The 60,465-nt window shown below is 41.8% G+C and overlaps 16 non-coding genes across 16 annotated transcripts; 8 read left to right on the plus strand and 8 right to left on the minus strand.

The window, feature by feature from the left end:
* Nucleotides 1-15,377: 15,377 nt before the first annotated feature.
* Nucleotides 15,378-15,450, plus strand: trnac-aca (transfer RNA cysteine (anticodon ACA)). Its single transcript has one exon. It is a non-coding gene; the product is annotated as a tRNA-Cys (tRNA).
* Nucleotides 15,451-17,439: 1,989 nt separating this feature from the next.
* On the plus strand, nt 17,440-17,522 carry trnal-aag (transfer RNA leucine (anticodon AAG)). Its single transcript has one exon. It is a non-coding gene; the product is annotated as a tRNA-Leu (tRNA).
* Nucleotides 17,523-18,298: 776 nt separating this feature from the next.
* On the plus strand, nt 18,299-18,371 carry trnaf-gaa (transfer RNA phenylalanine (anticodon GAA)). Its single transcript has one exon. It is a non-coding gene; the product is annotated as a tRNA-Phe (tRNA).
* A 1,262-nt stretch (nt 18,372-19,633) lies between these two features.
* Nucleotides 19,634-19,705, minus strand: trnae-uuc (transfer RNA glutamic acid (anticodon UUC)). The gene has a single exon. It is a non-coding gene; the product is annotated as a tRNA-Glu (tRNA).
* A 2,643-nt stretch (nt 19,706-22,348) lies between these two features.
* Nucleotides 22,349-22,421, minus strand: trnav-aac (transfer RNA valine (anticodon AAC)). Its single transcript has one exon. It is a non-coding gene; the product is annotated as a tRNA-Val (tRNA).
* A 419-nt stretch (nt 22,422-22,840) lies between these two features.
* trnae-uuc (transfer RNA glutamic acid (anticodon UUC)) lies at nt 22,841-22,912 on the minus strand. Its single transcript has one exon. It is a non-coding gene; the product is annotated as a tRNA-Glu (tRNA).
* A 559-nt stretch (nt 22,913-23,471) lies between these two features.
* trnan-auu (transfer RNA asparagine (anticodon AUU)) lies at nt 23,472-23,545 on the minus strand. The gene has a single exon. It is a non-coding gene; the product is annotated as a tRNA-Asn (tRNA).
* Nucleotides 23,546-25,315: 1,770 nt separating this feature from the next.
* trnan-auu (transfer RNA asparagine (anticodon AUU)) lies at nt 25,316-25,389 on the minus strand. The gene has a single exon. It is a non-coding gene; the product is annotated as a tRNA-Asn (tRNA).
* Nucleotides 25,390-30,105: 4,716 nt separating this feature from the next.
* On the plus strand, nt 30,106-30,187 carry trnal-aag (transfer RNA leucine (anticodon AAG)). The gene has a single exon. It is a non-coding gene; the product is annotated as a tRNA-Leu (tRNA).
* A 6,210-nt stretch (nt 30,188-36,397) lies between these two features.
* trnat-ugu (transfer RNA threonine (anticodon UGU)) lies at nt 36,398-36,470 on the minus strand. The gene has a single exon. It is a non-coding gene; the product is annotated as a tRNA-Thr (tRNA).
* A 712-nt stretch (nt 36,471-37,182) lies between these two features.
* On the plus strand, nt 37,183-37,255 carry trnak-cuu (transfer RNA lysine (anticodon CUU)). The gene has a single exon. It is a non-coding gene; the product is annotated as a tRNA-Lys (tRNA).
* A 985-nt stretch (nt 37,256-38,240) lies between these two features.
* trnae-cuc (transfer RNA glutamic acid (anticodon CUC)) lies at nt 38,241-38,312 on the plus strand. The gene has a single exon. It is a non-coding gene; the product is annotated as a tRNA-Glu (tRNA).
* Nucleotides 38,313-40,535: 2,223 nt separating this feature from the next.
* Nucleotides 40,536-40,609, minus strand: trnan-auu (transfer RNA asparagine (anticodon AUU)). Its single transcript has one exon. It is a non-coding gene; the product is annotated as a tRNA-Asn (tRNA).
* Nucleotides 40,610-41,024: 415 nt separating this feature from the next.
* Nucleotides 41,025-41,095, minus strand: trnag-gcc (transfer RNA glycine (anticodon GCC)). Its single transcript has one exon. It is a non-coding gene; the product is annotated as a tRNA-Gly (tRNA).
* Nucleotides 41,096-42,151: 1,056 nt separating this feature from the next.
* trnaq-cug (transfer RNA glutamine (anticodon CUG)) lies at nt 42,152-42,223 on the plus strand. The gene has a single exon. It is a non-coding gene; the product is annotated as a tRNA-Gln (tRNA).
* Nucleotides 42,224-44,813: 2,590 nt separating this feature from the next.
* trnav-aac (transfer RNA valine (anticodon AAC)) lies at nt 44,814-44,886 on the plus strand. The gene has a single exon. It is a non-coding gene; the product is annotated as a tRNA-Val (tRNA).
* Nucleotides 44,887-60,465: the final 15,579 nt, after the last annotated feature.

The following is a 60,465-nucleotide window of genomic DNA, read 5'->3' on the forward strand; positions in this document are numbered from 1 at the left end:
TTTATTTGAATTTATAATCACATTTCGAGTTTCCTGATCATTCAGTAAGTATTCATGCCGGGGGTATTTTTGAAGCAAAGTCACGAATCTCCGTTTTGTGGAGTGAGAGGCAGTGAGTTGGAGAGAGGAAAGGGCATCAATCAGTTTGAACCCAAGGAAATTTCCAAAACTAGTGTGGAGATGCCGGGGTGAGGTTGGTGTGGGCACAGTAAGGATTCTCACTGCACCAGGTTAAAGTCCAACAGGTTTACTTGGAATCACAAGCTGTTGGAGCTCCCTCATCAGGTGAGTGGATAGTCTGAATGAAGGGAGAACTTCTTCATCACAAAGTGTCGTTGTTTGAGAAATAAACATTTGCTGCAATAATGGAGACAATTTTTGCTGTTCTCTGTTAATCCAATGAATGATATGTCATTTTGACACTATCAGAATGTTTTTTTTCTTCCTAATTTGAAACAAGTGGAGACAGGGATTTGAGTTTCTACAGAGATGGCAATTCCCAAATGAGAGAAGTAACATTATCTCAAAGGTGGATTAAAGATTTAATCGGGAAAAATTAGGATAAGTTCACAATTCTAATCAATGTTCGAGATAGAAGCATAGAAAATAGAAGCTAGAGTAGGCCATTCGGCCCATTGAGCCTACTCCGCCATTCACTTTGGTCAGAGCTCATCAATATCCTGCAAGGTGACAGGGACTGGGAGCTGAATGACCAGGGGTATCAAGTGTTTAGGAAGGATAGACAGGAGGAAAAAGGGCGGGGGGGGGGGGGGGTGCGTAGTTCTGCTGATTAAGGATAGCATCAGGGTGGTAGTAATGGATGATATAGGAACCAAAGAGCAGAAAGTGGAATCGTTGTGGGTGGAGTTTTGGAGCATCAAAGGGAGGAAGACGCTGGTGGGTGTCGTTTATAGGCCCCCGAATAATGATCTGGAGGTGGGGCGGGCTGTTAACACGCAAATAAGTGCGGCGTGCAGGAATGGGACGGCCGTAATTATGGGGGATTTCAATCTACATATCGATTGGTCGACCCATGTTGGACGCGGTGGGCTTGAGGAGGAGTTCTTGGAATGCTGCCGGGATAGTTTTCTCGAATAGTGTGTGTTGGAGCCAACGAGGGAGTGAGCTATCTTGGATCTGGTGTTATGTAATGACGCGGGTAGAATTAGGGACCTTGTGGTGAAGGATCCTCTTGGGAAGAGTGATCATTGTATGGTGGAGTTTCTGATGCAGATGGAGGAGGAGAAAGTGGGTTCCCGGACACGCGTCCTTTGTTTGAACAGAGGGGAGTACGGTAGGATGAGAGAAGAATTGGCGAATGTTGATTGGGGGAGTGCGTTGGAAGGTAGGTCTGCTGAGGAACAGTGGAGGATCTTTAAGGAGATCTTTCTTGGTGCTCAGCAGAAATTTATTCCGATGGTTAAAAAGGATCGGAGGAGGAGAGGTAATCAGCCGTGGATAACGAAAGAGGTGAAGGAACGTGTTAAATTAAAAGCAGATGCGTTTACAGTAGCTAAGAGTAGTGGGCAAGAAGAGGATTGGGAGAGGTTTAAATGTCAACAAAGAATGACAAAAAATTGATAAATCAGGGTAGGATAAACTATGAAGCTGGGCTAGCGCTTAATATAAAAAAGGAGTTTTTATAAATACATCAAAAGGAGGAGGCTGGCTAGGGTGAACGTTGGACTCTTAGAGGATGAGAGGGGGGACTTAGTGGTAGGGGATGGGGAAATGGCTGAGGCCCTGAATAAATTTTTTGTTTCGGTCTTCACGTTGGAGGACGTGAGTAATTTGCCGGGTGTTAGCGATGGAAAGATGGTAGGAGTGGAGGGCCTGAATGACATTATTGTTACTAGAGAGGCTTTGATCGACAGACTGGAGAGACTGATTGTGGACAAGTCCCCAGGACAGGATGGAATGCATCCGAGGGTTCTGAAAGAAATGGCGGAGGTGATAGTGGATGCCTTGGTGATTATTTTCCAAACATCGCTGGATTCCGGGGAAGTGCCGGAAGATTGGAAAACGGCTAATGTTACGCCGTTGTTTAAGAAGGGTGGCAGGCAAAAGGCGGGGAATTATAGGCCGATTAGTTTAACGTCTGTTGAAGGAAAAATGTTAGAATCCGTGATCAAGGAGAAAATAGCGAGGCATCTTGAGGAGAATTGTTTGGTAGAGCAGACGCAGCACGGTTTCGTTAAGGGGAAGTCGTGTCTGACGAATTTATTGGAGTTCTACGAGGATGTGTCTATGGCGGTGGATAAAGGAGAGCCGGTGGATGTTTTCTTTCTTGATTTTCAGAAGGCATTTGACAAGGTGCCTCACAAGTGGTTATTGCAGAAGGTCAGGGGGCATGGAGTTGGGGGTAGGGTGTTAGCATGGATAGATGATTGGCTGTCAAATAGGAGGCAGAGAGTGGGCGTCAGTGGGTGCTATTCGGATTGGCGGTTGTTGACTAGTGGAGTGCCCCAGGGGTTGGTGCTGGGGTCTCAGCTATTCACCATTTATATAGGTGATCTGGAGGAGGGAACCGAGTGTATGGTGTCGAAATTTGCTGATGACACCAAGATTGGTGGAACGGCAAATTGTGCGGAGGGTGTGGAGAGTCTGCAGAAGGAACTAGATAGGCTGGGCGAATGGGCCAGGAAGTGGCAAATGGAATTTAATGTTAGCAAATGTGAGGTTGTCCACTTTGGTAGGAATAATGGTAGGAAGGACTATTACTTACGTGGCGAAAAACTGCAGCATGCGACGGTGCAGAGGGACCTCGGATTCCTTGTGCATGAGTCGCAAAAACCCAGCTTGCAGGTGCAGCAGGTGGTCAGGAAGGCGAATGGGATGCTGGCCTTCATAGCGAGGGGGATAGAATATGAAAGTAAGGAGGTCTTGCTGCAGCTGTATAGGGCACTGGTGAGGCCGCAGCTGGAGTACTGTGTGCAGTTTTGGTCGCCACACTTACGCAAGGATATTTTGGCCTTGGAGGGAGTGCAGAGGAGGTTTACTAGGCTGACTCCGGAGCTGAGGGGGTTGAACGATGAGGAGAGGCTGAATAAACTAGGTTTGTACTCGTTAGAGTTTAGAAGAATGAGGGGAGATCTCATTGAGACGTATAAGATGATGAATGGGATGGATAGGATAGAGGTGGAGAGGCTCTTCCCACTCAGAAAGGACAGTAGGACTAGAGGGCGCAGCCTCAGGATAAAGGGGGGAGCGGTTTAGAATGGAGTTGAGGAGGAACTTCTTCACTCAAAGGGTGGTAAATCTCTGGAATTCTCTGCCCGTTGAAGTGGTGGAGGCTGCCTCGCTCAATATTTTTAAGACGCGGGTTGATAGCTTTTTGATAGGCAAGGGGATTAAGGGTTATGGGGAGAGGGCGGGAATGTGAGACTGAGCCACGACAGGTCAGCTATGATCTTATTGAATGGCGGGGCAGGTTCAAGGGGCTAGATGGCCTACTCCTGTTCCTATTTTTTATGTTCTTATGTTCTTATCATACCTACTACCCATATCCCTTCATCATTTTAACTCCAAGAGGTATATATAACATAGAAACCTATTTGTAACAATATGTTTGATGACTTAATAAGCGCAAGTAAGAGTCTAACTTGTTCAATTGGCTATTCTTTCCCAGCCGCACCGTCTCCGCCCACTCTCTACAGCCTGGTCTCCTCCTGTCAGCAACACAACTCCGACGGCTCCGTCACCTACGGATGTTTGGCGATGGGTTACCTTCCAGATGTCTCCAAAGTGACCTGGAAGAAAAATGGGCAGCCATTCACCACTGGGTTTAAGACGTACCCTTCAGTGAGAAATACGAAGGGAACCTACACCCTGAGCAGCCAGTTAACCATCAGCAACTCAGCGGGAGAATGTCCCAGAATTGACTGTGAGGTTCAACACAGCAGCTCAGTCAAGAACATTGAAATGCCATGTAAGTGTTGTGAAGCTGGTGTAAAACAGAAACACTGTCGTTAACATGTAGGGCCTTGGTTATAGCTCATTTAAATAGATGTGCATAATCCGGCCCTCTGGATTAGTCCGCTAGTGTCTGTTGACTGCAAATGAGTTACGAATGGAAACAAAAGTTTAATTGATCCACATCTTCTGCAGGAAATGCCTAATATGTTATTTTTCTGAAGGTCTTAAAAATGTCCATCCAACTGTTATCCTCACCGTGAGTTCGAGTGAAGAAATCTCAAGCAGGAAATTTGTAACCATCGTTTGTTCAATCATCACTTTCCAGCCAAAGTCACTGACGGTGAAGTGGCTGAAGAATGGAGAACCCATGGATTCAGGAATTGTCACCTCTCCCGCCTGTCACATGAACGGGAACTTCTCGGCCCACAGTCGGCTGACAGTCTCCGCTGGGGAATGGTTCAGCAAAGCACTCTATACCTGCCAGGTCACTCATCAAGGAAACACTCAGAGTCAGAACATCAGCGCATCTCAGGGTAAGAGACTCAAACAGAAGACAAAATACATCATTCCAATGTGAATTGGAATTAAGGATCTGTTAATTTTGGTTAAAAGCGTAGAACAACTATGTTATTGTCATGTGGTTTGCTGCATTAGGACATTGCCTCGTTCAGAATTTCATCAGAAAAAAAAACAATTTTTTGGTTATTCCTTCGTGAGATTTGCATTTATTTCCCAAACCTGAGGGCACTATAGTGTCAACCACGTTGCTGTGTATCTGCAGGCACATGCATGCCAGGCCAGATAAAGACAGCAGATTTACTTTGCTAAGGAGCATTTGTAAACTAGGAGGGGTTTCACAACAATGGCTTCTTGATATCCATTCGAACTTTTAATTATAGAACACAAATTCCAAACTTGCAGTGATGATATTCGAATCTGTGTCCCCAGAATCTTGCTCTTCGTTACAAGTCCATTGACAACCGCATATGCCACTAACTCCCCTTAAAAGAGTGCCCTTTTCCGGTTTGAAGTAATACAATGAGCGAGGTGGCCTTGCTGTCAGCATTTTCCTGAGACAGCTGGTAAGATTTGGAGAGACAGAAGGTTCGGATTGTTTCACAGGTCACAGCATAGGGGTAAAATATTGGAAAGTGCATCCACCCTATTTATAAACCAATGGTCAGTACTTTTTTCCCCTGAGTTCAGGATGGTGTATTTGTTTGGGAATCCTGCAATGTTGAGTCATGAAAATGGTACCGCTGCTACAATACTTTAATAAAGGGAATAAGTTCATAAAACAAGCTAGTTTTTCATCGCCCATTGAAGCGGAAAGGCGGTAGTTAGAGATTGGAGGTGACTTCGTCTTCTTCAGGCTGAAGAATGCTGTCCTGTTTCTGAAGGGTGAGCTTGGGTTGATTTTCATTTCTCATTCTCAGATCCTTCCCAGTGCCATGTTCCTACAGTGACGATACAGCCACCACCAATAGAGCAAGTCTTACTGGAGGCGACCATGACATTAATCTGCACCATTTCTAATGCTCCTGATGGAGTTAACGTGTCCTGGATCCGAGACAGGAAGTATTTGAAATCAGAGATTGCCAAAAACCCAGGAGCGGATCCTGACAGCGTGATCAGCAAATTAAGCATCTCCACACAAGCCTGGCTGAGTGCGGCTGTGTTTGAGTGCGTGGTGAACCATCAGGATCTGCCGACTCCTCTAAGAACATCTATCCACAAGGAAACAGGTGAGCTGAGAGATTGAAACAATAAATGTGTTACTGTGTCGAGTAATGGTCAATATTTAGCATTCAATGCAATAATGGTCTCCCCTGAGTAGAAACTCGATTAACTAAAGACTCTGGGACTATAGATATTGTTACGGGGAAATTTGATGTGTCGATGAATGAAAAGTCAACTGAAGGCGATGCTATTGGGTTTAGATCAAATAAGGAGGGACGAGACTGATCTGGAACATAAAACACAGAAAACTAAAACAAAATGTAGATCAGTTGGGCCGAACAGCCTGATTCTGTGCTGTAAACTTTCTGAAACTCCCCAGTCCGCCCCTCTGAGTTATTTGAGAAAACAATTGTGTTCACCTCTCCTCCAAGCTGCAAATCAAAAATGGAAAATTTTACAATCGAGATTGCAGCATATTTTTTCTGATATCTAACCAGCCGCTTCATTGTCTCCAGAATTCTCCAGTTTATTGATATTTATTGTACATTTTCTGCAGATCCAAATCCACGGGAACCGGTCGTCTCTGTCCTCCTGCTCTCGGCAGAAGAAGTCTCCGCTCAGAGTTTCGTCTCCCTCAGCTGCTTAGTGAGAGGTTTCTCCCCCCGAGAGATCTTCGTCAAGTGGACCGTCAACGACAAGCCGGTGAATCCCGGCAACTACAGGAACACCGAGGTGGTGGCGGAGAACGGCAATAGCTCCTTCTTCATGTACAGCCTGTTATCCGTTGAAAAAGAGGAATGGTCCAGCGGCGCTTCTTACTCCTGTGTGGTGGGACATGAAGCCATCCCCTTGAAGTTCACCAACAGGACAGTTGACAAATCCAGCGGTAAACTCAGTTTTATGGACATTTCCCTTGCACTGAAGAAAATCGTTAAGCCATGTGATTGAGAATCAATCGTTTCCATTAAAAACTTCAACAAAAATAATAAAATATTTTCCCCCAACGATAAATGAAATACCCAATTGCTTAATTGATTGTTTTTCAGTTTTACTTCCATTATATATCTTTGGTTTGACTTTAATGTTTCCAGTTTCGGGCACAAGTCTTGTTGAACCAGTTCACCCTGCTCAGATAGACTCTGGGTTCGAGACAGAGTAGAGCCCATTCATCACAGGATTCTGCAAAATCTCTTTACTGACTTTCCTCTCGTTGAGGAAAACTCCAACAATTTCAACACTTCTGACAAACAAGCACGACATTTAGATCTGGGAGTTCCTGCTTCTCTCATTGTCCATGTCTTTATCCATGGATACCAGCGTTAAGCTGCTGCACCGCACCCACTGGGAACTGAAGTGAGGGTCACACAGAAACATGTAGTAATAATCTCCCCATCAGAGAGAGGGAGGGTGAAATTGCTAACATACCGGATTCCTACTCACCCAAGAAGAGAGGGCAGAAGCAGTAGCTAACCCAGGTACCACTACTTCCCCAATGAAAAGAGGAGGAACGTTTAATCCATTGTACCTCCACTTCCTCAGTGGTTAGAACCATCAGGGACATTACTTCACCCGGTAGAGAGAGGGAAACTCTGAGTTCACTCTCCTACCTCTGCGTTTGGAAGTGAACGGCTATCTACTATAAGGACCCAACAGCACAAATTAGCTCCTGGTGTACTTGCTCCAGGTGCTGAAATATCATTATCTCAATCATTGTAATACGTATGTACTTGTGCAACATGATTTAAACATGATTCAATACTCTTGTTCCTGTTAGTCATGTTTTGGCACAGATTTCCCATGATACAAATTTAAACAAATAATAGAATCCTCACTGATTTTCACTTGTCTGTCCCTGGGTTTCTGAGATCCATAAATGATTTATTTCATTCGCGCTCCTGATGTCACCGTGGCACTGACATAAAATAAATTCATGCAGCAAACACTGACGATATAGTCCATTATTCGAATTGTTTGGATCATGTTCAGTTAATGATTGCAGTAAAACTTGGAGCAACAGTTAAAAAGTACACAGACTGACAATACTGCGCAGGAGTGTCATAATTATAAGCACACACATAGACGTGTGTGTGTGCGCGCGTACACACACACACACACACACTCACACACACACATCGACACAAATGCACAAATACACGCACAAATACACAAACTCACACATGTGCACACAAATACAGAAAGACACAAGTAAATACACCCAATCGCATGCAGATCCCCCCCACTCCCCATCACACACACACACACACACACACACACACACACACACACACACACACACACACATACTGAAAAACGGACAAGCACATTCAAATACAAACACAAAAACACGCAAATGCACAACACACATAAATGCATATACAAAAACACAGAGAAACATGCATGCATAAAATATATATTCATACGCCATAAGTACATGCAAGATATGCACAAACAGACACAAACACGCACGCTCACGCAAATACACTCATGGGCAACACATGCGCGAAGAAAAATATACATACACAAATACGCACAGTCACAAATACTTCCATGAACAAATGGATAGAGGGACACATACATTCATTCTGTCTCTCACCACACGCACACACACTTACACACCCAGACACACCCACACACACATACGCACCCACACTTACACACACATATACACACACCCACACACATACACACTTACAAACCCAGTCACAAGCACACCCACACACACACATTTACACACACACACACAAACACACACACAGTTACACAAACACACACAGACCCACACACATACACACACACACACACATACACACACACATACACACGCACATGCACTCATTGACATGCACTTGTACAAACAGGCAGAAAAACAACGTGAACACAAATAATCAAATATGTACAAACACACACACGCACACACTCACAGGCACACAGACACAGACGCGCGCACACACACACACACACACAGACATGCAAACACACAAGTACAACACACGCATAAACATATGCAAATAGGTGCACAGGTCCAAGCTCAAACAGATACATGTATATTCACATTATAGACAGAAGCACTTGCATGCAGATGCACATACATACACAAGCACTTACGTACACTCAGATTAATACATGTTATCAGATTTTCACACTGACAGGAATATAGATACAGAGACATGTAATGTTCTATACATTAACACTCAAACATGGAAAATACACATAAACACATTAACAGACTGCACATAGATGGCCAGACAGTCAAACTTTTACATGCCACATATTACTATGCTCAAATAGAACAGAACACCATAGCACACATTGCTGCACACGGAAGCACAAACATCGTTATGAAGAACTATCAACACGGATATACAGACAGTAACATGTTAACAGACTCGCACACACAAAAAAGGATGGAGGAACAGACTCACACAGAATGGGAAGGAAACCATCCTCGTGTGACAGAAATTAACATATTAAATAGGCATAAGCACATGCACACATTGTGAGTGGCATGAGTAAACATGTATAGACTTCACACAATAAGAAGCATGCATCCACAATGTCAGCCGAATAAAATATACACAGACCCAGACACACAACAACACAAATCAACAAGCAGAAGCAAATGAACACGTTCATTAACCCTCATGCACACACATTAACGCAGGACCAAAGGTTAATGCAGACCACGAGATCCTCATGCATATGCACACAAACGCAAATTGCATCGATAAACACGTTGAGAAACTCAATTTAAGCTCACGATCTACCAAGCATTTCCACCACCAATGAGAAAAGATCGGAAATTACATCCCGGCTCTTAAACAGCAGCATTCACAGTTTACAGATCAGTAAACATCTGTGAAAACAATCATTGATCAGTGAACGTTCCTCCACATCAGTCATAACATTCTTCAATGCTATGAAATGTTCAAAAATGAACTGACACTCAAGAAAACATCTTCATTGCTTCTGACATGGACTGTCCAAGGAATGTAAAGAAAAATCAACTGTGAAAATAATTACGGAGATCGGCTACTGAGTGCCCTGAACTTAATAGTAGATATATGTTGAAAATTATACAGGTATTACATTAACAGTGTATGAAGGAGAACGGGGGAAAGAAAAATAACAATAAGATTCCCTGGATCAATAAAGTAATCTAATTTCATTTCCTGGTCTCCATCCCCTAGACTTCACCGATCACATATGGATTGAAGACAATGAGGATAATAACAGCAACATCTGGACAACCGCTTCCACATTCACTGTCCTGTTCTTCCTGAGCATGTGCTACAGCACTGCCGTCACTCTGGTGAAGGTGAGATCATTCAACTCACTCACATTTCAAACTGGCAGAATGGATTTGAAAATCTCTCAATGTTTCACTGATTAAAAACTCCAACATTAATGTCCCGCATCATAAACACCTGCTCCAATATTGTATTTTTCTTTTACAGATCAAACAATGAGTTGAATTTTGAACACAGTAGACTTACCACAGATGATTATCAAAATCTCTGGGTGACACAGATACAATATCTGCTATCAGTGACTGTATCAGAAAAAAAATTCTCAGGTTGTCATTCTGAATCTGTAACTGAGGTAATGGTAGACATTATTTCAGTTTTCAGTGTGAAATGTACGAGGCACTTTTGTTTTAATGTAATTGTGGCTAATAGTTTAAATACCATGTATAATTGAGAAACTTTTCTCATTCCTCATTCATATCTGATAATTCCTCTTTCTATTAAGATCCTGTTTCCTCTTTCTGGTGTATGTACCAGATGTACAAATATTGATGAATTCCCTGTGCACGTGTTCTGTTCTCAGTGTGAAGCTCGATCGTTATGTTCACTTTTCTTGCTTAAAACAAATGTCGCTGTAAAATATTGTCTGAATTTTAAAAATAAATATTGAATGAAATTTTTACCAACTCTGGCTTGGATTAATTCCTTTTTCTTCAAAACCCAACAACTCTGCCCCATTTTCCCCATTATACGGTTTTCCCCTCTTTCCCAGGCAGGGATTTTTCCCAGTCAAGTGTGGGATGTGGTTGAACTCAAGACCCTTCAGTGAAAGAGCCACTCTGCCACCCAGTGACCCATCCGTTTAAATACACATTCATCTCTGCCTTTTCATGATAAAATCCAGAGACGTGAGTTAATAATGTGGAGAACAGCGGCGATTTCACGCATAAACTGGTCTGTCACTGACGAGTTTCAGGTAATCCTAAAAAGCAAAATGCCATCTTCATTCGAGACCGATGCAGGACTGTGTTTGGCAGAAGATAGTTTTCTATGCACTGCCTCTTGAAAAAGGCCATCAGTGTCGCTGTAGCGTGGGTTACCAGAGTGTATCTCTCTTTATATCGTCCGATGAAATACTTCCCAGGCAGGCAAACCACAAGCAGGATAGAGGAAACATACAGAACAGATATACAAATCATGACGTGAAACGAAGAAATTGAGGTGTATTTCACTTAAAAACATCATCGATTACAAATTTCTAAATTATGACTAGTGTTGTGGGTAATTTGACAATTTGAGATTGTCTTTAACTATAGACAATATAAAACTCACGAGACAGATATCTGTGTGTGAGGGGGTAACATTAATTGAAAACAAAAGCAAAATATACAGCTGCCTGGAGATCACCAAGAGGATTAAGTGGCTCTGGAATAGAGCGGCAAGACCTTTCCTGTGAATCCAACTTGTACAATCAAAAACAGATCAATTATAGATGTTCTTACCGATCATTCCCACCTCATATTAGATTAAAACCAATTACATTCTGTCAACATACATCAATAATAATTCCTGACACATTTCTCAGACAATCGCATTTTACATCCCTCCGTAATGAGTTCTAATTCGTCCATTTAGTACCAATGCTGACTCCCATTTTGGTTGAACTCACTTCCCTCTGCTGTGTGGCTAAGAACTCTCATTTAGAGGTCAATGTGAAAATACCTGCTGACTCATTCGCAAAACTGGGCAAACACGTGATCCTGGGTCCCAGTACGATCTATTCTGTGTGTAAACATTGAATGCCCCCATTCATAAAGTTGCAAAATGTATTCCCTCGCCAGAAACTTTCAGATAATAATTTTGCTAACTACGAAGATTCCCAGGCCATTGGCTCTCAACTCTTCAATTTTACCATCACGTCTTACAGTGACTTGCTTTTGGCTGAAATGAACAACAATTTATTCAATACATAAATTGCATGTAAAATATGAGCATATATGTTTTATAATCATAACTGTTTATTTAATTCTCCTATTGCATCCACATATGTGTAAAGTATTTTCTTCATTACCTTATCATCATTGTTTCAAGATTTATTTTGGTTTTTTTTGTAGTGTCTTATGTGTTATGTCAAAAACATTGTCAATTGGTTAATAATTTCCCCCCCCCCCCTTCAGTCGTATGTTAGATAAGCACATCATGGATTACAAATTTTCCAATTATGACTAGATTGGGATCTATGGAATTGACCACAGAGAAACAAAAACGCAGACGTTTCAGAAAGCTGGGACCCATTGGATACAAGTAACCACTTATTCTCCGAGACTGGGGCCTTCTGACAAAGATATTTCAGCTTCACATTCGGGTAAAGCAAACACAGATAGACTTTTTTCTCTTATTGCTCCATGAGATAGGAAAAGAATCCACTGTCCAGAAAACACATTGACTGTCTGGCTGTAACCATTAAACATCCCCCATTGCCTTCTGTTTCTAGTATGCATTTCTCCCTGTTCAGATTCATTCCCCATGATACTAATGCCCAGAATTCACTGAACATCACCTTAGGGACCCTCTCTCTGTGTTCTGTTCTCTCTGATACCATCCACCTGAAATCATGGAAATCCCATGGGATCTGCCTCGTTCCCATCTGCAATTTAATGTGCAATACTGTTTTGTAGGTAACTTATCTTCTGTTACTCCCCATATACCACATGTTAATTCTGAACGTCGCTGTATGAGATTGGTGTTGTCAATGGCTCTATCGTTCTGATGTTAGATGGCAATATTTATTGTCTTTGTAAGAATGGGAGACATTGTGGTGTTATCCTCTGTGTAAGCAAGTCGGGTTTCAAACTTGACTTCTGTCAACAACACATTACTAGTCAGTATCTGGATCATATAATCAGGTTCAACCGAAAGCAAGAGGTGAAAGTGGAGAAAGGGAAAAGCAGAGCCTTCTTCAGTTCATTTCGGAACTTCGTTTGGGCTACAGAATAGATAAAAGAGCTTTTGCATGAACTGGAGCATGAAGTGCAGGTCATTGACATCCAGGCTGGTGAAGTAGGCCTCACCCTTAAGTCGCACGAAGAGGAAATCTTCTGTCTTAACTGCTGATGACAGCGGCTGAGTGACAGAATCTCTACGGCCCATATTTGGATAAGAGTTGTCTTGGCCCGGAGGAGGTGGAGTCGTTAGAAAAGATTCTCCACTCCAGTGCAGTGGAGAAGTTGAAAAAAGAAAACATAAATAAAATCGCGTTAGAACTTATGATCTGAAATCTTTGAACATAAGAACATATAAGAACATAAGAAATAGGAGCAGGAGTAGGCCAACCAGCCCTTCGAGACTGCCCCGCCATTCAGTAAGATCATGGCTGATCTGTCGTGGCTCAGTTCCACATTCCCGCCCTCTCCCCATAACCCTTAATCCCCTCTCTTATCAAAAACCCATCAACCCGCGTCTTAAAAATATTTAGCGAGGCAGCCTCCACCACTTCAACGGGCAGAGAATTCCAGAGATTCACCACCCTTTGAGTGAAGAAGTTCCTCCTCAACTCCGTTCTAAACCGCCTCCCCTTTATCTTGAGGCTGTGCCTCCGAGTCCTACTATCCTTTCTGAGCGGGAAGAGTCTCTCCACCTCGATCCTATCCATCCCATTCATCATCTGATACGTCTCAATGAGATCTCCCCTCATTCTTCTAAACTCTAACGAGTACAAGCCTAGTTTATTCAGCCTCTCCTCATAGCTCAACCCCCTCAACTCCGGCATCAGCCTAGTAAACCTCCTCTGCACTCACACACTTGAGTTCTGAAGGCTCACAGGTGGTAGAAATCTGCACTTTCTAGTTCCATGTCGCGGCCACCAGAGGGCAGGAGGATTCCGTGTTGGGTCCAATGTCGGGAGAATTACAGACTCACTCGCACGGCCAGGAACAATATTGAGAGAATGTAATTAGAAGAACAAATGTTGAAACAGAAATATTACATTAGATTTGACAGCCATTTTTTTTTCACGGAAATATCATTATGAGTTGTTAAACTGTTGATTTGCTGAAACTATTCACGTTCATTGAGCTTGGCGCTCGGCATTCTTTGTGATGTATGGCGGGCAGTATGTGAGCTGCAGACGGAAAAGAGCCGCCCATTTCCAAACAGTCGAGTTAGTAACATTGGTGTTTTCAGTTACCAGTGTTTTCAGTCTTCAAATGTTGCGTTTTTTTTTCAACAAGTATATTTTGGTGAAGAATCCGAAAGTGTGGGCTGGTTGTTCTAGCGGTATGATTCTCACTTTGGGTTATTTTGGTCAAAGTGTGAGAGGGTTGAGCCCTTCCATGTTATTTCCCCATTGCCCAAATCGCAGAGTTTACTCATGTCATTCCAGTGCAGGCGGCAGGATTGTTTCACTTGGGGTTTGGTTTGTGAATCTGAGCACAAACTGCAGGTAATCCATCAGCACGACAAACCCGCTTGGAAAACATTTTCAAAAGGGCTGACTTGGAAGGAGACATTTATTTTGGCAACATTCACCTGTTCAAGGGAGAGTATAATTGTCCGTTTAGGCAGCTGGCCAAATGTTTCTTTTCATTCATTAACGAGATGTTGGTGTCACGGTTCAGGCCGGCATTTATTACCCATAACTTATCACCCTTCAGAAGATGGTGGTGAGCTGCCTTCTTGAATTGGTGCATTCGATTGTTATAAGTACATCCATAGTGCTGTTAGTGTTTGGTGGGAGTGGGGGGAGGGCGGCGTTTGCCGTTATCCAAGCACCTTGTCCCAGTGACAGAGAAAGAACAGCGATATTTTTCCAAGGCAGGATTCTGATCGCTTTGGAGAGGATGTTCCCCGTGGTAGCGGTATTGAGTTTGGAAACTGTTATCTCTGGCGCACTTGGTGAAAGTGCTATCTAAGGCGTACTAATCAGGCAAGTGGGGAATATTCACTCAGACTCCCGACTTCTCCTTGGAAATGGTGGCCAGGTTCGAGGGAGTCAGGATGTGAATCATTCACTGCAGGATTCCCAGCCTCTTATCAGCTCTGTCACTGCACAAACTGATAAAATGTGTGTTGATTGAAAAATAGGAGCATTTCCTTCTCTGCGTAGTGTGCAGAGAATTTTCAACACTTTTTTTTCTGAATGCATACTGAGACTCATGTAAAATCTAATGGCATATGCAAGCAAAATATTGTGTTCAAGTAATATTCGATTGCCGACTCTCTGAGGGAGTGGTTAGGTCGTCTTACTGTTTTACTGTCACCTGATAAAGAAGCAGCGCTCCGAAAGCTCGTGATACTAAATAAAACTATGGACATTAACCTGGTGTTGTGAGACTTCTTACCGTCTTTAGCCAGCAGTTTGAATTCCAACAGAGCGGTTGAACACAGCAACTCAGTTCTATACCAATTAGGGATGATTGTAAATGAATAAAGACAATCTCAGTGGTGAAACTTTTGTTTACAAGCACTCGTCTTTGACAAAATTTCGGCCCAATTTCGAAGCATCCGACAATATGTAACAACTGGCGTAAGCAGTTATGTGGGCCAGTGGCGCAATGGATAACGCGTCTGACTACAGTTCAGAAGATTCCAGGTTCGACTCCTGGCTGGCTCGAGGTTAAGCTTTCCGTAAAGGCCACAAATTCTACCTTATATTCAGTAAAATAAGTGTTCGATAATTTAGACGTATGCAGATGAGCTTTCATTAACATTGGGAATGGTAAGAAATATAGGAAATTTAAAACAAATGAAATCTAACAGGGAAGCATCATAACAACATCCGGTCGGGTGGGATCCTGGAGAAAGTAAATGAGGGAAACAGAGAATCACAGAATGATTCCACCAGAGATGAGGCGATTCCAAGGTTATTTGCACGATTCACATGCGTTGTTGGTGAAAGGGAACCAGAGGCCGTATTGTACATATATTTGAACAGAATCACAGTTATCAGGTTGGTCGGCTGGAAAATTGAACCTTATAAATCGAAACAGTGGAACATAGGAATTCGGAGCCGATGGAGGTAAATTCAGCCCTTTGGTCCGGCTCCACTATTCTATTAGATCATGGTTAACATCTCCTTGATCTGAAATCCACATCCTCACCTGCTCTCCACATCCCTTTAATGCATTTCCTTTATCAAAAATAAATCTCTCCCTCCTTGAAATTATGCAATGATTCAGACTCCACCGCGCTCTGGGGCAGCGAGTTCCCCCAATGCACCACCATGTGCAAGAAGTAGTCCCTCCTCATTTCAGTTTTAAATCTACCGGCTGTCAAACTGTACACGTGACCTCTTGTTATGGATTGCCCCATAAGAAGAAAGTTTTGGTCTAGCTTTACTTTATCAACCCATTTAGAATTGTATGTACCTCGATCAGATTCCCCCCTCACTTCTAAACTTCATCAGTTTATGAGACCATTTCACCTCACTATCAATTCCATGACCCAGCTCAATCCGTGTTGCCATTGGCTGAAGGAGGCAATAATGTTCCATCCAAACAGGACATGTTGAAATAGGAACGTGTCAGAAGTGAAAAAAAGATCGAAGATGAAAATAAGAAGCAAAGGGATATATGTTAAGTCAGTTTGAAAAACACTGTTCACTGGTTTCCCTGGTAGTCCAGTGTTTTGTGTTCAGCACTTCCCCACTGATGTGTAGTTTCAATTCCTGCCGAAGAAAATAAGATTATTTGATGTCAGCAAACCATTAATAATGATCTGATTTACTCTCTGATCGAAAGCAGATCTAGTAGAATCAGCTGAGTGAGGTTTGCAAGATTCTATCAGAGCTGGAAATTTCACATGTGGAACAGTTCAAGAACAAACACAGAAAGAGGTCAGTGATAGACTGCAAAATACTAACGATTGAGATGTTGTTGCAAGGTAAAATGGTTTATACACTGAACAATAAAACTTTTCCCTCATTCTGCATTGAAAAGCATTTGGAAATAGTTCTGTCCGGTTTCGAACCGTCAGAAGCGAAAGTGGTTCTCACACTGGAGTGTTCGTGCATGCTTTCATTGGCCAAACACATGGATGGTGCTGAAGCAGAAGGTGTCATGTTGCGGGAGAAAGCTGTTTGTGATGACAGTGGTCTGGTGTGAGAAGTAAAATAACAAAAGCAGCGTGGATAAAGTAAATTCTAAAACACGCTGTAAGCTGCTGGTCTGGTGGTTAGAGTTTGACTTTTCCCTGCTGTTCGGATTACTGATCTGAAATTGAAAATTTATTGCTCCCATCCAAACTGTGAAAATAAATGTGAGTCATTGCCTGGATGAACATATAAAACATAATTTCGCCACGTGTCATTAAGTTCAGATCCTGAGCACATTCAACAGGCGATTCTCTCGTCATTTCTGGCAGGAAATTGGGGAGAGACAAGTTTAAGGACAGTTTAAACGATGCCGGCCCTTCACTGCATGTTACTGTGCGCAGCTCATCGTGTTTCTGATGTGAGATGATTTCTGTTTGTTACTAAGTTCAGACTTACCTGAATCAGTGAAGGAGCAGGCTCAATCCTCCTGATGGTCTTTTCAAACTCCATTGTTTTAATGAATTTCAGTAACATTATCTCAAATGACATTATTATGACAACTTTTTACGTGGCAGCGTGGCCGAGCGGTCTAAGGCGCTGGATTAAGGCTCCAGTCTTTTCGGTAAGCGTGGGTTCGAATCCTACCGCTGTCAAAGTGAATTTGACTTTTGGTCTCACAGCTCAGATTGGATGCAGGAATGTGTACGGTGTCATTTTCGTCAAGAACAACGAACAGAAACATTACCAACTGAACAATTTGCTGGAGTAAAGCAGTGTGTGCAAGTGGCCCCTTTCGAGAGCACACACACACAGTGAATTTCTGACTGCCGAGCTAAACACTCTGATGAAGGAGCAGCGCTCCAAAAGATCGTAATTCAAATTGTTCTGTTTTACTTTAACCTGGTGTTGTGAGAATGCTTTCTGTACCCACTTCCATCCAACACTGGCATCTCCACATCATGATATAATAACAGGATTACAAACAGTGAGACTGTATTAACTGATCAAGAATTAAGATGATGGAATTGCATTTTTTAACTAAAGCTGTACACTTCCCATCATTCCTCGTTCTAACCAGATATTTACAGAATTAACCTGGACCTTGTGATAACCACCACACTACAGAAACACGGTGATGACCTGAGGGCGAGCAGACCTGGTTTACTGGAGAAACAACGAGACTGGATCCAGAAGCCCATCTTTTGCCCACAGCAATTGATATTACATTGTCTCTGCTGGTTCCTCCTGTCAAAATGAATAATGATGTTTCCCACTGCATTAAAGTTTGTAATAACATGTTCGAGAAAAGAAATATTCATGACGTTTAAAGCAAATCAGATCAACATCTGAAAATGATGCATAAACGAATAGGCAGAAATCATTGCTCTCTTAGATATTTGGGAGACGGAAGCTTCTACTCTACCAGTTAGCCGAAATAGCTCAGTTGGGAGAGTGTTAAACTGAAAATCTCAAGGTCCCTGGTTCAATCCTGGGTTTCAGCAGGATCCCATTGCTGATTTTCGGTGGTAATTGCACTTCATTTTGTCTCGCACTGTCTTCAAACATCAGTTCACACAAGCTGCAACAGACCAAACACCCATCGCAATTTCCACCCTGCCAGATGTTGTTACATTTCCACCTTGTTGGATTTCGCTTTTTAAAAACCTTCCTCTATTTCTAAACATTCCCAATGTTAATGAAAGGTGATGGAGGTGAAGGTTTATCTTTGTTTCCTGATGCACACATGCCATGTAACATCCTGAGTTTTTCCAACCTCATCACATTTCAGTGCAGATGTCAGGTCCGCTTTTACATGGCAGTGAAAATACGTTTAGTTGACATGCTGTTTCAATCAAAACAATGTATATTTACATTACCTCTTTCGATTCCTCCAGAAGGAGGCCATTGGGCCCATCGAGTCCGCACACACAACAATCCCACCCACGCCCTATTCCCTGCAAACCCACATATTTACCCTTCTAATCCTTCTGACACTAGAATCAATTTAGCATGGCCAATCAAACTAAAACACGCATCGTTGAATCGGAAACCGGAACAGCCGGAGGAAACCCACGGAGGCACGGGGAGAACGTGCAAACTCTGCACAGACGGTGACCCGAGGACCTGAGTCCCTGGCGCTGTGAGGCATCAGTGCTAATCACTGTGCTACCGTGCTGCCCTTTCTACTGCATTCAATGTCACTGCAGTTCACTCCATTCAAAGTATTAGTATCAATCTGTGATAAACCATCCTGTGGTAATTCTGCTGAATAACATTAAATTATCACCGTTAATGGACCATCCAACGTTGGACGCCATTGATTTGAAACTTTGCTGCTTTTCTGGGTGAACTCCAGCTCTCCATTCCTCCCGCAATGTCACCGCTCAAACTGAGTCTTTCTCCTTCCCACATTGTTAAACTCACAGTTACTGGTTTCTGAGTGAAAACTGCCTCCACTTCACTGGACGTGGGAGAGTTTACTATTTCATTCAATTAAAAGTTTCCTTGTCATTGAATCAGAGATTTGGACCCAGATCTGCGAGATATCTGTGTCAGTAGAAGGAATACATTTTTCCCCATTAACAGCCAGATTTTAACATCAGCATTTTATATCATCAGTGCTTTGTAGCCTATCGCTCTCTCTTCTGTTTTTGTTCTTTTCATGTGACATTTCCAATTCAGACGTAAAAGAGGAAATCTCCCTAATACTGATTCCGACAAAACTGGAAGTAACGCAGGATTGTTGTACAGCAACAAATCTACATTCCCTGACCGGGAATCGAACCCGGGCCGCGGTAGTGAAAGCGCCGAATCCTAACCACTAGACCACCAGGGAAGCTCGGGCAAGTTTTTTTAAAAGATGAGCTTATCCATGAACCAATTGCTATTTATTTTATTTCAGACTTTTTAATTCACCAAATGCAAGTTTCTCCTTCACATTGCCATGTTTATATCACACACTAGTGGCAGTTTCAGCCAATGAAAACAGTGATTCCTGTTAGCTGGAACAGGAAATAGACAGTGAGGTGAAATAGTCCCGCAAACTGCTCATGTGACACTTTCAATTTCCAAAACCCACCAAACCCATCACTGTGGCTCCTGTGAAACTTGGAAGGTAACACACGGCAGGAATTCATCACGGAGGGTAGCGGGGACAAGTCGTTAAGTCATAAGTCTTTGCAGATGGCACAAAGATGGCAGGATTGGCGGATAGCGAGGAGGATTATCAGGTGGCACAGCGGGATATAGATAGGCTAGTATATTGGGCAGATAGATGACAGATGGAATTTAATCCTGATAGATGCGAGGTGATGCATTTTGGAAGGAATAATGCAGGGAGGAGTTACATGATAAAGGGTAGACCAATTAAGAGTATAGAAATGCAGAGGGACCTGGGAGTGCAAGTGCACAAGTCTCTGAAGGTGTAAACCCAGGTGGAGAAGGTGGCGAAGAAAGCTTACAGAATGCTAGCCTTTATAGGAAGGGGAATAGAGTATAAGAGCTGGCGTCTAATGCTACAGTTGTACAGAATGTTGGTTAGACCGCATTTGGAGAACTGCGTCCAGCTCTGGTCACCTTACTACCGGAAGGACGTGGAGACCCTGGAGAGAATGCAGAGGATGTTTACCAGGATGCTGCCTCGTTTGGAAGGACTGGGTTATGAGGAAAGATTGGGTAAACTGGGGCTGTTTTCCTTAGAAAGACGGAGATTAAGGGGGGACCTGATAGAGGTGTATAAAATAATGAAGGGTATAGATAGAATAAACAGCGGCCGGCTTTTTCCTCGATTGGAGACAAATATCACGAGGGGTCGCGAGCTAAGGGTGAGGGGGGAGAAGTGCAATTTGGATACTACAGGGAGGTTTTTCACACAGAAGGGTCGTGGGGGGTATGGAATGCACTACCAAGTAAGGTGGTGGAGGCAGGCACGCTGGACTTGTTTAAGGTTTACTTAGATAGGAACATGAGTGAAACACGGATGGAGGGTTACAGGGGACGGTTTTAAATGAGGGTCAGAGCCTCGGGACATTACTGGAAATCTAATGCTACATGAGTTGATGTTTTGTCTCTTTTACTCCGCAGGTGTATTGGTCCACCTTGTTGTCTAACGAGGGGCATGCACACGGTGGGTCGTGTGTGGGCTGCTCTTGGATGTTTCGAGAATGGCCTAGTCGAAGTGTGCGCTTAAAACTGGACCAGCAGATGGGCAACACAACAGCTCAGTGACTATCACTGCTAGCTGTGCAGATACATGGATTTGGGCCAGTGTCTGTGGGAGTTTGCATTCTCCCTGTGCTTGCGTGGGTTTTCTCTGGGTTCTCCAGTTTCCTCCCACACCCCAAAGATGTGCTGTTAGGCTGATCGGAGTAACAAATTGCCCCTAAATAATTCTCCCCTGAATCTGGTTTCCAATGGGGGTACCATAAGCATAGACACGGGTCAAGGGAGGTGTAGGAAAAATGCTTCGTTAAGATGGCGGCGCGGGCTCTGTCACATGTGATGCGATAGAAATCAATCGTCATTAAATAATGCTGCTAACACCAGATAACAGTACAGCCGGGAACAGTTGACAGCTATTTTTTATGGGCAACCACGGACCCATTGCTAAGAGGCAACTGTTCGTTGTGAACGCTGATGGTGAGAAAGTAGTGAAATCCCCTCCCTGGGTGGTTCTCAAACCACCAACCTTCAGGGCAGTTAATAACCAAACGCTCTAACCAATTGCGCCACAAAGACTGAGACAGTATAGGCTAAAGTCGTGGGTCAATGACCACAATTCTATTTCTGGCATCCTATTCCAGAACTGCAGCATGACAGCACTGTTTACAACTCTATACAAGTCTCTTTAGTTCCGTTGATCCCACAGCACTGCTGTAGTGTGTTGGTTATTCCCTTTCTCCTATGAACGGGCAGGTAAAATAAATCCACGTCTCTTACCACAGGGAGAAATTCAACGGGAGGCAAAGGGAACTGATCGCCATTTTTATTATGGGATTGAAACATTCAGGCACATAAATTCGGTCCGTTACAGGAAAGTTCAGTAGATCCGCACTGAGTCTCGATTCCCTCATCTGTCTGAGCGGTTTTTCCTGTTTCTTAGTGATGAAAAACGATTTTAAAAAAATTCTTCTGTGAAATGTGTGCCATTTCCCCTAGTACACTTACAATATCACTTGTATCTGTCTTTTTGAGCGCACACTACTATCAGATATTTCAGATGGTGATTAACCATATTAATCTGCACCTATAAACCCATTAAATTCTGTTGTAGACTGAACGAGATGCGGATAAATGCTCGGTGTCAAAATCGAACTTCCCTGCCTTTTCGTCAAAATAACGTGTTTATAATTTCACAGAAAGTATTTGAGGGTGATATCAGATCAACGGTAACGTGTTTAACATCGAACTTCGGTTCATGTTGAGCAACAAACTGAAATCAAACAATTTTCTCTTCCACCACACGAGAAAATGTATTAATTGTTTCTGCGCGGTTTCGAACCGGGGACTTTCCGCGTGTTAGGCGAACGTGATAACCACTACACTACAGAAACAACTGACAATGTAGCGTAGCGAATCTGCCTGTCTGCAATGTTCAACTAGGCTGTGTTGCTGCAGGTTCCGATGGTGAGACTGAGAGCCCATGTCACTGAATTCAGGAAGATAACCGTTATTTCAATCTGATTGTACAACTTATCCCCAACATCAACATTTAAAAGCGTTCGTCTGGCAAATATCTAAGGGGGCAATGATTTCTGCCCATGCATTAATGCATCTTTTTCATCTTTCTTCGAATAATCTCAGCATCTGTATCATCAGCGCTTTGTAGCCTGTCGCTCTCTTTTATCTTTGTTCTTTAAATGCGACATTTCCAAATCAGATACTAAAGAAGAAATCTCCCTGATACTGATTCCGACAGAACTGGTGCAGACCGGGAAGTAACGCAGGATTTTTGTACAGCAATAAATCTACATTCCCTGACCGGGAATCGAACCCGGGCCGCGGCGGTGAAAGCGCCGAATCCTAACCACTAGACCACCAGGGAAGCTGGTTAATTTTAAAATATTAATTTATCCATGCGCCACCTGCCTTTTGTGTTATTTCTACACGGGGACACAATCTCAGGATAAGGCGCTGATGATTCAGGACTGAGATGAGGTGAAATTGCTTCACTCAAAGGCTGGTGAATCTTGGGAATTCTCTACTCCAGAGGGTTCTGATGCTCCATCATTGAACACATTTCAGTTTGGGTTAGACAGATTTATGATCATTCCAGGAATGAATGGAAACAGGAATATGGAATTGGAACAAATGCTCAGCCACAAGTTCATTTTTCAGTTGTATTTTTTAATGTTTAAAGGTATAATTACACATTATTATATATACATATATGTAATGGTGTACAGATATATATATGTGTATATGTATATATAATGTTATATGTAATATGTTTGAAGTCAATCGTCATTAAATAATGTTGGTAATACCAGATAACAGTACAGCCGCGAACAATTGACAGCTAATTTTTATGGGCACCCACGGACCCATTGCCAACAGGCAACTGTTTACCCGTGAATGCTGATGGTGAGGAAATAGTAAAATTCCGTCCCTGGGTGGTCTCGAACCACCAACCTTTCGGTTAATAGCCGAATGCGCTGACCATTTCCGCCACAGAGACTGAAATAGCCGCTGAATATATTCTAAACCAGTTTGTGACCAATGATCACGCAATCTGAAGCTTAATTTCATTATTAATGCACTGGGCTTTGCTTCTATAAGGGCTACAATTAACCCTGTCTCATTTATGACTGTTCATGGCAGTGTTCACTACAATCACACATTTGGTGCAGTCTTGTACAGTAATGCACTAGGCCATGTCTCTTCATATACTGCGTTTGACTCATTAGAATCATTATTGCAATAGACTTTGCAACTGTTTACATTACATTACATGCCGCTTCATTTATTAATACATGTAGACATGCCATGATAAATGCTACAAGTCATCGTCTCTGAACTATTATTACTTAGTTAAGAGTTCACTTACGTTACATTAGGCTCCATCTCAGATATTATTGTGCTAGGCTCGATGTCATGCACTGCTGAACACACCCGTGTATCACTAATAAAGCAGACACTTTCTCACTAATTGTTTTTCTATAAAATGTGTCTAATAGATGGAATCGAACCAAGAGCGAGTGAGAAGAATAGATGGATATGAACTAAAAAGTGCAATATAATTGTGTGGATGAAATTGTGTTATAGATCAGAGTGAGTTAGGGCTCGAATTGTGCTGAAGTTAAAAATTATAACAAGGAATTATATTTACATATACACAGAACATATTATAGAGGCAGGGTTCGGCTGGATTTCTGAACGGACTAAGGAAAAAAATGAGCGCCGAGGAATGGAAAATCCAGCGAAAAAGAGACATGCGTCCAATTATAATGAAATATTATTTGATAATGTCTGGATGATAAAATAGACAAATCTTTAAATCACTAAAATGTAAGGTTATTCAATAATTAGCTGGTAATCGACATGTTCACTAACCGGAAGGTAAATATGAATGCAAGTATTAAATTCACTATCCTTCGGCCAGATTTCCCTGTGAATCTTACTGACAGAGATATTAATGCCATTGCTTTACTGATTGTTCCCTTTCCATGGAAACAGGGAAATAAATGTTCCTCAAATATCTCCTCAAACCTGCTGCACTAACCTTGAGATTAAAGTGATACAACACCACCATCTGCTGGCGGACCACAGAGACTGCAGGCGCTGATGCTTGTGAGCCTGTGAACCGGTTACTGAAATATGAATATTGAATGATATTGTCCGAGATTGGAGTTTATAGAAGGATCTCGGCTGGCGTATTCTTCCTTTTTATAACCAGGCATCGCAGATAAATCGGGTTCTTCATTTCCCATTGGGTGATAATGTCTGGAGATTGAAGTTGGGATTATGTGAGACTTCAAATTGTACATTCGAAGCAGTTATCAGACGTTAATCAAATTCAGAATCTTAGTGGGTAAACATTGCTGCCCTCTGCAATTCGTTTGTCAGACATTTTCACGGTTTAGTCTTAAAAAAGGCACAAAGAATCACACACACACACACACACACACACACACACACACACACACACACACACACACACACACACACACACACACACACACACACACACACACACACACAGGCATTGGCGCCTACAGAGAAACAGGGGGGGCATACACAGATTCAGGGACACACTAGATTCAGACGCAGACATATAGAGATCCTGGTAACTCGAAAGATACGAGGGCACACACAGAATCAGAGGCATACACAATGTCTCAGCTTGTACACTGCCAAATTCTCTCTCGTAGTTCCAGACTTTTCAATGAGTTGAAGCAGGCAACTGTTTACCCTTGAATGCTGATAGTGAGAAAAATAGCAAAAATTCCGTCCCTGGGTGGTCTCGAACCACCAACCTTTCGGTTAATAGCCGAACGCGCTGACCAATTGCGCCGCCGAGACTGATACAACAGCAGTTAAATATATTCTAAACTAGTGTGTCAATGACCACAATTCTATTTCTGAAACCCTGTTCCAGAACTGCAGCATGACCGCAATGTTTACAATTCTATACAAGTCTCCTGAATTCCGTTGATCCCGCAGCACTGCTGTAGTGTGTTTCTCCTATGAACGGGCAGGTAAAATGAATCCATATCTCTTATCACAGGCAGGAATTCAGCGGGACGGAAGGGAACTAACCACCAGTAGCCCAAAGATCCGATACTTTCCACTCAATCACCAATAACACCATTCACAACTGCACCGCCTTCCGAATATTGTGATCTATTTTCTCTCAGGATTCAGTCCCCAGACTTAATATTTCCCTTGTTTTCCCCCAATTTTGGCAGGAGATTCGGTTCAATATACAGAGTGAACAGAGAAAGAAGAAGCTTTGCATTGGCCGGGAATCGAACCGGGGCTCCCGCGTGGGAAACTAGAATTCTACCACTGAATCACCACTGCCGCTCTTATTGGTGCTACCCCCTCATGCTCTCTCTTCCTTCACACTCAGCAGCATTGTAATTTCCTTACTTTGTCCTTTCATTCCCCAAATGCCCACAAATGGTCTCACTCAAATCTCACACGCAACATCGCACAAGCCTCTCATGCTGTTCAGCACCTTCCTTTCATTCACAACCGCATCTCAAACTTTCACCCTTCCTCCAAAACACAAGCACTCTACAACAGTCCCCCTCTCACACAGCCTCATTCTCCCAAATATGCCTCTGCTTTCACCACATCCGTCTAAACACGCTTAAAACGTATTCAAATTATTTGCACACTGTCTCTTATACTCAACTCATATCACTACAATACGCCTCATGCCATTCTGCAAAAGCTTTAAGTTGCTACATTTCTTCAAAGCTGGTATCCAGTGCGACACCAGGACAAACTTCCACTTTCAACACTTGATAACACCTATATAGGGTTACAAGTTAGCTCGGAATGAGTTAAAAAATAGGGCTTAGGAGAGCTAGTAGGGGGCATGAGAAGTCCTTGGCAAGTCGGATAAAGGAAAACCCCAAAGCTTTTTACTCTGACGTTAAAAAAATGCATTAAATCCTCAGATATAGGAGCCAGTCTGCGACATCTGAAAGCAATGAATCCTAACCACGAGACCCCCAGGATCCCATCTGCCTGATTCTCCCAGATACTGGTTACATGAACGTGCACAGCGCCAATTGTCCACACTCACACACTCCTTCCTGTCTGTTAAGATTTGAAATTGTTTATATTTTTCACATTGGCTTCCAGTGTGATGAAAGCAGAGCTGTGATAAGCTGATGTTGTTCAGTGGATTTACTGCAGTAAGGTTTATGTCAGTTCGATGCAAACATTGGTGTTTGAATGTGGTCAGTTACAGTGAAATTTAATGCAGTGGAAGGGAGCCTACTCGCTTTTACAGGAGGAACCAGCAAGGGAAATATAAATATGAATATTTGTGCAACGGGACTGATATTTCTCCCTGCTGTTCAAATTGGCACAAGAATTGATCCACGATTTTCAGGTTATGTTCACGTGTTGGGTTCCGTGGTGTAATGGTGAGCACTTTGGACTCTGAATTCAAATCTCGGCAGAACCTTGTTTTAATTTGCAAATACAGATGATGGATTGGCTGAAGGGTGTTTCATTTAAATTTACCACCATGTCCTAATCGAGAGGAGAATTTGCCAGCCCGTTCAGCGACAAAATGCCCCGGCCGATGAAGGCATGCTTTAAGGTGCGAGGGGCAAGGTTTAAAGGAGATGGACATGGCAGATTGTTTGCACAGAGAGTAGTGGGTTCCTGGAACTCCAAACTGCACACACTATTCCAAATGTGGTCTCAACAAAACCCTGAATTACTGTAGCCAAACAGCAAACGCTTCAAAGCTTAACTCCGTGCTCAAGGCTGGAAGGAGATTGTGACAGTGGATAATTCTCACGGTGCGCATTCCTGTCTGAACTGAGTAACAAACAGGAATCATCTCACTTCAGAAACACAATGAGCTGCACACAGTAACATGCTGTAAAGGACCGACATCATTTAAACTGTCCTTAAGCTCGTCTCTTCCCAATTTCCTGCCAGAAATGACAAGAGAACCTCCAGTTGAATTTGTTCAGGATCTGCACTCCAGGACTCGAGGCAAAATTATGTTTTATATGTTCATCAAGGCAATAACTCACATTTGTTTCCAGAGTTTGGATGAGAGTAATAAATCTTCAATTTCAGGCCTGAAATCTAAACAGCAGCGAAAAATACAAACTCTAACCACCAGCTTACCCACCAGCATGTTTTAGAATTTACTTTATCCGCGCTGTATTTGTTAGTTTAGTTTTCACACCAGGCCACTTTCACAGAAATAGCTTTCTCCTGCAAAATGACAGATTCTTATTCAACATGGTGTGTTCAGCCAATGACAACATTCCATGAATAAAAACTCCAATATTAATGTCCCACATCAGGAACATCTGCTTCATTGTTGTGTCTTTAGTTTACAGATCAAGTGATGAGTTGAATTTTTTGACTCTGGGCTGATTATCAAGATCTCTCTCTGACTCAAATGCAATATCTGCTCTCGGTTATTCTATTCTCTCATTTTATCATTCTGAATCTGTAACTGAGGCAATCGTAGACGTTATATCAGTTTCCAGTGTGAAAAATACGAGACTTTTTTTTGTTATAATGCAACTGTGGTTAATAGTTTTCCCGTAGTTTAAATTTCATGTATACATAAGTAACTTTTCTCATTCCTTATTCACATCTGTTAATTCCTCTTTCTATTAAGGTCTGTATTCTCTTTGTGGTGTATGTAACAGATGTACAAATATTGACGGATTCCCTGTGCATTTGTTCTGTTCTCAATGTGAAGCTCGATCGTTATGTTCACTTTTCTAACTTACAAAAAATAATTTCACTGTAAAATATTCTCTGAACTTTTAAATAAATAAATAACTGCCTCTGCCTTGGCTTAATTCCGTTCTCCAAAACCCATCCACTCGGCTCCATTTTCCCTATTATAGGGTTGCCCCCTTTCCCAGACAGGCATGTTCCCGCAGTCATGTGTGGAATGTGGTTGAACTGAAGGCTGTTCAGTGAAAGAGCCACTGCGACACCCAGTGACCCATCTGTGCAAAGACACCTTCATCTCTGCCTTTCTAGGATAACACAGTAAAAAGTCTGACAACACCAGGTTTTAGTCCAACCGATTTATTTGATAGTAAACTCGCAAGATTTCGAGTGGACTCCCTCTTCGTCAGGTGAATGGAGAGTTCTGGCCTCGGACAGAGCATATAAAGCACAGACAGTTTAGAGATTACTGATTAGAATGCGAATCTTTACACCTAACCTGCTGTTCGAGTCCTAAAGTGGCCGACAATGTGAGTGGAAGGAGCACTGATCACAGGTTAAAGAGATGTGTATTGTCTCCAGACAGCACAGTGAGTGAGGTTTTGCAAACCCAAGCAAGTCACGGGGGTTGCAGATAGTGCGACATGAACCCAAGATCCCTGATGAGACCGTCCTCACGTGTGTGGAACTTGGCTATCAGTCTCTGCTCAGCGACTCTGCGCTGTCGTGTGTCGTGAAGGCCGCCTTGGAGAACGCTTACCCGAAGATCAGAGGCTGAATGCCCGTGACCACTGAAGTGTTCGCCAACAGGAAGGGAACAGTCTTGCCTGGTGATTGTCGAGCGATGTTCACTGGTAGTCCAGCGGTTTGTGTTCAGCACTTCCCCAGTGTTGCGTAGTTTCAATTCCCGCCGAGGAAAATAAGATTATATGATCTCAGCAAACCATTAATAATGATCTGATTTACTCTCCGATCGAAAACAGATCGATTAAAATCAGCCGAGTGACATTTGCAAGATTCCATCAGAGCTGGAAATTTCACATGTAGAACAGTTCAAGAACAAACACAGAAAGAGAAGGACACTGATAGACTGCAAAGTACTAACGATTGAGATGTTGCAATGTAAAATCTGTGTGCTAATGTGTCAGATTTCACCCTTTATATTGACACTGAATAATGAAACTGTTCCCTCATCTGCATTGAAAAACATTTAGAAATATTTGTGTTCAGTTTCGAACTGTCGGAGTGTCCACGGAATGTTTTCATTGGCTGAAAACATCATGGTTGAATCAGAAGCTGCCATTTTGCGGGAGAAATCTGTTTGTGATGAAAGTGGCCTGGTGTCAAAATTAAAGTAACAAAAGCAGCGTGGATGAAGTAAATTCTAAAACACGCTGTAAGCTGCTGGTCTGGTGGTTAGAGTTTGACTCTTTCCCTGCTGTTCGGATTACTGATCTGAAATTGAAAATTTATTGCTCCCATCCAAACTGTGAAAACACATGTGAGTTGTTCCCTGGATGAACATATAAAATATAATCGCGCCTCGTGTCCTGAATTGCAGACTCTGAGCAAATCCAACAGGCGGTTATCTTGTCATTTCTGGCAGAAATTGGGAAGAGACGTGGTTAAGGACAGTTTAAATGATGCCGGCCCTTCACTGCATGTTACTGTGTGCAGCTCATTGTGTTTCTGAGGTGAGGTGATTTCTGTTTGTTACTCAGTTCAGACTTACCTGAATCAGTGAAGGAGCAGGCTCAATCCTCCTGATGGCCGTTCCAAGCTCCATGGCTTTTAATGAATTTCAGTAACATTATCATCATATAACATGATGGTGGAACTACTGCACGTGGTAGCGTGGCCGAGCGGTCTAAGGCGTTGGATTAAGGTTCTAATCTTTTTGGAGGCGTGGGTTCGAATCCCACCGCTGCCAAAATGGATTTGAGTTTTGGTCTCACAGCTCAGATTGAATGCACGAATGTGTACTGTGTCATTTTCGTCAAGAACAACGAACAGAAACATTACCAACTTAACAATTTGCTGGGGTGAAGCAGTGTGTGCAAGTGGCCCCTTTCGAGAGCGCACACACACAGTGAATTGCTGGCTGCCGCGTTGAACACTCTGATGAAGGATCATTGCTCCCTTAGATATTTGGGAGACGGAAGCTTCTAGCCGACCAAACGGCCGAAATAGCTTAGTTGGGAGAGCGTGAGACTGATAAACCTAAAGGTCCCTGGTCCAATCCCGCGTTTCAGCAGGACCCTCCTGCTGGTTTTCTGTGCTGTCTGCAAATGGGACCTGTATGATGTCTCGCACTGTTTTCAAACACCAATTCGTACAAACTGCAACAGACCAAATACCCATCGCAATTTCCACCCTGCCAGGTATTGTTCTATTTCCTGCTCGTTGGATTTTACTTTCTAAAAACTTCCTCTATTTCCAAACATTCCCAATGTTAATGAAAGGTGATGGAGGTGAAGGTTTATCTTTGTTTCCTGATGCACACATGCCATGTAACGTCCTGAGTTTTTCCAACCTCATCACATTTCAGTGCAGATGTCAGGTCCGCTTTTACATGGCAGTGAAAATACATTTAGTTGACCTGCTGTTTCATCCAAAACAATGTATATTTGCATTACCTCTTTTGATTCCTCCCGAAGGAGGCCATTCGGCCCATCGAGTCCGCACCCGCATCAATCCCACCCACGCCCTATTCCCCGTAAACACACAGATTTACCCTTCGAATCCCTTTGACATTAGAATTAATTTGGCATAGCCAATCAAACTAACCCACACATCTTTGACACGCAAACCGGAACACCCGGAGGAAGCCCACGGAGGCACGGGGAGAACGTGCAAACTCCACACAGACTGTGACCCGAGGACCTGAGTCCCTGGCGCTGTGAGGCATCAGTGCTAATCACTGTGCTACCGTGCTGCCCTTTCTACTGCATTCAAGGTTACTGCAGTTCACTCCATTCAAAGCTTCAGCATCAATCTGTGATACACCATCCTGTGGTGATTCTGCTGAATAACATTAAATTATCACCGTTAATGGACCATCCAACATTGGGCGCCATTGATTTTAAACTTTGCTGCTTTTCTGGGTGAACTCCAGCTCTCCTTTCCTCCCGCAATGTCACCGCCCAAACTGAGTCTTTCTCCTTCCCACATTGTTAAACTCACACTTACTGGTTTCTGAGTGAAAATTTCCTCCACTTCACTGGAGGTGGGAGAGATTCCTATTTCATTCAATTAAAAGTTTTCTTGTCATTGAAGCAGAGATTTGGACCCAGATCTGCGAGATATTTGTGTCGGTAGAAACAATAATTTTTCCCCCATTAACAGCCAGATTTTAACCCGTACCAGCATTTTGTACCATCAGCACTTTCTCGCCTATCGCTCTCTTAATTTCTTTCTGATTCTTTACATGTGACTTTTCCAATTCAGACACAAACAAAGAAATCTCCCTAATATTGATTCTGACAGGTGCAGACCGAGAAGTAACGCAGGATTGTTGTAATAAATTCTACATTCCCTGACCGGGAGTCGATCTCAGGCGACTGTACTGCGAGCGCCGAATCCTAACCACTAGACCACCAGGGAAGCGGGTACAAGTATTTTAAAATGTTGATTTATCCATGAATCACCTGCTTTTTACTGCATTTCGGACTTTTTATTCAGCAAATGCAAGTTCATCCTTCACATTGTGTCCTTCACAAAGACCTTGTCTTTGTCAAAACTGAGTATGTCATGTCTCCGTGTATATGAGAAAACACCACGCTGGTTAATAATATACTGTATACACTCTCTCAGTAATGACTGAACTGGACCCAGTCTGCATTCATATTAGTACAGGTGCTGTATCGATACCTGGTGCATTCGGCTCTGTCTCTGTATTACTGCACAAAACCCGTCCCTCATTTATATTACAACAGATCATATTAGTTGGATTGACCATGCAAAATTGCCCGTTATTTCCCCTTTGAGTATGTGGATTAGCCATGGAAAATGTGTGGGGCTAATGGGGATAGGGCAGAGCGGAGGACCTGGGTGGGATGCAGACTCGGTGGGCCAAGATTCTTCTGAACTGTAGGAATTCTATGGTTCTATGTCTAAGAAATATCATAGACATTTGCGCACTTATTTATTTTAAATATTCTATTTTCTAATAACCCTCTTTGGAGAAATGTTTTTTTTTTAGCAATTCCCCTTCAGTTTTCCCAGTGATAACCTTCAGCCCATCTCTGCCTTCCACGAATGCATGGAAACACCAAACAGTTCATGTCTTTCAACTGAAGAACATTTAATATGTAAGTATTTATTGACAACCATTCTGTTGTGTGTTCTTACAAACAAAATGATTTCAGCCTCACTATTTTGTCCCCGGTGTTGACTTATCTGTCTTCAGAGATCTGTTGGAAAACGGATAGGCTGATAATGTGTGACAGCAATACTCACAACGGTTTCAACTCTCTTCAGTTCAGCAACACATTGTTAATCAATGTTCCTTTTTTTTTGCCAAGGTGCATGAACCAAAATGTTTGCCTTCATTCGGATTTTTTAACAAGCATAAAAGGGACAATAACCATGTAATTTACAAGAAAAGATGAAGTCATCTTGTTTGTTCAGAGACTGCGATTCATGTCCCTCAGCACACGGTTTAATTGTTTCAACGGGGACATTAGAAGATTTATAAATAGGAATTTTCACAGTGTGCGCAATATTGTTTAACTGGGAGTGGTCTCTAGTACAGCCAGCGATTATTGAATTTCAGAGCCATGTTCTGGATTATACCACTTGAGCTTCGTATTCTTTGGGTAATTTACGACATTCAAAGGATTTACTACCCGTTCCTTGCTGTAGTTGGTGTCACTGGTAAGTCATATTTCTCTGTGTTCATTGTCCTTGTCTATGTTACCCAGTTATTGATATTATTCTGTGTAACTTTCATGTTTGTAGCTGTGAACGCACTGGAAACATTTTTCCTTGCCACACAGCTATCCTCACACTACCTGACATTCACTTTCAATCTTTCCACTGTATGGCCGTCGTTATGTAACATGATTTCCAGTATTATGATTCACAGCCAATTCCAAATCAGCTGATTCAACATCTTCAACTGCACAGTCTTCAGCACAATCAAAGCAGAGTCATCCAGACCAGAAATATTTGCTCCAAACCTCCTGACACCATTGTGTCCCCCATATACAAATCTGAAGAAGGCAGCAAATTGGAGACTTTATTAACTGGTGAATGTGGCTTCTTGCTACATCATTGCGGGGCTTTTCTGCTGTGAACTTTGTCTCGAGCAGAATAGGTGAACTCAGCCTATTCTGAGGTGGATTTAATAAAAATGTTTCAGCTGTTCCCGAGGATCCTGAGAGATTGCTTCTCTTGTGCTCAGTCTAAAATACGAGTAAATTGTGTTTCTCTTCCTTACAGTGAATGTATTGACGATTCTTATCCTGTCGCGAGGAAAGTGTGGTCTTTCCAAAAGTGTGATACGTTACCTCATTTCCATGTCAGCAGCGGATCTACTGGTCGTTATCATCGATGTCATACTGAGGCAAATCCTCATTAAGTTTGAATTTTTAATCATTTACCATATTAAAATATGTAATATCCATGCTGTGCTGCTTTATGCAGTCACTGATTGCTCTGTCTGGTTCACTGTCTCTTTCACCTTTGATCGATTTGTGGCTATTACTTGTCAGAAGCTGAAAATAAAATACTGCACTGAGAAAACTGCAACAGTAGTTCTCGGAACTGTGACTGTGCTATTCAGTGTAAAGAACATTTTCTGGTATTTCATGTATGGTGATAGATATGCGATTCGGAATACTCCCCATTTTTGTAATGTAGACTTTGATGCCCTCTATTCTGCAGTATGGGGAGCAGTTGAAAATCTGCATTATATTTTAACACCATTCGTTCCTTTTTTGTTGATTCTGTTGCTGAATGCTTTCACCATTAAACACATTCTAGGGTCGACCAAATTCCGCAGGAGACTTCAGAGCCACAAGCATATGGATAGTTCAAAGGACCCAGAGACAGTGAAGAGAAAAAAATCCATTATCTTACTGTTTGCTCTATCAGGAAATTTTATCCTACTATGGTCAGTCTTACTTATCCACTCCTTTTGTCAACGATTATATAATGTAAACTTAATTCATTTCTATATTCCTGCATTTGTGCAGGAATTAGGATTTATGCTCCAACTTCTGAGTTGCTGCACCAATACATACATTTACGCAGTGACCCAGACACAATTCAGAGAGGATCTAAAGAATGTGACCAGATCTCCATTTACTGCAATTGTGAAATTACTTACAGAATAAACGTTTTTTTTCGTTAGAACAGGGTGATTATCTCGTGCTCTGCACAAAACAATATCTCAGTGAAACATACACAGTGTAGACATATTTTATGTCACCATTTCTGATTAAAACGTGTATTGAAATTGTAAAAACAAATAAAAAAAATGAATTGAGTCCAGAAAAAATCCGGATTCAAATCAGCTAATACTAATGAACCAGCCGGGACATCATGTTGACCTCCAGTTTTGTACCATTCTCTTAACTTGAGCGAATGTTTGCATTTCACTTCAGCAGCAACACAACTCCCTCAATGAAATGAATCTCAAAACTCAACCCCCGTGAACTCTCTTCTCAGTTCCACCCCACCTCACCACATCCCCACCCTCCCATTCAGCTGGACACTCAGCCCAAACAGTCCTGCCCACTTTGCACAGTATTCATTATTGGATTTAGCAATGGTGAATTGAACAGATTGGAGTAGAGATTCATGGATGAATGGATTATTTGGCAAAGGTGGTTGCAAATCTTCCCCATAGAACAGAATATAAGCAAGGTTGGTCTTTGTTTGTGAAGGGTCTGAAAAGTAAATAATTGTTGAAAAATTCGGGCAAAAATAGATTTATCTTCAGTTATAGAACATAGAACATAGAACATTACAGCGCAGAACAGGCCCTTCGGCCCACGATGTTGCGCCGACCAGTTACAAAAACAATGACCCACTAGCCTATACCAATCCCTTTTCGTCCATAAATGGTTGTTATAACTGGAATTTACTGGAATTTAGAAGAATGAGAGGATTGTATTGATACTCAAATTCTGACAGGGCTGGACAGGTTGGATGCAAGATGTTTCCTTTGGTTGGGGTCTAAAACAAGGGATCACAGTCTTAGGATGCATTTAGGTTTGAGATGAGTAGAAACCGCTTTCACTCATGGTAAACCTGTCGAATATTTTTTAAATGAATTCTGAACAAGTATTTAAAATAATAAAATAGAATGTAATGGAATGATTAGCCGAAAACAGACATCTTTATTAGCAGGAATAACAAACTAAGTATTCTATTCATAACCATTCCACGCCGTAAGTTACTGGAAAAATATGTAAACGACTTTTTATTCACTTTTTCCTACCCTTAAAAAAAAACTCTGAAAACCTTTTTCACTGCAAACATGATTATAGTGATCCAGTTTCACCATCTGCTGGCGACTCGCAGCGCTGGTCTCATGTGTCTGCATTCAGTAGCTGGATGTCTGCACTTGGCAACCAGTTGCTCAAGTGTGGGTATTGGACAAAATTGTCGGGATTGAAGTTTTCCAACAGGAGCTCGGCTGGTCAGTTTGCCATTTTATCAGCAGTCACTGCACAGGAATTCTATTTCTCTTTCCCGTGGGAGATAGTGACTCGAGATTGGAGATGTATATTTAACACGTGTATTTGTACATTCGGTGGCGTTATGAAACGCAAATCCAATTCTGAGTGGGAGTGGCTGAAATTTCCTGAACTCTGCCATTCACATGTCACAAATTATCACTTTTAATCTCATATAATGGACCTAACTCAACGTTGTTTATATTTCCATGAGAATTAATTCAAAGGATGCGCTGGCCCTCGTAACTAGGTGATCTCCTTCAAACCGAGAACCTTCTGGTGGCCCATAGAAGTTGGGGCGTTAAGAGAGATCCAAGCCCTCTCTTCCGTTTGTCCTCCTCTCGCTTTTTCTAACGGTGAACTTTCTTAAAAGCTGGAGTATTACTGCTTCATTTCAGTTATGATACAAGTCCACTGCTTTTTCCTACAGTTTATGTTAGCTAAACTTTGCGTGGAAGCTCCAGCAAAAATTGAACTCGCGATCGCTGGTTTACAAGACCAGTGCTCTAACCACTGAGCTATGGAGCCAAATACCACCAGCAGATTGCGGCACTAGTAACATTATCAGTGGATTGACGAGCAGGATGGGGTTTGAGGTGGGAGATTTTTGATGAATGGGGAAATGTCTGAGGTGGAGAGCAGGAAGTTAAAAGACGCAACTTGAAAGTGACGTGATTTGACATGTGTGCTGTGTGTGTATCTGACATGTATGTTGTGTATCTGACATTATGTTCTTCAGAGTTTATCGTTAGTGTTACATCTCTGACTTCTCCAGCTCCGAGGCCAGTTCATCCAGCCGGAAGATTTAGATGTTGTTCCCTTCACAGACGCTGTGGGGCGATTGATTTCTGTGTTTCTCCTGAGAGGAGAGATTCAGTGGGATGAGTCTGTTCGCTCTGGAGTTTAGAATAATCAGAGATGATCTTATTGAAAAATTTGAAATAGGGAAACAGTGTGACATGAAAATCTTGAGAGGGTTTCCCCCCCGGCCCCTCCCCTGGCTAAAATATTAAGAACAAAGGAAAAATACGGTGAATGATGTAAGAGGAGTTTGGAATGCTTGGGAAAGGTGAAGCTAAGGATTGAAAGATGTGATTGATGTAATTGATGACTGAGAGGGATGGATAGAAACTTTGGGGATTCAATGTAAACGTTGAAATCTGAACAAACTGAGACACCAAATAGAAAAGCCATATTCTCTCCATGCATTTTAGGTTACGGAAAGCCCCATAATCCATGTGCCCCGCTAGCTCAGTCGATAGAGCATGAGACTCTTAATCTCAGGGTCGTGGGTTCGAGCCCCACATTGGGCTTTTTTTTATTGAACTTTGACTCATTCCTGGGTGAATTCCAGATCTCCGTTCCCCCAGAAGTGTCAAGGCTGAAACTGACTCTCTCTCTCCTTTCTACGTTGTTCGTCTCACCGTTGTGAATGAAAACTGCCTCCAGATAACTGGAAGGCGGTGAGTTTAGCGCTGAACTCAGCGAGAGGTTTTGTTCTCATTTATTATGAGATTTAAACCCAGATCTGCGAGATTGTGTCAGTGGAAACAACAATCATCTCCATTGTAATTCAATCACTCCAGCCTTCCATCTTATCAAAAGACTATTTGTTCTTTCCTCCTCTCCCTCTCTATTTTCCTTGACTCTGTATTTGTTTGTAAACCATTAAATCATCAATTTCTTCCAGTTAGGGTCAAAGGTCAGCAACCTGTATCATTCCCTCTCTTTCCCTCTCCACAGAAGCTGTTGAAACTGATGAATCTTCCAACATTTTCCGTTTTGAGGTGGGATTTGCAGCAACTAAAATTGCTTGTTTTGGATCATAGTGGATCACTTTTCTCTGACTGAACCATAAGTGTCTAAATAGTTAAAGGGCTGAGGTTTTAAATAATAAGAGCCCCGAATATGTCACCCTGTCTGACATGAAATGAAACAAAATGAAAATTATTAATTCTTTCATAAAATGCTGCTAACACAATATAGATTTCATTGTCAGTATTTGTTGTCCATCCCTATTTCCCACTGAACTAACTATGTTGTTGGGCCATTTCAGAGGGCAGTTTAGACTCAATTACATTGTCTTACATTCTCTCTCCAGAGATGCCGTCATGCCTGGTGAGATTTTCCAGCATTTTAAGTTTCTTTTTTTAAGTTCCGGCATCTGCAGTTATTTGTTGTTGGCTGAAGGAGTCATTCCTGTTCGATCAAACAATTTGTTTTCCCTCGACAAGCCGTTCTGGAGAATTTGAAAAACGTTGCAATGTATCGGTCAGATGAAGACAGCTGCTCGCACCTTCCCTGGTGGTCTAGTGGTTAGGATTCGGCGCTCTCACCGCCGCGGCCCGTGTTCAATTCCCGGTTAGGGAATGTAGATTTTATCGCTGCCGACCAGCACAAGATTTAGGAGGGGCTGAAATTCTTTCCTGATGGAAAACAGGAGCGATCATTGTGCCAGTTCGAACTACCTGGAGAAACAAAATAAACCCATTGGCCCAATCCCGGCAATTTATATTTACATTCCCCTTGCTGCTTCCTCCTGTCAAAATGAATAATAATACATTCTACTCCACTACATTTCACTGTAGCTCAGCACACTCAAAGATCATTCGTAGCCTCTGCCTCTTCTATAGCTTCTTTTGGAAAATCTGCTGAACAACATGAGCTTTTCAAGTTCTGCTGTGATATCTGAGATTTGTATCTCATTGATCATCATTACCGTCTCCATTGATTCATCCCAGGTCACTGTCACTACAGATATAGTCACACAGTCATTCTATCATCTGCAGTGAATGATATTCCCTTCCTTTGCTTTCAAATACATTCACCTCCAGAAACTGATTGCATGGTGAGTATAATGTTCTGTTTAGCTGACAGTTTATCATCAATCCCGTTCCAGAATGGAGTAGCACCGTGTCAAAGTGGGTGGGAGTTGGTGACTCCACCAGTTCTGAAACCTTACTGGACCCCCGCGTATTTAGCCCCGCCCTCTCAGCCTCCATCGCTCCAACTGATTGATAAATGTCACTCTTAAAACTAATGATGGTGAACTGAAGACGTGGAATCGAGATTGATAAATGGTGTTGGTCTGCGGCCGGGGGTGGGGTGGGGGCGTTTATGGGGGTGGGGGGGGGGGGGTGGATGTTGCGGGGGAGGGAGGCGTTGGGGGCGTGGAGTGGGGTGGGGGGGGCGGTGCGGAGGACATGGGAAATTCTGATGGATACTGAGATGATAATGTCCATGAAATACTAGCCCCAAACTCCCATTGAGTTACATTCAGAGTCAGATTGCAGCTCGGAACAGAAAATTGGATTGTCTGCGATTACATTTAATAAAATCCTGTGTCAGCATTCGACAGTGAGATTGGTACAATGAGCTAATAACTCAAATCAGTGCACAGTTAGTCATTTTGAGGCGCTCATGCAATTTGCAGTGTTTATTATAGATCAGAGTGACTTAGAGCTCGAATTGTGCTGAAGTCAAAAATTATAACAAGCAACTACATTTTAAATATACACAAAACATAACATAGAGGCAGGGATCGGCTGGATTTCTAAACGGACTAAGGAAAAAAAATGAGCGCCGAGGAATGGAAAATCCCGCAAAAAAGAGACATGTGTCCAATTATAATGAAATATTATTTGATAATGTCTGGATGAGAAAATAGACAAATCTTTAAATCACTAAAATGTAAGGTTATACAATAATTAGCTGGTAATCGACATGTTCACTCGCCGGAAGGTAAATATGAACACAAGTATTAAATTCACTATCCTTCGGCCAGATTTCCCTGTGAATGTTACTGACAGGGATATTAATGCCATTGCTTTACTAATTGCTCCCTTTCCATGGAAACAGGGAAATAAAATTTCCTCAAATATTTTCTCAAACCTGCTGCACTATCTTGTGATTAAAATGATACAACAGCACCATCTTTTGGCGCACAACAGCGACTGCAGGCGCTGGTGCTTGTGAGCCTGCGAACCGGTTACTGAAATATGAATATTGAACGATATTGTCCGAGATTGGAGTTTGTAGAAGGATCTCGGCTGGCGTATTCGCCCTTTTTATAACCAGGCACCGCAGATAAATCGTGTTCTTCATTTCCCATTGGGAGATAATGTCTGGAGATTGAAGTTGGGATTATTTGAAACTTCAAATTGTACATTCGAGGCAGTTATCAGACGTTAATCAAATTCAGAATCTTTTTGGGTAAACATTTCTGCCCTCTGCAATTCGTTTGTCAGACATTTTCACGGTTTAATCTTAAAAAAAGCAGAAAGAATCAGACATTTACAGGAACACACACACACACACATTGGAGCCTACAGAGAAACAGGGGGGCATACACAGATTCAGGGACACATATAGATGTAGGGGCACACTAGATTCAGATACACCAAGATTCAGGCGCAGACACATAGAGATCCTCGTAACTCGAAAGATACAAGGGCACACACAGAATCAGAGGTATATACAATGTCTCAGCTTGTAGACTACCAAATTCTCTCTCGTAGTTCCAAACTTTTCAATGAGTTGAAGAAGGCAACTGTTTACCCGTGAATGCTGATAGTGAGAAAAATAGCAAAAATCCGTCCCTGGGTGGTCTCGAACCACCAACCTTTCGGTTAATAGCCGAACGCGCTGACCAATTGCGCCACAGAGACTGAGACAACAACACTTAAATATATTCTAAACTAGTGTGTCAGTGACCACAATTCTATTTCTGAAAACCTGTTCCAGAACTGCAGCATGACGGCACTGTTTACAATTCTATACAAGTCTCTTTAGTTCCGTTGATCCTGCAGCACTGCTGGAGTGTGTTTCTCCTGTGAACGGGCAGGTAAAATGAATCCATGTCTCTTACCACAGGCAGGAATTCAACTAACCACCAGTAGCCCAAAGATCCAATATTTTCCACTCAATCATCAGTAACACCATTCACAACTGCACCTCCTTCCCAATATTGTGACCTATTTCCCTTAAGATTTACTTCCAAGACTGAATATTTCCCTTGTTTTCCCCCAAAATTGGCAGGAGATTCGATTCAACATCTAGAGTGAACGGGGATAGAAGAAGCCTTGCATTGGCCGGGAATCGAACCCGGGCCTCCCGCGTGGCAGGCGAGAATTCTACCACTGAGCCACCAATGCTCCTCTTGCTAGCGATACCCCCACATGCTCTTTCTTCCTTCACACTCAGCAGCATTGTAATTCCTTACTTTGTCCTTTCGTTCCCCAAATGCCCACAAATGCTCTCACTCAAATCTCACACGCAGCATCGCACAAGCCTCTCATGCTGTTCAACACCTTCCTTTCATTCACAACCGCATCTCAAACTTTCGCCCTTCCTCCAAAACACAAGCACTCTGCAACAATCCCCCTCTCACACAGCCTCATTCTCCCAAATATGCCTCTGCTTTCACCACATCAGTCTAAACACAGTTAAAACGTGTTCAAATCATTTGCACACTGTCTCTTACAGTCAACTCATATCAGTACAATATGCATCATGCCATTCTGCAAAAGCTTTAAATTACTACATTTCTTCAAAGCTGGTACCCAGTGCGATACCAGGCCAAACTTCCACTTTCAACACTTGATAACACCGATATAGGGTTACAAGTTAGCTCGGAATGAGTTAAAAAATAGGGCTTAGGAGAGCTAGTAGGGGGCACGAGAAGTCCTTGGCAAGTCGGATAAAGGAAAACCCCAAAGCTTTTTACTCTTACGTTAAAAAATGCATTAAATCTTCATATGTCGAGGCCAGTCTGCGACATCTGAAAGCAATGAATCCGAACCACGAGACCACCAGGATCCCACCTGCCTGATTCTCCCAGATACTGGTTACAGGAATGTGCACAGCGCCAATTGTCCGCACTCACACACTCGTTCCTGTATGTTAAGGTTTGAATATGTTCATATTTTCACATTGGCTTCCAGTGTGATGAAAGCAGAGCTGTGATAAGCTGATGTTCTTCAGTCGATTTACTGCAGTGAGGTTTATGTCATTTCGATGCAAACATTGGTGTTTGAATGTGGTCAGTTACAGTGAAATTTAATGCAGTGGAAGGGAGCCTACTCATTTTTGCAGGAGAAACCAGCAAGGAAAATATAAATATGAAATGTGCCACGGGACTGATATTTCTCCCTGCTGTTCAAAGTGGCACAAGTATTGATCCACGATTTGCAGGTTCTGACCTCATGTTGGGTTCCGTGGTGTAATGGTGAGCACTTTGGACTCTGAATCCAGCGATCCGAGTTCAAATCTCGGTGGAACCTTGTTTTAATTTGCAAATACAGATGATAGATTGGCTGAAGGGTGTTTCGTTGAAATTTATCACCAATTCCTAATTCCTGCTGTTACTCAATTCAAGGGCAATTAGGGATGATATTAAATGAATAAAGCCAATCTCAATAATGGACCTTTTCTTCACAAGTAAATGCAAACTTTTCGACAATTCTTGTGCCTGCAACTTTCGAAATGTCGAGCTAATATGTAACAACTATCCCACTTTCCTACATGGGCCAGTGGCGCAATGGATAACGCGGCTGACGACAGATCAGAAGATTCCTTGATGGCTCAGTGCAATCCTTGAAATGATGTTCTCGAGTTCCTTGTTACTTTCGATAAAAAAGTTATTTAATAGCTTTATACTTATTCAGAGAATTGCTGGCAAGCACATTTTCAGCTTCCCTGGAGAAAGTAATGTTAGGAAATTGCTAATGAACAGCAACCGACTATTTTAACTTATTTTTTTTCCGGGAAAAAAATTAAATAAATGCTAAACTCGAATACATGTTGGACAGAATTCAACATGGCTTAGAGGATTTACACTATTTTGTAAAATTTTTCATAAAATTCAGCATTTCTGATTTTGGAGAAAGCATTTCAAGCTGAGGTCAGTGCAAAGATAATTTGACTGTAACATCGAGTCTCTGATAATATTCAGCACCAAACCGAAATCATACAGACTTCCCTCACCCTAGCATGTTTCAGATGTTGATTAACTATGTTAGTCTGCACCTAAACCTATTAAATTGTCTTGTAGACTTGATGATTGCTGATATGTGCAGGTGTCAAAATAGGAACGTTTCTTTCCTGGCAATGCATCAGGAATTTATCATTTCTTATTTGACACAAAGCATTTGAGGCCGAGGCCAGAGCGAAGGTACTATGGGTGTCACATCGAGATTCAGATAATGTTCAGCAACAAAATGACGCGGGCGATGAAGGCATGCGAGGGGCAAGGTTTAAAGGAGATGGACATGGCAGATTGTTTGCACAGAGAGTAGTGGGTTCCTGGAACTCGCTGCCGGGGAGAGATAGTAGAAGCGAATGCAGTTGTGACTTTTAAGTCACTTGACAAGTACGTGAATAGGATGGAAATAGAGGGATATGGTCCCGGAAGTATAGGCGGTTTTAGTTAAGTCGGCCAGCATGGTCAGTGAAGGTTTGAAGGGCCGAAGGACATGTCCCTGTGCTGTAATTTTCTTTGTTCTTTATACTGCCATTTTTCTTTACCAAAAACTGAGCTTCAGACCCTGTAGCTCTGTATTTAACCACTCCATCTCTGACATCTTCTCCAGTCACACAATCCTTTGAGATGCCTGTACTGATCTTATTGTGGCATCATGAGCGTTCCACATGCAACATGACTTGTATCGACAAATTCTCATCTTGAACATTTCAATTGAAATTTCAAGGCGAGCAGAGCCTTTTGAGCAGAATGGTCCAGAATCCCACCCCCTTAAATGTGAACAAGTTGTTTCTGATTTCACTACAGAGATTGTCTATTAAACAATGACTGAACACAGGGGGTGAATGTGAGAAACTGAAGTTTCCAGTTGAAGAGGTTCCCAGTGTCTCTGAGCAGCTGAACTGGGGAAGCCTTTGGGCAGAGACTGCGCTGCTGCTATTTCCCTTCCTGACCACCAGAGGTCGCAGTAACTCGACAGGGCGCTGCTCCTCCCAGTATCACCTCTTGCCCACTCCTGCCCGGCCGCTGCTCGTTGGCGGAACATCCGGGTCATGTAGAGAGGCGGGGCCAGCCGCCATGTTGCCGTGACGTCACCTTCAGTCCCACCTCCCGCCGAGGAAAAAGCGACGGTTCAGATATGTAGAAAGTGAGAGAAATTCCGCCCCGGAAATCCCGCCAGGAGCGGAATTAAAATTAAATAAAATACATATTTTTATAAAGAGGCAGGTGGCGGAACCGCGCATGTGCTGTAGTATTTTCCCAGAGCGCATCGCGCTGGAGTGATTGAAAAATAGACGCAATAACAAAAATGTTCCCGAATGGAGAAGAAACCGAAAGTCTGACGGGTGAGGATGTGGATAATAATCATCAAGATTCAACATATTAAAAGATTAAAAGGTAACTGCCTGGGCGCATGTGCAGGAGGGGAATTCCCCCAGAGTGCCCTGAAACTAAATATTGAAACATATACAGAGTACAATTGTACAATGAGCGTTGACAAGATGTCATCTGGACTCGAAATGTCAGCCCCTTTCACTCCTTATAGTTGCTGCCAGTCCTTGTGAGACTTGCCAGAATTTTCCCTTTTCGTTTCCGATTCCAGTAACCGAGTAATTTCCTTTTATTACTGAGTATAATGGATTGAGATTATTCGAAAGAAGATGAAAATAACGCATTAATAAATGGGCAGAAATCATTGCTCCCTTAGATTTTTTCGAGACTGACACTTTTAAATGTTGATGTTGGGGATAAGTTGTACAATCAGATTGAAAGTAACGGTTATCTTCCTGAATTCAGTGGCATGGGCTCTCAGTCTAACCATCGGAACCTGCAGCAACACAGCGCAGTTGAACATTGCAGACAGGCTGATTTGGGCTAGTGTATTTCAAGCTGTTTCTGTAGTGTAGTGGTTATCACGTTCGCCTAACACGCGAAAGGTCCCCGGTTTAAAACCGGGCGGAAACATTCAGTCAAATTTTAGCTTTCTGATGTCTGCTTTGGAGCATTCCTTGATTTCTTTTTGTTGTTCAACATTATCCGAACCTCGATGTTAAAGGCATGTTTTCATTGCTCTGATATCACTCTCAAATGTCTGCTGGAAAATAATAAACTCCTTTTTGACGCACTGACAGGAAAGTTCGATTTTGACACCGAGCACTTATTCCCATCCTGTTCAGGCTCCAACAGAATTTAATGGGTTTCTAGGTGCAGACTCATATGGTTAATCACCATCTGAAATATCTGATAGTACTGTGTGCTCAAAAAGACAGATACAAGTGATACTGTAAGTGAACTTGTGGAAATGGCGGACATTTCACAGAATAATCTTTTTAATGGCTTTTCATCACTAAGAAACAGGAAAAGCCACTCAGACAGATGAGGGAATCGATGCTCAGTGCGGATCTACTGGACTTTCCTGTAAAGGGCCGGATTTTATGCGCCTGAATGTTTCACACCCATAGTGAAAAAAGCTCAAGTGTGAACCACAGATAGTTCTTGATTCCCCTCCATTTAAATGTAGTTGACTTTGTGTAAAATCTGACGACAGCCAATCTGAAAATTGGATCTGTATTACCCGGAGATTTGATTCGTTCTGTTGGTCAGTTATGTTTTCAATTCAGTGATGATCAATATCCCTTGAAAGTTATTTGCTTTTGTTTGAAAGCTGACTGTGGTCAATTTCAAAATAAGTACCATGGGATGTGTATTTCGCAGTGATTCGCTTTCTTTTGTTTGTTAGTCATGCTTGAAATTCAATGCTGTCTATTTCAATGATATTCAGTCCAGAATGAGGGCATTTCGTGTCAAATAAATGTATTGAAGTTAAAGGTTGAATCAAAGAACCGGGAAGGTGCAATGTCATTCGATGGGATTTTTATTCTCCGCCCATTTTCATATCGGCAAATTGTCACTTTGTGCAAAAGGAGGCCATGATGTTCGGTTAGTGATCAGAGAGCGCCCTCCCGTGGACAGTACAACATTGGAAACAGACGCAAAACCAAGACCCGAGATATCTGCACTCAGAGACACATCCAATACAGGCACAAGACTGGACAAGAGGAAACTTCCTCTCAACATCCACACTGTTAGCACCTCTTAGAGTTTTGAAGGTTTCAGTCAATTTGCCTCTTACTCTTCTGAATTCTCGTAGGCACAAACCTGACATCACCATCATTTCCTCATAAGATAACCCGCTCATATCTGGCAATAGTTCAATGAAACTCCTCTGAACTTTCTCTAACGCATTAACATCTTTCTTAAGAAAAGGAGGCAAGTAGTGTGCACAATATTCGAGATATGTCCAATGCCCTCGCTAATGCCAACATTTCCGATCTATCTTGTGTGTCAGCATATTCAGCATTTATATCTTCACTCTCTTCATCACTGCAGGAATCATCCCAATTATATGTTTCTTGACCAATTCAGCCCGTGTGTATTTGTTCAGGTCAAATCCAGTTTAAATAACTTGTTTGGGTTTTATGCTGTGTGACAGAGATTGTTTGTGAGGATATTTCTCTAAATGGACGTTCAAAAGTCATGTGATACGGTGCTGCACAACAGTCTTGTTCAGTGGCAGAAGGATCTTGACACAGAGGGTGCGGGTTGAAGTAAATTGGTGGAAGAAACATGGAGACATCACGAAAAACATTGTCAGACAGTGAGTGATCCAGATCTGGAATGTGCTGTTTCAGAGTGTGGTGCAGGCAGCGCCAATTAATGGTTTCAAAATGGAATTGCATATGGTCTGAAAATGAACAAAATGCTAGACTGTGGGGTACAGAGTGTTATTGGATGAATTGCCTCTTTAAAGGGCCAACACATACATGAAGCTTCAAAATGCCTTCTTCTCTGCTGTAAGTACTTTGTCAATGTTGAAAGGGAGACAGTGTCATAGTGTTAATATTTCTGAGAGAGTAATTCCGAGGCTAGGCAAATTTCTTAATATATATATATTCAAATCCACTTACAAAAGGCTTTAAAATGCAATTACAATTTTGCATTTAAAGTTCGTTTCTGTAATTGCGGCCATGACAAGAAGTATATCAGATTATCTAATGCCCTGCAGAAAAGGAAACCTTCCATCATTCACCAGTTTGGCTCAGAATTGACTCCAGGCGCACACGTGTTTGGCGATTATGTGCCTTCTATGAGGGTCTAGAAAACCAGTAAATTCAGTGTATTCGCGATTGCCAATATATGCTGGCCTTACCAGCTGGGTATACAGCCCATCAAAGAATAAGAAACAGCAACTGAAATCAGCATTTCACAACACCTGCATTAGCAAAAGATAGTCCAGGAGATGGCAGTGAAACTGTGCTTTTTGGCACGACACGATACTGATGATCATCTGAGTTATTTCTGTAATAGACTCAGTCTTTGTCCATCCTAAACGTGACCCAGTTTCTCTGACACGAAATCATTTTTCTGATTATATGATAATAATTCTCAGCTGATTTTGTACTCAACAAAATCCCAGTTGTTGCTATACTGCACCAAGCCTCATTTGACATTACACCGTTCACTCTGGCAGTTATGACAGCACGGAATTAATCCTCGTCTAATGGCATGAAACTCTATATCTCCGTTGTTACTTCACTGGACCATCTCTCTCCTGATAATGTACCAGGATATGTTACTGTTTGCATTACACGAGGCTCCGTCTCAGTTATTACATTGCTGAAACCTGCCACATATAAAGAAACATTGACAATATCTCAATCGCTGCTGCACTAGTCCACCTCCCTGTTTATACCAAATAATATTCTGTCTCTAATTATTATTCTGTTTCATGATTTATTTATTTCTGCAATTGCCCCTGTCAAAGTTTATATCAATCTAAAGGTTTGGTTTGAAATTACTGCATCGGCTTTGTCTCAGTTTATATTATACAATGACCAGAATCTGACAAGATTACACTGGGAGACAGTTCTATTGCGCCAGCTGCTCTCTCCTTTATCAGTGTGCCAAACCATACCTCTGCTCATTTTACACATTATCCTTTCTCAATTATTGCTTTATTCTGCATTGCCTCACTTTTTATTCCACTGGGTCACATCTCTGTTTATATCACACGAGATCATGTCCCTATTTTCTGTTAGCGCTGATACGCTGGAACCAGTCTGTTTAAATTACAGCGCACATTGACCCTGCTTATATTAGAATAGACCTTGTCTTTGTCAAAACTAAGTATGGCATGTCTCTATTTAGATGAGAAAACACCACGCTGGTTAGTAATATACTGTGTACACTCTCTCCGTAATGACTGAACTGGGCCCAGTCTGTATTCTTATTAGTACAGTTGCTGTATCGATACCAGGTGCATTCGGCTCTATCTCTGTATTACTGCACAAAACCCATCCCTCGTTTATATTACAACAGATAGCATTAGTTGGATTGGCCACGCAAAATTGCCCGTTATTTTCCCTTCGGAGTATGTGGATTAGCCATGGTAAATGTGTGGGGCTAACGGGGATAGGGCAGAGGGGAGGTCCTGGGGTAGGACACAGACTCGGTGGGCCAGATGGCCTTTCTTCTGAACTGTAGGAATTCTACGGTTCTATGTCTAAGAAATATCATAGACATTTCTGTGCTTGTGTATTTTATATATTGTATTTTCTAATAACCCCCTTGAGAGAAATGATCTCTTTTAGCAATTCCCCTTCAGTTTTCCCAGTGATAACCTTCAGCCCATCACTGCCTTCCACGAATGCATGAAAACACCAAACAGTTCATCTGTTTCAACTGAAGGTCATTTAAGTTGTAAGTATTTATTCACAAACATTCGGTTGTGTGCTCTTGCATACAAAATGATTTCAGCCTCACTATTTTGTTCCCGGAGTTGACTTATCTGTCTTTAGGGATCTGTTGGAAAATGAATAAATCGCATCTTGAATGACGAGGAGATTATGAAAATTGATCTTCTCAATGCCTCACTGAAGTTCCTGATATAGGACTCAATTGCGTGCTGAGTTGTGAAAATGATGGTGAAAATGACCCTGGATATATAGCCGACAGGACATAATTATACCTCTAATTCTCAGACTTCTTATTCCTATTAATGCTAAGGATTGAAACATCTGCTGCTCTCCTGAGAAGGTTCAATATTTTTATTTAACCGTTATCTTCATCAATTCCATGGTAACTATCCCAAATATTTTCTACTGTGTATAGGTTGTACAATCTCGGTAATACGATGAATCAGGATCAGGTGTATCATAAGGGTGGCCAGACTTTATGTGATATAACCAGTGATGTTGCCTGGTGAACATGGACTGCAGCGATTCAAGATAGCAACTCATCACAACTTTGTCAGGGACAATTACAGAAGGGGAACAGATGTCAGTGCTCCCGACATCCTATAAATGATTAAAAATTCTGCAGTAACAACAGAGACAGAATCGAATCTAATATAGACAGATATTCTCGCACAATGATGACATAAACTGACCAAGAGAGTCATGTAAAGCAATGTATGGGATCTCTAGAGTAAGAGAGACAGAGCATGATATCATATTTAAATAAACATTTCTTGTGCGATTGATAATTCTGGAAAAAAGTAATTTGTTCAATAATAATCGACAGGTGTCCAATGAAGGAAATCAGATTCAGGTTCTAATTCACAACTGATTGGGTAACGCTTTCCAAAAAATAGCCACAGGGAATTAGAACATTATAATTTGAATGACTAGCTTCAGTGTAGCACTAACAGAGACAGCTGGGCCCGGAGTCAGACTGGGACCTGATATAAAAAAGCAATTATTTCTTGGGCCTGAGCCCGGGTGTCGTTGTCATGACGAGTGACGCAGGGATTTGTGTGGCAAACACGGATTGGAAACCCTATGGCAACCGCAGGAGTGACTGACTCCACCTGACTAAGAGCTATTACTCCCAAGGTGGCGGGGGGGGGGGGGGGAAGTTAGTCATGGGAGGCTCCATATTTCCCTGTTATCTGAGGCAATAATGGTGAATAATTGTGAATAATCTGGTCCCTCTCATTCTTACAATTTGTTCTACAGTTACAGACAAAATTAGGACACGTGAAGACTGAAAAAACTAAATATAAAAACATCATCGGAGGCAAAAAGAACAGTGCAATAAATGTTAAGGATTGTTGTGCTTTTCCTAAACAAGTTCGATCCAATGCTAATTTGTTCAAAGTCACGGCTTGTATGTAGAATTGAATAATTGAATTTCGGAACAGTCCACCTCCCCGCCCCCACCCTCCCCACCCCCCAGCACTCCTCCCCCAGGCACACACACAAACACACACAAACACAAGTGTTGTCACAAGATAAGAGTAGCACAAGATGAAAGCTGTATGAATGTTGCATTTTATTCAGGCTCAATGAAGGCCGGGGGTGCGGAGGGGGGGGGGGGGGGAGGCGGAGGGGGGGAGGAGGAGGGCGGATACAGAATCGATGCTTGGACAATGATACTTAAAGGCCATTAAAATGGACCTATTCTCGAAAAATCCTTCAAATTTTAACTCTATGAAGGATATATCTCATTAATTTTCCAAAGTTACTGTGAAATCTGATTCCATCAGCCTTTCAAGCTCTTTATTCCATTTCATGACAACTGCTGTGTCAAGGTGAACAATTAAAATTCTGTCGCCCTGTTCAATAAAATCCGTCTTTTCCCATTGGTTACCTACCGTCCTTCGAGTAGAAATATTCTCTCTTTAATTACCCCACTCACAACTTCACGATTTTGAACTCGAATTAAAGTGTTCAAATGATTAACAAGGAAATGGAGAGAGACAAAAGGAAATTTGGGAGAAAGAAGAACAGGGTGCTGACAGATAAAAGCTGAGGAACAAAAATACATAACAGATGGACAGAAAATGATCAAACAAGGAAAGATAACAGCTATCATTCCCTCCCTTCACGGAATCCGGGGGAGTTCAGTGACTGATCCACTGACCATTCCGATAATGTCCTGGAATGGAACCTCTGAACAGATCGCAATAGAATCAGTTGTAAATGATACCGTAATGTGATCTGTGTGACTCTGCCCTGACTCTGTGGGCGGATATAAGCCGCACTGACAGATGTTCTCACCAGATTGTGGTCTCTGGATTTATTTTCTGCTCAGAAGTGAGATGTGCGGATTGGAACCGGCAGCATGAAACAGGAAGTTGTGTTACCTGAGAATGAAACAACCGGGGCCAGTTTGATGTTATCACTGTGAACATTCTTCCTGCCTATGAGGGTGAACTCACTCTGAAAGCATCAAGAACAACCATACAGATTGCTGCCCGTCTCAGCATTACATTCACTTCCATTCCCATTTTAAGGAATCAAGAAAATGATCATATTAGGGGGTTTAAATAGATTAATTGAAGGGAAAATGGACTGAAGATTATCACTGAGAGAAAAGAGGAAAAATTAAAGCAACATTTCTTTCCCGCCGAGGTGTTTTAAAATAGGAAGTTTAAGTGTGTTAAGTGCTGTGTGAGAGAAATCGAAGAGAGGGGTTTAAGCGGATGAACTGCTTTGTTTCCGACACTGAATTTTCCACTGATGAGACTTTTGTGCTTCACCTTTTTAGTCAAAAGATCTCGTAACCAAAAAAATAAACAAACTTTATTTTTTAACGAGTAGCCAGATCCGTTTCCTGGGTACCCGTGTAAGTGAGTTAATGGAGACTGAGGGAGAGAATAAAATTTATCTGATGTAGCTGCAGTCTGAGGCAGAGAAAGATAGGAGAGAAGTTCAGTGAATCATTTGAAAGATGCATTGCACTGGCAGCGGAATGGTCAGCTGTACATCACATTCAAGGGCGCCCCGGGCAAATCATTACATTTAGGTTTTGACTGAGACATAGAAAGTGCAAGTAAATACTGAATATGTTACTCATATCGTTTTTAAAGTTAGTAAGAATTATTTACACAGTGGTTAGCACTGGAACCTCACACTGTTACGGACACAGGTTCCATTTCGGCCTTGTGTAACTGTATGGTGTTTGAAAAATCACCCCGTGTGTGAGTGGGTTTCCTCCAGGTTTACCACTTTCCCTCTACAGTCCACAGATGTACAAGGTGGTTGGAATGGCCATGCTCAGTTGCCCTTTAGTGTCCATTTACAGTGCAACGTGACATTAATTTATTATGTTCTTCAATCTCTTTCGAACAAGAGAAAGCTGCAAGTTTCATCTCAAGCTTTCAAGAAAAGCTTGGCCTGGGCCCCACAGGTCCCTGGACAATGTTTATAGTGTCTTCTTCCGTACAACAGTCTTGGATCAACCTACAATTCCTTCGCCCCAGGGATTCAGAATCAATTCATTCCGCCCAAAGACACGTAAAAAAAGTAAAGAGAAAACACTGGAAAATCTCAGCAAGTCTGGCAGCGTTTGTAAGGAGAGAGAAGAGCTGACATTTCGAGTCCAATGACCCTTCATCAACGCTTTGTCAAAAGGTCATCTGGATTCGAAACGTCAGCTCTTTTCTCTCCTTACAGATATTACCAGGCCTGCTGAGATTTTCCAGCATTTTTTTTTCTTTTGATTTCAATTCCAGAATACACAGTAATTTATTTTTATACTTCAAACAACACCGTTCTTTGGAAATAACACGAGAACCGAAGATTCCTATCTTTACTCTGTCTGTCCCAGATAGACTCCAGTTCCACTGTGAGGAAAATGACCCTTCACCACACCTGAAATTGCCGAGCAAGCCACCCAGTTGTATCAAAGCTTTTATCGACAGTCAAACAATAAAATCATCCCGAGGGCAAGTTTCACGAAGGTGGTTCACAACCGCCTTTTCAGCAGGGATAATTAATGTTGGCTTTGTTGCTCACATCCAGAGGATCAATGAAAGCAGCGCAAAGTGCTGCAGGTTCCAGAAATCTAAACAATAAAAACGCTACTCAGCAGCTGAATGGGCATCAGCAGAGAGAGAAGCAGATTCACATTTAAGGTCGATGCCAGGATGCAAAATCTCTTGATATAACTACAAAGAGCAAGGCAGTTATGCCCAATATCCGACACAAATCCTCATTTTTCATATAAAATCGCAAAGTTATGGTCATTTATTATATCTCGGTTTGTTAGAGCAAGTTAAGCGTCCATTACTTACTGTGTTTCGAACATTATAGCAGTGACTAAATTCAGCAAAGTGAGCTGTAAGAACGTTGAGGCGGCATGAGGTCGGGTAAAATGTTCTATAAATGCAAGTTCCACCAAAATGAAAGTTGTAATTTTCTGGAAGTGCTGAGATTATTGCAGATATATTCATTCTTCTGCCTGATCATAGCATCATGAACTCATAGAATCCCTACAGTTCAAGTGGAGGCCATTCTGTCCAAAAAGTCTGCAACGCTCTCCAACAGAGCATCCTACCTGGGCACAGCCTTCACCCTATCCCGACAACGATACATATTCACAGGCTAATCCCCCGAACCTGCACATCGCTGAACACTAATAGGAAATTTAACATAGACATTCCACCTTGTGAAGGATGTTCTGCTGGATAGCTGGTGCAGACTTGATGAACAGAATGGCCTCCTTCTGCACTGTAGGGATTCCGTGATTCTACGTTGCACATCTTTGGAAGCTAAGGGGCAATTTATCATAGCCAATCCACCTAACCTGCATATCCTTGGACTGTGGAAGGGAACTGGAGCATTCGGAGAGAACTCACATGGATATGAAAACCACTCACATTCACCCAGGGTTGAAATCGAACCCGTTTCCCTGTCACCTGTGAGGCAGCAAAATTAATTGTATCCCTTAGTGATAACCATATTTGATTTTTTTTATCCTCCTGTCGTGTGAGTGTGATCACTATTTGTGACAGGAATATTGAGACATCAGATTTTTTTAAATTGAATTTGTCTAGTTTAAACAGATTAAATCCTCAATCAAATTAACATTCAGTGGAATATCAGCCTGTTAACAGATGTTTTCTTAATTGTGACTTCAGAACTTTGAGAACTAATTCTGAAATGGATTGTATCATTTTCTTTTAATTAAATGCAACTGGTGTTATGAACGTTCAAAAAGTTTCAATTCATTTTGAACCAACTGTTAATATTCTTAAAATAAACCGCTATTTTCAGTTGAAACGGATCAATAAGTGATGGTTTATGTGGTTTTGCTGCCATGGACATTTCATTGTAAACAGTGAGTATTTATGTAAATGAACACAAAAATAGAAATTCCAAATTAGATTGTTGACTGACAAAAAAACAACAAATATTTCCCCACCAACACAGCACAGAAACAGAGACAACCATGCAAATCAATCAACGGATTCCAGTAATGGTTGTTTTTCAACATTATTTATTCATCAGTTATGTGAGGAAAAACATCATGATGATATCTAAGCTCAGAATTAGGAAATAATGCCTCTGATCCCGAAATGTAATGACACTGCAAATGTGTTCATGGAAATTTCCTGTGTTTCATCCCTTTCTCTATCTTTCTCCTGTCTGGTTCTCTGTCTTGTCTCTCCATGATGGTTCATCGTCTTCACTCCACAGCACAAAGTCAATGTCTGCCCAATGTGTTCTCTCAGCCACAGTTACAGGCTTCTAAAAGAATATAATTCAATAAATTGGAATAAATGACTGAGATTTACTCTAAAAGATCTCTTCAGAAATCTATAGTTTTGAAATGCTTGAAACATTTTCTTCTGCACCTAACCTCGGTTACACCTGGTGATAAGGATTCAATGTGGAATCTTTCCCTATATTTAGCCGGTGTTATCCCTGTCCTTGGAGTATTTGACTTGACAGTGTGGGGGAATATTTACTCTGCGTCTAAACTCATTGCACCTGGCTTATGAATGTTTGATATATCTTTGTCAGGGAAGATTTAATCCGTATCTAATCTCTGCAGTACCTGGCCTGGGTGTGTTTTGTGGAACTGTGTGGACGGCTCTTTCCCCTATACCTAACGCTAATTTAAACCTGCCTCCTGGATCTCTGAAGGAAGAGTGCAGGAGAGTTTTTACATAGAAGAGTGTCCATGCTCTTTCTGCCTTAATTTTGTTTGAACAGATTTGTAGGCGGAGTTTCACTCTGTTTATAGACAGTATACTGTTGTGAGAATGTTTGAATTGAATAGTTTAGAGGGAGATTCACTTCGCATCTCACTCGTGTTATTCCTGCTTTGGGAGTTATTAATTTGCCAGTGCAGAGGGGACTTTGCATTCTGCAGCTAACCTCATGTTACTCCGATCCTGTAAGGTTTTGATGGGACAGTCGGCTGTCTCTACAAATTTCATGGGGATTGAACCAGTCTCTTTATATTACAGTAAATTTACCCTGTGTCAGCTTGTATTATGAGCCATGCCTTTGTTTATTTTCCACTAGACCCTAAGTCTTTTTATCGTGTACGTAGGATGTTATGTTGTCTGTCTCTACACATAGTAAATTGGATATATTATCTGTCCGTTCTAAATTAGACGCTGGCCCTGCTTATATTATGTGTCACCATGTTTCTGTTTATATTAAACTGGACTCAATCCTGTTTATATTAATTTAGATCTCTCTCTGTTTGCATCAAAGTAGATGCGACCTTATTTCTGCAATTGTCCATATCCACGTTTATATTGCATTGGACAGGGTCTCAGTTTTTACTGCACTGGTCAATGCCAGTAATGATTAAAGTGGCTGGGAGAACACAATTCTCTGCATCCTTCTGCAAGTGCAAACTCTGAGGTTTTGGACAGTGGAAAAGAAGGAGTGGCATCTGAAATCTACTTCTGCTGGCTGCAGTGAAAGTGGATGTCAAGTCCTGTGTAGCATGTACTGTCAATGAAGAACAAAAAAACAAAGACAATTACAGCACAATAAAATACTGGTGATCCAATACTGCCCGTTTCTGGATCTTGCCTGATAGCAATCTTTTTTATCCCAACATATTATCTCTTCTTCTCACAAAACCGTGGAGTAAAACAAACATAATTCAAAGAGAGGCATAGTTAAGTGTAGGAACAAAATTGCCACAGTGAAATATATACAAGGTGACTATCAAATATTACATAACCAGAGAGAATGCCGTGTGCAATGTAAACTGAGCTGTGGTCTAGCAGAGTATTAACACAACCAGGCTGTATTTTAATATAAACAGGGGCCTGATTCAACAAAATAAAGAACAAAGAACAAAGAACAACACAGCACGGGAAACAGGTCCTTCGGCCCAACGAGCCCGCGCCGCCATCTTAACAATGTGTTTTTCCCCCTCCACCCTTGACCCAAGTCTATGCTTATGGAACCCCCACTGGAAACCAGATTAAGGGGAGAACAATTTAGGGACAATTTGTTACACCGATCAGCCTAAGAGCACATCTTTGGGATGTGGGAGGAAATCGGAGCACCCGGAGGAAACCCACGCAACCACAGGCAGAATGTGCAAACTCCCACAGACACTGGCCCAAATCCATGTATCTGCACAGCAAACAGTGATAGTCACTGAGCTGTCGTGGTCCCCATCTGCTGGTCCAGTTTTAAGCAAACACAAACGACGCGAAGTACTGGGCTACTCTCGAAACATCCAAGAGCAGCCCACGCACGACCCACCGTGTGCATGTCCCTCGTTAGACAACAAGGTGAACCGAAGCACCTGCGGAGTAAAAGAGAAAAAAAAATCAACACATGTAACAGTTTATAGTAATGAGTTAGTGTCGAGTGCCATGTGGGGATGGTCAAATGCCTAATTCCAACGAGATCCATGAACCGTGAAAGAAACATTTTAGAAATAACATGGTCAAGGAAAATAAAACTGAGGGAGTATCTCGCACAGTTTTACTGATATAGGAACTTCTTAGACATGAACTGAGACAGTGCTGGTTAATTAATGATACTGGACCAAATGAGGAGAATGTAAAAAAAAGTTCAGAAAGGTAGTAACTATTTTCACCAATTACGATCCATTTGCAATTTAATAATTCCATTCACCCGATCTCATTCATACATAATGAGGAGTGTATTTAAAATTACTCTATGGTAGGAAGGCGACGTTGTCTAGGCCCCCATGTATTTCCCATTGCTAATTGCATTTGGTAAGCTGGTGGTGAGCCGCCTTATTCAATTGCTGCAGAACCTGCAGTGTAGGTACACCGACAGTGCTCTTAGGGAGGGTGCTCCTGGGCTCCGACTCAGCATCAGTAAAGGAGTGGCCCAAGTGAGGTTTGTGAGTGCCTTGGAGAGGAATTTCCAGGCGGGATTGTTCCAATTCCCCAGTTATCATCAATTCATACAGATAAACAATTAGTTCACCAATTATGTTCATCAGTTTGATAAAAGCAAAACACTGCAGATTCTGGAAACTGAAACAAAAATTATGAATGCTGGAAAATCTCAACGGGTCTGATAGCATGTGTGGAGAGAGAATAGAGCCAACGTTTCGAGTCAGTGTGATTTTTTTTTGGAGGAAATTGAAGAGGGTGATGACGGAGAAATGTTGTGGGTGGATAGAGATTAGGATTTTTTTTAGGATATAGTTCGTGATTGAGATGTTGATTAGTTTAGGATGAAGAAGTTTGTTATAATATTTGGGATCACTCTGTGAATTGATGCAACTTGTGTGTGGCTCGAAATAGTATCTATTATTTCTGTTATTCCCATCTCACAGGAAATATATGTAGCTTTTCTGACACGTAGTAGGAAACAATGATGATCTCTCCAAAGCATCAGATTTGAAACAAAGGCTCTATTCTGTCTCCACAGATGTTACTGAGATTCTGCAGTATTTTCTGTTTATTTTCAGCATTTCATTCTATTTAACATATAACTGCTTTGCTTCATATAATTTATTGATTTTAAAATTTATTGACAATACATTGATTTTTTTGACATCAAGGAATAAAATCTGTCCCAGAATTCAGTGGGGAATGGAATTAATTCAGGCCGAGGAGAATGAACAACTACCCAGCAGCCTCTGCGCTTCATTGACAAGTTATCACCTCATCATCGCACAGAAAGTCCTGGTACATAGCTGGGGTGTGTGATGATTGTCAAAGTGATGATATAAATGAAACAACCTGTACTTCATGTGAAGTTACTGAATTTTTAAATTCCGGTTCATTATTACGCTGTTTTGGGAAATAATGTGACATTTGTAGTTTTCCAGTGAGTTTCACAAATATTCCTGTTGCTATCTTATTTACTTTTCACCCTGATACCTTCACTAATTTGAGTGAGAGCATGTTGATTGATTTGTTGGATGTGAAAGAACCAGTATTTTATATAGTACAATCATTCCTCCTCAACCATATCACGCTCTTTATTTCTGTCCTGGATATGAAGATTCAGCATCAGCAGAGAAATGAGCCGTCCGAACTGCAGGAAAATCTCCCCCTACTCTTCAAGAGGATCAGCTTGCTAACTCCCAAGAAACTCGGAATGTATTTCACCCAGACACTCTGGAAGGATTGAAGCTATTAGATGGACACACATTGAATAAAGGAGTTGTTTCAATTTATGAAGTAGTCAAACACAAATAAGGAAATGTAGAACAGCATCATTCAGTACCATTTATCAATGCATCCGCCAATCTATTCACTAATTCCTCAATCAAAATATTCAGGCATCCAACAGTCATTCATCCATCAGTCATTCAAATGTCATTCATTCCTGTGTCAACACAGTCATACATATATTGTTTGTGTAGATGGTGACATCAATTATTTTAATTGATCCAGTGATCCAGAGACCCAGGGCAATGATGTAAGGACAGGGATTTAAGTCGGGCAATTCCCGCAGGTAGATTTTGATTTCTATTGATAAATCTGGAATAGATGCTAATTGTGATCATTGGAACGGCTCTGATTCCCCAATGGAGGAAATCTGCCATCGCTACATTGTCTCACAAGGATATAACTGCAGACTGAAAGCAAAATAGCTGACTCTTTAATATCTTCACAAGTGTCCTAGAAAACCAGTCAATTTAAGGGAATTTGGGACAGGCAAGAAGTGTTGGTCTTTCCAACCAAACATCCCATGGAAAGATAAAAGGAAACAAAACACAAACGTGCCTGCTCAGATATAACAGTATGTATCATCTCTGGAATTCTCTGCCCGTTGAAGTGGTGGAGGCTACCTCGCTAAATATTTTTAAGACGCGGGTTGATGGGTTTTTGATAAGAGAGGGGGTTAAGGGTTATGGGGAGAGGGCGGGAATGTGGAACTGAGCCACGACAGATCAGCCATGATCTTATTGAATGGCGGGGCAGGCTCGAAGGGCTAGATGGCCCACTCCTGCTCCTATTTCTTATGTTCTTATGTTTTATCATCTCTCTGAGTCATTTCTCAGTCTGCCTGTGATTATTTTTGTCCGTCCATCACAATATTCTGATGTGTTGGAAAAATCATCATTGTTGTTAATAGGGTGCCAGAGAAGGTGGAAAATAATCCTTTCTTTAGAGATGGGAAAACATCATCTAGATTTAAAACTTCCAAAAATTCAAGTGCCTCCAGCACTGTTGTTGGGTAGATTTGTTTATAAATAGACCTTGTTGACAACATGAAGGGTTTTACTTTGGTTGCAGCCAAGCGGTCAGTCGTGAGGAAACAGATCTTTGATCTACCGCACATACACCCCTAGATGCTCCCTGTCAATGCCTTTAAGCATTTGACAGCAGCCTGGATTGCTGCCAAATACTGTGTGGGACAGATTAGCGTGAACCTGAATGAGCAAAATGGGAATCAGACATTTAAACAGTAAATGTTTTATTCCCTCAAGAAAGACACATTTTAAATCATAATTACTCTAATCAAATATTTTCATTCAATTTCTGTTCATTATGTGAGTAAATAATTATTCAAAACAATAAAGTGACCAGGTGGCTTTTCGTTTGTATAACTTTCAAGTATCTGCCATTCCAATAATTAAATTCTGTTTATTAATCTCTTCATGAAATGCCAGAGAGAATTCTTGATGGTTCCAATTCCCCAGTCAATTGAGATCAGAGCAATGGCAAAAGTGCATTTGAACAATATAAAAAGAACATCATAAAGCGACATGAACAGCAGGAATTCCTGGAATGTTCTGAAAGTTCTGTATCTCATTTAAACAGGTCTCTTGTACCTGATTTGCACCGTGTTCTATTGCACAGCATAATCTGATTTCCTTTATTGAAGAGTTCCTCTCATAGCTGTCCATGAGTGGAGAAATGATCAGTTAATAACCTGATTCAATGAAAGATAAAACATTTATTCTTGTGATATTGTGCAATGTGCCACAAAGCCTTGATATCCTGTGTTCATGATACCAGCAGATGTTAGACAGCCGGTGGGCAATAGAGTGATAATTTGGATACTGAAGAAGAATTTAATGATCTCCATGTCCGTTCCGATTCATTAACTCTTCTGTCAAAAGTTGATGTTAAGTGTATGTTTCTCTGTCAACCCACTACTTAATTATCAGGAGGGCGGGAGTCCTATTGATTTCAAAGGACTACCTTCGAGATTGGGGAAGTTTGACAAATATAAGGAGAAACATTGTATTGTGTGAGAGTTTCTTCTCATCGCCAATCCCAAACTGTACATTGATAGCCATCCACACTGTAAGTAGAATCAGTTTGTTCACCCTCACATT

This window comes from Carcharhinus amblyrhynchos, unplaced genomic scaffold (assembly GCF_965287045.1).
Source record: "Carcharhinus amblyrhynchos unplaced genomic scaffold, sCarAmb.v2.hapA scaffold_38, whole genome shotgun sequence".
Classification (NCBI taxonomy): Eukaryota; Metazoa; Chordata; class Chondrichthyes; order Carcharhiniformes; family Carcharhinidae; genus Carcharhinus; species Carcharhinus amblyrhynchos.